Source organism: Alosa pseudoharengus, unplaced genomic scaffold (assembly GCF_046254945.1).
Source record: "Alosa pseudoharengus isolate Yale_2024_CS ecotype anadromous, Long Island Sound unplaced genomic scaffold, YU_APseudo_1.1 YU_APseudo_1.1_scf_7, whole genome shotgun sequence".
Classification (NCBI taxonomy): Eukaryota; Metazoa; Chordata; class Actinopteri; order Clupeiformes; family Clupeidae; genus Alosa; species Alosa pseudoharengus.
Genome location: NW_027468859.1, coordinates 18367975 through 18440063, shown reverse-complemented (window position 1 = coordinate 18440063; position 72089 = coordinate 18367975). Strand labels below are relative to the sequence as shown.

The window sequence follows — 72089 nt, the reverse complement described above, 5'->3', positions numbered from 1 at the left end:
ATGTATGTCATTGATTGGTTACATTTGAAAGGTTGCATTTGAAGGGCGTGAAAGGCGAAATAATTTAATGTTGCATTATCGAATGTTATGTTTTGTATCATGGACATATTTGTTGCAAATCTCCCGACCACTATGTCGACCCGAGACCGCAAGACCAAGACAATGAGACCACAAGACCGAGGGATCCGAGACCAAGACAAGACCAAGACCAAAGACGGTCGAGACTGTGACAAGACCGAGACCACGTAAAAGTGGTCTCGAGACCGGTCTCGAGACCAAGACCGGTCTCGAGACATCCAACTCTACATCAAAATCATGTCATTCGGATGTGTTTTGAGAAAGTTCGATTGTACCATTTTCAGTCACAACTCGTAGCCTGGAAGTGATCGGGGCATTTCAATTGCGCCGCTACAAAACGCTATTTGTATACCTCTTCTACAGTTCCAAACAACATAACACTTAAGTGGTAGTGAGTAGAGGGTCCCTAAAGCCAAACCGAAGTATCCCGAGGTCTTTATGTGGTCGAATAGAGAGTCCAGAATGTACCACGCTCTGGAAATTCACAATTTCGTCACCGTTTAAAAAAAAAAAAAAACATAGTCCAGTCCATACAACTTAATTTCAATTTCGAAAGAAATACTGGACTATGTTTTTTTTTTTTTTTTTTAAACGGCGACGAAATTGTGAATTTCCAGAGCATGGTACAACACACTCAGCAATAAGACTCCTACGGACTTTCCCCTGAAGATGGCGGCAAAGATGGCAACATTTCCAGAAAGGTACTGGCTTGATGAAATTCATTCTGGACTCTCTATTCGACCACATAAAGACCTCGGGATACTTCGGTTTGGCTTAAGGGACCATCTACTCACTACCACGTAAGTGTTATGTTGTTTGGAACTGTAGAAGAGGTATAAAAATAGCGTTTTGTAGCGGCGCAATTGAAATGCCCCGCTCACTTCCAGGCTATGAGTTGTGACTGAAAACGGTACAATCGAACTTTCTCAAAACACATCCGAATGACATGATTTTGATGTCAACTCAACGTATGTACCCCCAATCATCCGTAAATCGATCTAAAGTGCATTTTATTCCGGATAATTCCTTTAATGTTTGGATTTTGTCATATGGGTAGATTATCTGAGTTAATACTAATGTCTGGTGAAAATTTAATGCAAATAGCCTCATTGGAAGTATAGGCTACTTACTGAAAAAAAATGTTGACGTGTTTAATACTTATTTTCCCCACTGTACTTGATGTTCAGATCCCTGTATGTTTACAGAACTATGACAATGACCTCAAGCTGACATAGCCTACCTTGTGCACAGAGAAAGCAAAAGCCACATGTGTTTTTCACATTGTGTTTTTCACATATTTTAGCCACAAGCACTTCGCGATGGAGCATACAGTGTGTATAAATTGCATTTGGGGCTTTCTGCTATATGAGAGTTATCACTCTACTATTATTCCCAGTTATTATCATGGGAAATATAATGTTCAGATATGTGACAAATTATTATAATGCCATTGTATAACAACCATTTTTCTTTCCAACTTGCTGAGGCCCCCCTGGCACTCCCTCGCAGCCCCCCAGGGCGCCCCGGCCCCCACTTTGAAAACCACTGGGCTATGCTACTCATCTGTCTTTCCTTTGAGATGTAGGCCTAGACTCTGAAAGTTTGGTTATGAACTTTTGCTAAAGCTTTTTCTTCCCCTTTTACAGTGTAATCGTATGCAGACTAGGCCAACCATAATTGCTCATTACTAATTACTAATGATCTCAATTAAAATGTAAACAGACAGCTTAAAGATCCCATGTCTTCCGTTTGTGTGTCTACATGCATTTAAAAAAAAAAAAAAAATATATATATATATATATATATATATATATATATCTTATAGGTCTATGTCCTATGATCATCTTTAGTCCTAGTATCATACAGTCTATGGAATTACCGACCTAATGGTAGCCTACAAATAAGGTGATGCAAGTGACGCAAATGCCGCGGTACCTTTGCAAACTTTTTAAATGAGCTTCTATTTCAAGCCAGACGGTAATAGACATCAACCAGCAAGTACTAGGAAAAGTAACCTGCTGTGCTGCTATTTGCGAGACCTCGCGAAACTCTCCGTATATTTACACGTATTTTCAAAAATGCGTGGTTCTCAGTTGAGCAGTTCATCTGGATGTGGATGGCTAATTATTATTTCTATTCTCAGAGTGAGGACATGATAAGCCGGGTGTCATTGCAGTTTGGGACAGCTACACTACGGATTTACAGAGACCCGGAAGTAGTAGGCTACAAGCGAGTTGCTCCATTTGTTTGTGTGAGTTTGGTGGAGAAACGACCAACACGCGAATGACAAGTTGAGCGTCGGTGATGGAAAATGAGGGCATTGTTTTGAATGCCTACGTGAAAACGATGCCGACATTTATCGGCACTTACGACGAAGATAACGAAAGCAATATAACAGATGAGTCCATCGAAGTTGGGGCACCAAGCACATATTTTGTGCAGGATGATAGGGAAACCAAAGTGTGTGTTCCTGACAGTGTTTTGGAACTGCATAAGCACAGACCTGAAAACAAAGACAGTGTTGAAAGAGACCGAAAGACTACTGCAGTGGATATTTTAAGAAGAAATTTCGGACGTTCACGTCGAAACTTCACTTTCACGGAGGATTACAGAGATCCAGAGGATGTAGTTTTTACAATTAGCAACATGCAAATGGGACACTCCGAAACCAATGAAGAACACTCGGACCATAATGGACAAGTGGAAGTAAAGTTAGAATGTCAAATGGAATCAGAATTTTCCGATGTAGAAGATGTTGAAATTAGGCCTGATGATTCAGAGGAAACTTTAAAGTCTAGAGTTAACCCTAAAGAAGACGGTAGTATGCGTGAGTTGAAACAACATGTCTACTGTTCCGTTTACTGTATTGCCAACGACAGTTACAGAAATTCCGTGGATATCACGGTAGGCGAAGAGGATCATCGGACAGTTACCCCCTCGACATCCAACACATCACTGGAACAAAATACACAATCCCTGCAACAGAGTGAATCGGAGGCCACAGGATATCCCGAGCCTTTTACCTTAGCAGATCTGGTGGATGCTACCGCTTTGAACAACTTTTATAAAGGGGATTCGAGTTTGTCAGCTGTATTGACTTGCCGCATTTGTCTGGAAGATAAACACATAAAGCCGCTACATTGTTGCAAAAAGGCTGTCTGTGAGGAATGTCTGGAAACATACACAAGTTCACAGGTAGGCTAACTAACTATTCGACTGGCAAAAGTTTGCTTTCATCTCTCAGGTATAGGCCTACTGATCACATAGTTGTCAACTGACCTGCAAAGGGGTTACCCAATTGAGGGCAATAACATTAAGAACATCACGAGGGATCGGCGCTGACGAGATAATTGATGTTTTGACAGGAAAGATGCATGTCTCCCCTGACCAGCCTTTGAGTTTGATATGGGACTTCCCTGTCCATTGTGTGTTGAGACGACACTGCGTTTGTTGATAATGTTTAGGGAAACAACACGCTTCCTGGGCCGGGGATCATTGTGTTTACTGGTCATTATAGATACAGTGAGGCCAGGGATCTTTTCAAGACAACTTTAACAACAGATGCCGAGGGGCTCTCTCTTCCTGGCTTTGTGTGCGCGTGCCTCATGGCTCAGTGAAGTGAGCAGCCGCTGAGAGGCGGTTAGAGCCGAAACTGTACTGTACCGTACTTTTGTCCTGTTCTCTGTCTTGCGGATGTTGCGTAGTGTCTCGCGGCACTGTCTTGCGGAAGTCGCGTACTATCTTGTGGCACTGTATTGCGGAAGTTGGCTAGTGGTATCAAAGATTCTAGACAGATCACGAACAAAGCTATTTTTTGTCTTTATTTGTTTCGTTGGAAAATACAATTTCAATAACGGGATGTTAGGAAGACACGTGGCTTGTAGAAAGTGGGTTATTAACTTACAACGCTGAATGTAGGGCGACGTCTGGCCAATATTATTCTGCTGTAAAACATGTTTTTGTTTATCCAGCATTGTCTTGCTTAAGTTACGTTGTGCCTTGCAGAACTGTCTTGTGTAAAGGTATGTGTGCTAGGTGTGTAGCGCTGTCATGATGGTTGTCTCGTGGAAAGTTAGGTAAAACGCCAAATAAAAACACAAGTATCCGTTGTCGACCTCAGTTGCTTTGGAAATGTTTTGTTTTGTTGAAATGTTTGTTATGCCACCTAGGCCTATTAGGCTACCTTCCACCTCTTTCTGTTCTATTTGTTATTAACTTGTAGGCTAGCCTAGGCTACTTGTAACCAAGAAATATATAAATCACTTTTTACTTACAACAAATAGCCTACGTATATTAAACACTTAATGTATATTGTTGATATTCCACAAGCAGCATTAGTTCAAGTTCAAGTAGTTTATCGTCATGCACGCATAAAGGGAAATATAATTAATGAAACTCCTTGTGCCAGCAAATATTTTAAGAATAAATAATAATTGTTTAGATAATTATTATAGGCAAATGTGTAAATATTTAGGCATCTTACCAGGGGGGTATTCCAAGTACGAGGTTTAGTGACAAACCTGGGTTAGTTAACACAGAGTAGGTGGTAAACCTCCTAATAGAAGAGCTGTATGGCTTCATTCACCTAACAAAACAATACCATAGGGCTCTTGTTGTAGGAGGTTTACCACTTACTCTGAGTTAAGTTACCCAGGTTTATCACTAAACCATGTACTTGGAATACCCCCCAGGTCTGTTAAGTCATAGGCTTGCTTAACCAAATGTTGTAGCCATCCATGGGTAGATGATCACAAAAATAGACAACTGGACAGTTTTGGAGAACACATTTTAATTCTAAACATAAGAACAAAAAACCTTTTAAACAAAAAAGCTTTGTAAATCTAAATACGGAAAACCTTGCATGGTTCAGTTTTCTCTCAGAACAAAATACACCATAAACTTAACACCAAAAAAAATCAGATTTCCCCAGTACACACATATAGTAACAAGTTTTAAATACCTTGGTGTCCACATTACTGAAGACTTAACATGGACTGTTAACACTCAATATGTTCTGAAGAAGTCCAGACAACGACTCTACTTCCTTCGTCAGCTAAGGAAATTCAAAGTTTCTACATCCATCATGAAGGCCTTCTACACTTCAGCGGTTGAGAGTGTTCTAACTGGTAGCATCATCACCTGGTATGGGAACTCCACAGTTAGAGATTGTAGTACTCTGCAGAGAGTAGTGCGCTCAGCTGAACGTACAATAAGAACTCAACTCCCTGCTCTACAAGATATCTATTCCAGAAGAGTACTCCTAAGAGCCCAAAAGATTCTGAAGGACTCTTCTCATCCTAACAATGGATTATTCCTACCACTGAAATCAAGAAGACGCCTATGTAGTCACAAAGCCAGAACTGAGAGACTTAGGAGAAGTTTTTATCCCCAGGCCATCCGAACTCTGAACTCACACTATACTGACTTTGCACACATTCACTCCTCAGCACTCTCAAACATTTCCCAACTCTGAACTCACACTATACTGACTTTGCACTCATTCACTACTCAGCACTCATGACCCCCCCACCCCCCACACACACCTACAAGACTTTTAGCACTTTTACATCCCTCTCCCTAAGCTATAGACCTTTTATTTATTTTATTTATTTTACAAACACACACACACACACACACACACACACACATATCTGACTTTCTCCAACTTTTGCATATCTCCATAGAACTTTTTATTATTATTTTTGATTTCTCCTCCATCTACCCATGTCCTTGATTGCCTAGCCTTTCTGCCCCCCCACCCCCCACCCCACCCCCATCCCCAACACACACACTTACATCATCACTGTCATCACTTCACATACATACAGCACACTGCTTGCTACAGTAAGCCTCCTCTACATACTTGCTGCACACTGCCCCCCCCCCCCCCACACACACACACCTACAAGACTTTTAGCACTTTTACATCCCTCTCCCTATGCTACAGACCTTTTATTTATTTTCTTATTTCATCACACGTCAAAACACACACACACACACACATATCTGACTTTCTCCAACTTTTGCACATCTCCATTGAACTTTTTATTTATTATTTTTGATTTCTCCTCCATCTACCCATGTCCTTGATTGCCTAGCCTTCTGCCCCTGAACTCCCATCTCCCCTGTCATCCCCCCAGAAGGTTTAGCCTTCTGCCCCCCCCACCCCCACCCCACCCCCATCCCCAACACACACACTTACATCATCACTGTCATCACTTCACATACATACAGCACACTGCTTGCTACAGTAAGCCTCCTCTACATACTTGCTGCACACTGCCCCCCCCCCCTACATACACAGCACACTGTCTTCAGGATCTTCTCCAACACACATCCTCTACATACTTACAGCACACTTCCCCCACCTACCCACACACACACTACACACACACACACACACACAGTCACTGCTCCACTCCCCTCCCGCCCACACACATATCTTCACTGTCATCACTCACATACATCATACATACAGTACTCTGCTTGCAATAGTAAGTCCCTGCCCCCCCCCTACATACACAGCACATTATTTCATCAGGAAGCTTCTCCAATACACATCCCCAACATACTTACAGCACACTGCCCACACACACACTACACACACACACACACACACAGTCACTGCTCCACTCCCCTCCCGCCCACACACACATCTTCACTGTCATCACTCACATACATCATACATACAGTACTCTGCTTGCAATAGTAAGTCCCTGCCCCCCCCCCCCCCCCCCCCCTACATACACAGCACATTATTTCATCAGGAAGCTTCTCCAACACACATCCCCAACATACTTACAGCACACTGCCCCCCCCCCCCCCCCCCAATACACAGCACATTGTCTCATGAGGAAGCTTCTCCAACACACATATTGCACACTGCCCTCTCCCCACATACACAGCACACTATCCCATCTCCCCTGTCATCCCCCCAACACACACACCAAGACCCCTGGCAGTTGGGTTAGCCCCTTGAGCCGTGGATCTGCCCAAGGTTTCTTCCTTGGTAAGGGAGTTTTTCCTTGCCCCTGTTGCTCTTGGGTGCTCCTTGTTGGTGCCCCCCACCCAATCCCAATCCTCCCCCACCTTTTTTATGCAGCCCTTGCCACTTAATCTACTAAACCCCTCTTCTACTGCACTTTTTACCCCCCCCCCCCCATAAATGCACAAATAGGCTGACACCAGACATAATTTCACTGCATTTCTTACTTCCAGTAACTATATGCATGTGACAATTAACTTCCTTGTATCCTTGTATCCTTGTAAATAATGAAATGAAGATAATAAATTGAAATCCAATAAGACATAAATAAATAAATAAACAACTAATACATTAAAAAAGAATGTATAAATACAGAAAAAAACAGCAATGCTTGTTACTCCAATGCCGGATGCATGGACATGAACCTCTCCAGAAACCTGCAGAAACCCTCGTGGTTCGTGACAATGTTAATGGAAACCTTCAAATGCAAACAGATTTCAAATTGGAAATAGCATGAGAATGTAGTGACAATATGCATGTTTGGTATGGTTTGGTTTATTTATTCTGGAGAAACCACACTGATCATAATATGACATGGCTTTTATATTCACATTTCCTTACCTCAGGCATCATTACGTCGAGCACAAGGTCAACATCTATGATATCTTCATCACAGATTATGGCAGTCTGTATCATTTTTGCCAGTTTCCTGGACTAATTGGGGCCACAAAAGAGAAATAAATCTTAGAACAAAAACTTTTTGCATTACTAATTGTATGTTTACTTAAAATAGTTGTTATTCATAACCAGTGCATTATTACTACATAAACTGTACAGTGTATTCATATCAATCAGTTTTCTATGCAATCTAATGCTTTTCGGATGTCATCTTCAAATTCCTTATTTGACAGTTACTGTTTATAAGTTTGGAGATGTACTGTTTTGCAGCGACATGCAATGCCGACTCCACAACTGTTGCACTTTCCAACCAGTTGGTGTAATAGATTGCCCACTATGAATCAGTGACAATAACTGAAAGACAAACAATCCAAATAGATGACTGATTTAGAAATTTAAACTAGGTAGCATTTTAACCTTTTAAGTTATATAACCACATCATTACCACACTTATGGTGAGTTTCATCACAGTTGAATAATTTTGTATACACCTGATGGTGTGTGCACAACTTCTATCAATGTAAATACAAAAAAAAGTAAAAATAAAAATCAGGTTGTCACATTAATACCATCCAATCAGTTGAGCCAATTAGAAGCCAATTATTATGACATTATCAATCATTTGTTATTTAAAATGTGCAAAATTGGAAATGTCCTTGTTTGAGGTATCTTGTCAAGTTACCATAGCACTGAAATATTTCACAGGTCAGAGAACATAGACAAATTTAAAGTCTAGAAAAAAAACCTGTAAAACAGAAAAAAGAAAGGAAAATATCAAACTCAAGTGTTGCAATATAAACTTGTGAATTCAAGTCCTTCTGCTGTCCTTGTGTGAGCAAAGGAGTGTGTGTAACCTTAGCTAGTCGTGTTTCCTCAGTTGATGCCTTTGAGCACAACTAACTTCTCAGACAGTGTTGCATTCAGACTATTTTTTATATATATAAAATATTTTTTATATAGTTGTTATGGGGCCTGTTAATCATTCCAGCTTGACCATGCAAGGGTGCCACAAACAGACAGAGACAGACATTTCGTGCTTTACAGTATAGATAGTTAGATAGATGTCATCACAGTGTTTCACAGAAAGTATTTTAAAGTATTTTGAAAATACAAAAATACGCAACACTGAAGTATTTTGATACAAAATACGAAGGCATTTTCATTATCTCAATAAAATACAAATGACAAAATAGTATTTTGTATTTGAAATACATATTTTAAACACATGTATTAGAAATACTGCCCATCCCTGCCCATGCCCATGGCCCAATCAGTGGAAACTGACATAAAGATTTGCTCTGCCCCAAGTGTGGCCAAAACGCCGTAAAATGACTTATTGTTTTGTTATGCAAGGAAAACAAACTCACCAAGACCAAGGAGATGGTTGTTGTGGACTTCCATAAACAAGCACTTATGTTATGTTATATTGTATTTATTTATTATTCACTATAGTACTTGGTCTGCACTGAGACCTGAGTTGATATTTTGTTATCTTCATACAAATAAAGCATCTATCTGTCTGTCTGTCTGTCTGTCTGTCGGCCCAGGTGTGGGTGTTATTGTTTATCAAAGTGTTGGCTGAGGGTTGCCTGGGTCCCTGGGCATGCACTGGCCCACACACTAACTGATCTGACTGAGTGTTGGCTGAATGCCAGCTGTGCTTGAACATTACTTGATAACAAAACACAAATCCAGAGCTACTACTTTAAAGCACAAGTCATCTTTATTAAAAATTCTAACAAACAACTTTAAAACTTAAAAAGTCATAAAGCAAAAAAGGATTTTTACATGTACAATTTTATGTAAAACAATTAATAAGCTTTATATTTTATCTAAAACAAAACAAATAAAAAGATACATACATACATACATACATACACACACACACACACACACACACACACACACACACACAATGATTCAAAGACATAAATGATTCTACATAATAATAATTATAATAATTATTATAATAATTATAAATATAATTAATTATAGCACCTTTCATTCACAGAATGCAGCTCAAAGTGGTTCACATTTGGAACATTTGTCATTGGTGTCACAGGACAGTGGCTTGGTGTCACAGGACAGTAGCTAACTGTCTCAGGACAGTGTCTGGATGTTACAGGACAGTCATAGGTGTCACGGGACAGTGTCTGGGTGTTACAGGACAGTCATAGGTGTCACGGGACAGTGTCTAGGTGTCACAGGACAGTCATAGGTGTCACGAGACAGTGTCTGGGTGTTACAGGACAGTCATGGGTGTCACGGGACAGTGTCTAACTGTCTCGGGACAGTGTCTGGGTGTTACAGGACAGTGGCTAACTGTCCCAGGACAGTGTCTGGGTGTCACAGGACAGTCATAGGTGTCACGGGACAGTGTCTGGGTGTTACAGGACAGTCATGAGTGTCACCGGACAGTGTCTAGGTGTCACAGGACAGTGTCTGGGTGTTACAGGACAGTCATGGGTGTCACGGGACAGTGTCTGGATGTTACAGGACAGTCATGAGTGTCACCGGACAGTGTCTAGGTGTCACAGGACAGTGTCTGGGTGTTACAGGACAGTCATGGGTGTCACGGGACAGTGTCTAACTGTCTCGAGACAGTGTCTGGGTGTTACAGGACAGTGGCTAACTGTCTCGGGACAGTGTCTGGGTGTCACAAGACAGTCATAGGTGTCACGGGACAGTGTCTGGGTGTTACAGGACAGTGTCTGGGTGTTACAGGACAGTCATGGGTGTCACGGGACAGTGTCTGGATGTTACAGGACAGTCATAGGTGTCACAGGACAGTCATAGGTGTCACGGGACAGTGTCTGGGTGTTACAGGACAGTGTCTGGGTGTTACAGGACAGTCATGGGTGTCACGGGACAGTGTCTGGGTGTTACAGGACAGTGTCTGGATGTTACAGGACAGTCATAGGTGTCACGGGACAGTGTCTAGGTGTCACAGGACAGTCATAGGTGTCACAGGACAGTGCCTGGGTGTTACAGGACAGTCATGGGTGTCACGGGACAGTGTCTAACTGTCTCGGGACAGTGTCTGGATGTTACAGGACAGTCATAGGTGTCACGGGACAGTATCTAGGTGTCACAGGACAGTCATAGGTGTCACAGGACAGTGCCTGGGTGTTACAGGACAGTCATGGGTGTCACGGGACAGTGTCTAACTGTCTCGGGACAGTGTCTGGGTGTTACAGGACAGTCATGGGTGTCACAGGACAGTGTCTAACTGTCTCGGGACAGTGTCTAGGTGTCACAGGACAGTCATGAGTGTCTCGGGACAGTGTCTGGGTGTCTCGGGACAGTATCTGGGTGTCACAGGACAGTGTCTGGGTGTCCCGGGACAGTGTCTGGGTGTTACAGGACAGTCATGGGTGTCACAGGACAGTCATGGGTGTCACAGGACAGTGGCTAACTGTCCCGGGACAGTGTCTGGGTGTCTCGGGACAGTGTCTAACTGTCTCGGGACACTACTCAGGACAGTACTAACAGGACAGGACATTTTTTGCTGTTACTGCTACTGCAGCCGCTGGCGCATTTAGCGAGAGTGGATCGGCTTCCTCTGTTAGTCGAGTCGAGCGAGGGCCTCGATTTTCCCTCACGGCGGAGACGTGGGAAGTGGGAGGAAGCTTGTAGTTGTGTTGTTTCTGTAATTGATTGCTTAATCACCGAGTTCTGCCTCCCCGACCTATAATTATATTACTCGTGCTGTTCAGCAAAGGCCCAGCTAAGCCGTCTCCACAGTCTCCACATAAAGCAGTTAGTTGTCTGGCTGGAGGGATCTTGTCACTGTAATCATGTAACCGTCCCGCCTGTCGCCCCGATTTGATTTTATTTAGTTTTCTTTTTTGGGGTTGTGGTGGCAATGGGGGGTGAGGTGGCAAAGTGGGTTTTTGGAAAGGCACTGGAACAATGTGAGAGCTTCCTGGAAGTGAAGGAGGGTGTTATTTGCCTGTGGCTTCTGGTCTCAGTCTAGGGTAGCTTTGAAATCTTTGTAGTGCTTCCTCATACAAGCATAAAAACCCCTTGTGAATGAGAGTGTAGAACACAATTGTTTTCAGAGCTAGTTCTTCCTCCTATCTTCATACACTCTCAGAAGGCAAAACACAACTTTGCAAACAAACATACAGCCTCCATTTGATCTATACTGAAGGCTCTGTAATGCCCATGCCCTGGCTATTAACCCCAGTTGATGTCCCATTTACCCCCTGAAGAGCTGAAGTTACTTCACATTTGAATGCTGTGGCAAACCCCCATGTAACCCGTCCAACCAGTTCACATTGAAAGGCTGCCCTTAGGCCATGCTATGAGCGTTTATCAGGCTGGACCTGGCCTCTGCTCTGCAATCAGGGAAGGGACCTTCTGGCTGCCAAGTGGCAGTGCCTGCTGTGGTAGTGTCTGATGCAGTAAGCCCTTTGCATCGCTGTGCATTAAAAGTAGATTTAGTAGGATTTGCTCCCATGCAGCTTTAAGTCCTGTCAGCTCGCTCTCTCTCTCTCTCTCTCTCTCTCTCTCTCTCTCTCTCTCTCTCTCTCTCTCTCTCTCTCTCTCTCTCTCTCTCTCTCTCTCTCTCTCTCTGTGTGTCTTTATCTCTCTCGGACTGTCTTTCTCTTTTCTCTCTCTCCTTGATTGCTGACATTCGCAACAAAAAAGAATGCTGCGCACTCCCCTCACATGTTTTTTTTTTTACAAGAAAACATGGGAGTACATCCGTAAATCTTCTCGAGAAAAAAACAGTTGCCCATGTGGGAGAAAGAGCAACTTGTGCAATCAATACTAAAAGTATACTTAAGGCCTTTTGCCAAGTCTAAAGTGATTGGAGAGAGAGGTATGGAAAGAGAGAGAGAGAGAGAGGTGGGTGGATGCAATTCACATATTATTTGAAGTTTCTCATGAAGGCGGATGGGGATAGGCAATATATGGCACAGCAGAAAGAAGGCATCAATTTAATGTCTTTATTCTTATTCCTTTGAGGAAGAAATGGGGGAGTCATGATCACAGGATGCCGTGCCCCCGTGAGGCATATGCTGAAATGGTCATATCATTGGCAAATAGAGCTACGGCTACAGACAGATGAAAGGGATGTAAATGGCCTCGCTTGATCTGTGTAATCTGCTGGGGTAGGAAGACAACACGGGCGGGGAGCCCGCAGGACAAAAGGGGCCTGATTTAAATGGCTAATTTCTAACTGTGAAAGAGAGGGAGCCGCTCCATGACTTTATTATCCTTGTTCGGGTAACAGAAGGGAAGAGGGTAGAGTGAGGGGTGAGAGGGACGAGGGGGGGGGGCTTGAGTCCTTTTGGTGAAATGAGTGGTAGAGAAATGCCAACTAGGCCACCGCAGTGTTCACAGACGCATCACCTTAAAAGGAGGCCTGACCGAGAGGAGGGTGCTCATTTGGTCATCCGAGACCCCTTTCAGTGGGGCCTAAGTTAAAGTCTACGCAAAGATTTGCCTGTCAGGAGCACTGATATTTTTAATGTCTTAGGCTAATAGCACTTACCCAACTCTCGTCATGTGCTTTGTTGAATGAAATGATAGCCTAATGTATGGATTAAGTGGAGGCTATGATGTCACCGGTTTAGTCTGTATTGAGCTCATGATTATGTAGCGAAACTTCAGTTAGTCTTAAGTAGATGGGCCATGAGTTACTGCTTCCCCCTCGTCTGTGGTTGTGTTGATTAGCAACCTTAGTGATCAAATGACTGGTAGTTTGGCTGTCCATTGTGTTTGCATAGTTGAAATGACTGACTTGAAGGCACCTGGAAACACTAGTTTAAACATTGTATTGAAATATGCTTTTGAATTGTGAAATGCACTGCCGTGAGATCATTTAAATCCTCACTGCCAAGAAAAGTAAAGTTGTTGTCTTGGTTAAATGCAGTGATGCCCCCGAAGAAATACATCCAAAATCATGTTAACGTTGATTGATATTCTATACACTTGACTCTCTAGTTAATGCCCTGTGAGAAAATACCTGTTTCATTGGTTTTCGTGCATGCTGAGACAAAGCGAGGTGAGGCGACCCCTGTCACTGTTTTGTCACCAAAAATCCCTCTATCGGATCAAGTGTCGCCTGCTCAGTTAGCTGGTTCCACTGGTTTGTCATGCATAGTTTTTTTCCTTAAAGATGAGATCATGCGTGTGTAAGTACGTGTACGTGTGTGTGTGTGTGTGTGTGTGTGTGTGTGTGTGTGTGTGTGTGTGTGTGTGTGTGTGTGTGTGTGTGTGTGTGTGTGTGTGTGTGTGTGTGTGTGTGTGTGTGTGTGTGTGTGTGTGTGTGTGTGTGTGTGTGTGTGTGTGTTTAAGTGTTTGAGAGAGAGTATCAGGGGATGCCTGTTAACGGATGATTGAGCTCTGACGCAGCTGAGGTCACCTTAGGTCATTTGAACTTGTTATGCCTGCCTACTGTAGTTGATTTGTGAGGCTTGTCATTAGTCGAACTCTGCTAATTATATACTAAGAGAAGAGAAAGTATAATGGCCAAATCTTCCCTCCTCTCATTAGCATAGAACATCTTAAGAGGTAGAGCCATATCGTATAATCATTTCCCTTTACTTCAAAAGCAAACATACACACAAAGACAGTTAAATTACTTGTAACTTGAGCTTGTCACAACATCAGATGATCTATTGTCCATCCTACTCTGGCCTGCCTGATTGATTAGTCAGTAAGATCATGCTGTGTCAAGAAGTCTAACTGAAACCTGGTTCTATGAAGTCAAAGCAAGCCAGGGGGAAGTGAGTGAGTACCCGATATAATTAAAAAGAATTTGTGAAAGTGCACTACGAATAGAAAATGGGTCAAACATATGGACATATCTGTGCATGATAATCTCACCCACAACTATTCAAATCCTGACCATAAACAAAACTGATACAGGAAAATAAACATGCAAATTAGCAAGCCCAATATCTGTCTCTTGATCTCTTTTACCCCTCTTACACTGACACCATCTCACACATGGAAAGTGGACACAACCTATCTTACAGAGATACCTAAAAATAAACAAGCCCAGTGTCTGTCTCTCACACTCACACACAGAGACTACACCCTGGAGGTTCAGTGGTCACTGAAGCATCGAGGAGTGGAGGTGTCCGCTGGTTTCATCCCTCTGCTCTGCTAGGGGTGTCCGCGGACGTCCCCAGGGCTTTATTACTGCCCTGGTCACCCGTCTGCGATTTGTCACTTCCCATCAGGCACTGGGGCTCGTGAGCCCTTTGCGTTGCATCGTCCACCCCAGTGTCACGGATTTTAGCTCGCCGTGGGCCGTGAGGGATAGTGGAGAGTGTGCGTTGAGGACTCATACACTCACAGTAAAGCTGCTACTAATACTGCTCTCTTCCTGTTCCAATCTGTCTGGCTCCCCTTGGACTTGACTGACATCAGTTTGTTTACGGAGGTTGTCACCCATTGGCACAGCTGGAAGCCTGAGCTGAGCTGTCTTCCCTTAAGCTGGAGGAGTTGTAGTCCTTCATGGCACGCAGCACATCGAGGCCACAGGGGCGCGCTCCAAAGGCTTCGCCAATCTCCTGGGAATCACAGGCCTTCTTTAAGCCCTCGGCTAAATCAAGCCAACCACCTCCGCTCATTAGCTCACACTTCCACTCAAGTTTTTTTTTTATTTAGACAAAGATGTGGCCCTGAACACAACTTTTTCTAACACTGTAAAACCACATGTCTGTAGCAATAGCTAATGCAATTAGGCTGCGGACTACCTTATGACCACCGGTGTGGCCATACAGCAGATCCCTTTACCCAGGGTGGCACAGTTTGTGCACTGCAGACAAACATTTGCGTTGGAACTGGGCCCTTTGACTAAGGGTGTCTCCAGCGCCTTGCTCTGCCTGCTGGGCTACGTTTAGTGTGTGACCCACACGGAAGACTGAGAGAGCACCGGACGTTTTGGGCTGAGTCTTGAGGCTTCACTTGCCATCTATCTCTCCCATACACGTACATGGTTTATGCTCCCTTTCCTGTTGCTTTTCAGACTGTTGCGTAATCTGTTTCAGGCGGGATTGAGGCCGCACTGCGCTCTCTCTCTCTCTCTCTCTCTCTCTCTCTTGCTCTCTCTCTCTCTCCATCTCTCTGTCTCTCTCTCTCTTTCTCTCTCCCGATGTCACTGCTGTGTAATCCCGATTGTAATCGGCTGCTCTTTCCTCTGCACGCTCTCTCTCGGAGGCCTAGCGTGCATTTCAGCGGAAGTGGACAAAAAAATCTTGACCCAGATAACCTTGCCTCCAGACTTGTGTGCCCCCACAGTTTCCAAAGTACCCTCTAGAGCATCCTGCACGGCACTCTGGTCACTTAAGTCAGGCACTAAATGCAGCGCTTAGGTCAACAAGTTCTCTGCAATGGCCCTCCGGCCTTATTTTTACCCTGAAATGGAACCCTCCCGCAGCTGCTGTTGCCACGGCTCCCTCCCTGTAGACCAGGGAAAGGTCACGGAGCAGACGGGCATTTGTCACCAAGATGGCCGCCAGTTAGAAAGGTCCTTTAAAGTCCACAACTCTATTCCAATATTTTTTTTGTCGAATTCAGTGAGTTAGTCCTCAAGGTGACCATCCCGGGTGTCCGACGTGTCTTGCCTCTGTGAAAAGGAGACAAACATAGAGAATAAGCCATAAACTATCCCAGCCAATGAAAGGAGGTTTGCAATTTGATTGTACTCAAATATCAACAATATTTTCTCAGTCACAGAGAGCATGTTAATGTCATTACTTTTATTGGCAGTACCTCACTGGCACATAGCTCATAACCTTCCCATACTCGTACAGTTTTTCTTGATCACTTTAATGCTTGTGTCAACTCTGACATCATGTTTTTAAAACAATTAACATGCAGGTTTAAACAAAAGCACTCTGGCCAAAATGACCTGGCCAAATAGCAACACAGAACATACATGGTATCTCTTATAGATAATGAAGGATTGCTGATTGAAGAATTGTTCAAAGGAGATTCACACAGGTGTATCAGATATTCAGACTTATGCAAGGAATCTCTACCTCCTGTGAATAGATGTTTTCCTTTTGTTTAGCACAGGGAAAGCAATAGGAGTCTTTTGAATGACATCTGTGTTAACTGTTTTGCAAAAGGGTGTGAGAAATGTGTGAACCCAATGAAAACGTGTGAGCACATTTACAAGAGATGACTTCTGCTGTGCAAAGAAGGTGTTAATGAAGACCAAGTAAATCCCAGTTTCTTTAAGCAGGTCAAAGCAATCGAGAAACTGTGTCTGTTTAGAGTGAGAAGGAAGAAGTATGAGCACACATCATCAAGCTCACTGCCATGTGTGTTGGGAGAGGAAGGGAAGGAAAGTGGACTTTGTTCAGTGCTGCTCAACTGGTCTCAGCTATGGTGAGGTGTTTGTACAAGCCAATGTACATGATATACTGAGGCAAGATACATGATCTACTGAGGCAATAGAATGTAGGCTTGTGTTGTGTTCCACTCCAACACACTGCCCGGAGGCTGTTTGCACAACCTATTGATCACAAGGGGAATTTCTGTCTGAGAACATTAATGTTGGATGCTTTATCCTGAATGTTCTATATTGCTCCCTGTTGACTGCAGGGAGTGATGAATAGCATAATAGTTTGTTGTGGTCCATATCATCCTATTGAAGGTAATTTGTAAGCATTTTGGAATCAGTTCTCTGTAATCAGGAATCAAGGTGTGTGTGTGTGTGTGTGTGTGTGTGTGTGTGTGTGTGTGTGTGTGTGTGTGTGTGTGTGTGTGTGTGTGTGTGTGTGTGTGTGTGTGTGTGTGTGTGTGTGTGTGTGTGTGTGTGTGTGTGTGTGTGTGTGTGTGTGTGTGTGTGTGTGTGTGTGTGTGTGTGTGTGTGTGTGTGTGTGTGTGTGTGTGTGTGTGTGTGTGTGTGTGTGTGTGTGTGTGTCCTCACTGATCAATTCAAGGGGCGGCTGTTGAACCGAACACTTTTGCAACACCGTGACGATGAGAACATTAAACAACAGCCACTGCTGAATGATTTCTTGTAGGCCTACAAGATGAATGTTGCAAATTGTTAATAATCACATTTATTGATGTCAAGGTTCTTGAAACTCTTTACAAGGCTCAGACCAAAACAAAAAGCCGATATGATTAAACTTCCTAACTTCTCTAATACACTTTCATCCTCCCCATGAACATTACTCAGGCTTTCTGTGCCACTGTGTGCTGTAATATAGCTTTAGGGCTTCAATATCTTTTCTTCAATATCTTTGAAAGCGATATTGAGAGATTTTGGTTGCTGGAATAGAGACTAAATGTAATGTAGACTAAACCTATATAGCTGAAATGAAATTGTTGGGGTATTTATGTATCTTTCTCTGCCCCTCCACCCCCACCCCACCTCCACCCCAGGTGCGTGTGGGCCGTGCGGTTGTGGCCTGTCCAATCACGGAGTGCAGCGGTTTCCTGGAGGAGAGCGTGGTGCTGGCCCACCTGGCCGCCGAGGACGTGGACAAGTACAAGTACTTCCTGGAGCTGAGCCGCCTGGACGTCGGCACCAAGCCATGCCCGCAGTGCAACCAGTTCACCTCGCTCAAGAGCCGCAGCGGGGCACCCGCGTCTACCCGCAGCGCAGAGCACAAGTACAAGGTGTGCGGAGTACAGGGGGGCACACGTACAGGGTACAGGGGGGCACTGGGGGGGGGGGGGTATATTTGGAAAGCAGAAGTCTGAGATATTCACAAATGGAGGTTAGAGCACTAAGAACAAGGAGAGATAATCTTCATTTAGCTCAAGGTAGAGCAAACCAGGTTACAAATCCGTTCATTCATTATTCGTTTTTTAAACCAAAACAGAAAAAACAAAAAAATGGTGTGTTTTTTTATTATTAATGGTTTGTTTAGTTATTATTAATGTTACATTATGTCTACGAGTGAATGAAACTAATTAGAAATGTAGAAATGTAGCTGGGTTGGCTAAGAGATTTTAAGATGAATTCGACAGCTGAGTGAGATGTGGTGACCAACTAGACCAGCGGTTGTCAAACTGGGGTACGCGTACCCCCAGGGGTACGTGGACTGATTTCAGGGGGTACGCGAAAAAAGATCTAAGTCATAGCCTATGCCTTTTCAAAAATGTTCTCTATCCCACGTTGGTAACTTAACTTCCGCATTTGCACTGCACATTAAAAACTTATTTTCTACGCATTAACAAATTATTCGAGAGTGGAGACAGAGAGGGTAAAACAGCGTTTCTCAAACTGTGGGTCGCAACCCACTACTGGGTCGCGGAGACATGCCAGGTGGGGCGCGAACTGACATGAAAAACAGGAGTTTTATTTATTTATTTTTTTATCTGTAGCCTAGGCCCAGGTAGCACCCGATGCGCAATGGACGCACTGTGTTATTCATAGGGAAGCGCTCATGTCAAGGCAGCTTAGTTAGTCCCGACCTGAGGTTGTGAGAATGGTGAATTTCATCAAGACCCGGCCCTTAAAAGCGTGTCTATTCACCGCACTTTGAGAGGAGATGGGAGCTGACCAAAAGGCTGTACTGTTTCACAGTGAGGCAAGGTGGCTTTCCCGAGGTAAAGTGCTGTCGCGTGTTTGAGCTCCGAGTTGCCTCTTCTTGGAGGAAGAGCGCATGTTTGAATCTGCAAGCACGTTCACTAATGAACATTTCTTGACGAAGCTGGCCTATCTTAGCGATATATTTGGAAAGCTCAATGAGTTAAATCTCCAGTTACAAGGCAAAGACAAGCACCAGATAAGATCACTGCATTCAACAAGACGATTGTGTGTGAGATTAGGTGCAGATCTATTTCAAATCATTATATTCAGCACATTTGTAGGCCTATCATATGTTGACTATTGATGAGATTTGTATCATATGTTTATGATCCTATTCACTATTCTCGACAAAATTGATAAAAATAAATATTAATAAAACAATTTAAAAAAAACTTGTTAACAATTGGTGGTGTTGGGGGTACTCCGGAAGATCATAATGTCTCAGGGGGTACATGCCTGTTAAAAGTTTGGGAACCACTGAACTAGACCAACTAGAACCAAGAAAAGGAGACTGTCGGCTCAACAGCAATGACGTATAGGAACATATATAGAAGGTATTGTTTATTGTTTTTATTGCAGGGTGTGTTTGAGGTGATGATTATAATCTACATCATTAGGTTGTTTACAAAAAGTTGAATTATTATGCAGATTACTTTTGGCCTAACCCGCCTGTAATGCTTAAACGATTAACACCACCTCCATTCAGAACAACTCTTGGGCCATTTCAGCGGCTCAAGGCGACTCACACATTGAATAATCAGGGGTTGGTTGAGTTCAAAGACCACAGATTTCTTAGTCGAGCTGGAACTGAGAAGGTATTGGCTCAGGTTTGCAGCCCTGTGGTTTTCATGTCCAGCCTTTATTGAACAGCTTGTCGAACACCATGGGTAAATAAAGGTGAACAAACTGGCCACTCCTTTAGGGGTGAACAGGCACCTATCGTAATTTCATTTGCGCTAATCACGACGTCACGACGAATGCCTGACCTGCCTAGTAGTTATGAAAGAAGTGTTTGCTTTGGATATAGTTATATTACAGACACTCCTCTACCCAAAACAAGGTGTGTTTATCTATCATGCTGTACGTTGACTTTAGATAATACATCTATGATTTTCAGATGTTTTGTGAAAACAGTGTCACTTTTAAACAAGTTAATTTACTGAGAACTTCCTCATCTAGTGTGCGCTGAGTGACCTACCGGTGCGTTCAGGTAGCATGGGGTTGCGTGGTATTAAATTAGCTAAATGTTTTACATTTTGTTACATTTGTGTGGGTTGGTATAAAGGGAATGCATTGCACATCCATGTCATGTAAAATGGCCCAATGTGTGAAGCAGTTCTCTAGTTATAGCTTTTATAATAAATCAAACCCAGATGGTAATCCTGTGTCTGTGTTCCAGTTCTAACCTTCTTCTCTTTGTTCCAGTTCTAACCCTGTTCTCTGTGTCTCCGTCCTAACCCTGTTTTCTGTGTCTGTCTGTGTTCCAGTCATAACCCTGTTTTTTGTGTCTGTGTCCCAGTTCTAACCCTGTTCTCTGTGTCTGTCTGTCCAGGTTCTAACCCAGTTCTGTGTTTCAGTCCTCACCCTGTTCTCTGTATCTGTGTGTCCTGGTTCTAACCCAGTTCTCTGTGTTCCAGTCCCAACCCTGTTCTCTGCTCTCCGTGTCTCTGTGCAGGTCCAGTGTAGCAAGTGCCAGTTTGTGTGGTGCTTCAGGTGCCACGCCCCCTGGCACGACGGCCTCAAGTGCCGCGACTACCGGAAGGGGGACAAGCTGCTGCGCGACTGGGCCAGTGTCATCGAGCATGGACAGAGGAACGCCCAGAAGTGCCCACGGTGCAAGGTGGGCAGAAGGGAACCGGCTTACCTTAACCTGAATGGCCATCACAACCCCCACACGAAAAAACAGGCATTTGCCCACAGACACATACAGAGCTTGAGCTTCATTTGGCATAGTCCATTTATAACACTTACAAAAGATTCTTCCCACTGCATACATATATACTCATATCTGCCAATACCATGAATGTCATCTTTTCCACTCATATATCAAATGTATTGGTATCAAGGGAGAGATGTCAAATATATTGTGTCAAGGGACAGGATTCTGTTCTACAAAGATGTGTTGCCAAACTATCAGAGAGGCAGGAGGGCAGTTTAAAGTGTCATCAAGATCATACCACACAGCCATTATCACCAAAACCGTAGTGTCTGAAAGGATGGGGACATAAAATGTTTGTTTTCTTTTTAGACCATGTTCTCTCTCTCTCTCTCTGTCTCTCTCTTTCTCTCTCTCTCTCTCTCTCTCTCTCTCTCTCTCTCTCTCTCTCTCTCATAACGCTCAGTTGAAACGTGGCACTCCAGGAAGTCATGAGACTGTGCTCTGGGCAGAAAGTCAATAAGTGAATTGCATTTTCACTGCAGCCTTGGCAGCCTTTTGTTCCCCATACAAATGCCTGTTTAGTGTCTCTCTCTCTCTCACTCACACACACACACACACACACCCTTTCTCTCACTCATACAGAGAGCCATTTAAATACAACTCCATCACTTGCTGCAGCTTTGATAGTCTTGTCAGTGTGACTCTTCTCACTGCCACCTTGTTCAGTTTCATTCCTTTGTGTGGCTCAGCCACAGTGTTGCTTAAGGAGAACCAGCCACAGACACCCCGTCGTTATAATAGTACAATGTAGCGAGAGCCGTAGAGTAAATAAAGACGTCAGCACAGTGAAATGACGTCAAAGTAAGTGCTGGTAGTGTATGGCTCTTAACAGGGAGGCATCACCGGGCACGTAACAGATTCCATTCACGCAGCGTCAGCTGCAACAATTAACTTCCACAATGGAACTGGCTACACCAGACTTAATAGCGGCGCATACACTACTCACAAAAAGTTAGGGATATCTGGCTTTCTGGTGAAATGTAATGTTTCAATACACTGTTGAACTGTTGGACATTCACACTCAAAAGTTTAGAGAAGGTCACATTAAGTTCACCTGTAAAGGGTACAGTGGATTTTAGGTTCATCCATATACATTTCACTCGAAACCCGAATATCCCTGACTTTTTGTGAGTAGTGTATGTTGGAAAAAATTAGACCAGTCTTCTAAAACAATTTTTACGCTCTACAAGCGGACCGCTTCAGTTATGTGCCTGGTGTAGCCTCCCGGTTGGCCTGGCGGGAAACGTGACAGACTGCACAGGCCAGGGAGCTGAGGGAGAGTGTGTAACTGGTAGTTCTTGTTCCAAGTGAGCGGAAAAAGGCGACTATGCACAGTCGGTCGGTGCAGGTTCGCCGGTCATCCAGTTATACATTCCAGTCATGGGCATGTATGTTTTCAGACTTTCATCTGGGAAGCATGAACCAGCCTTTTTGGCTTCTTTAGTATCTGCTGCGGTCATTAAATTACATTTTGCGCTCATGAAAGGCCCCCTAAATTTTTTTTTTACCTTAAAACAACGTTTCCAAAATCATTTTGATTTTGTCTTGTTATTTTCAGTATGCTGTAGAATTGCTCTCTGTATTACGGTCCATATTTAGATTTCACATATTTTCTACTTGTTGGGTAAGCATTCCATGGCCTCCCACATCTTACACACGCTTCACGCATGTGCAATTGACTGTCAATATGGGCAGTTTGAAGCATGAGAATAGAGCTTGAAAACAAAGCAGTAACTTACACCATCATCTTACAACCATCTGTGTACACACACACACACACACACACACACATACACACATACACACTCTCACACTCTCTCTTGCTTACAGATCCACATCCAGAGGACTGAGGGCTGCGATCACATGACCTGCACGCAGTGCAACACCAACTTCTGCTACCGCTGTGGGGAGAGGTACCGGCACATGCGCTTCTTCGGGGACCACACCTCCGACCTGAGCGTGTTCGGCTGCAAGTACCGCTACCTGCCCAACAAACCCCACCTGCGTCGCTTCGTCAGGGGCTCAGTCTGTGGTGAGTCTCACACACACACACACACACACACACACACACACTTATATACACATACACACACAGACATAGGGCACTGCAGTGTGCAGTGTATGCAGGGTCGGAGTGTGTGTGTGTGTGGGTATGTACACTAAATGGACAAATGTATTGGAGCAAATCCATCGTCAGGGGCTCAGTCTGGGTGAGTCTCTCTCTCTCTCACACACACACACACACACACACACACACACACACACTTATATACACATACACACACAGACATAGGGCACTGCAGTGTGCAGTGTATGCAGGGTCGGAGTGTGCGTGTGTGTGGGTATGTACACTAAATGGACAAATGTATTGGAGCAAATCTCTTAATCACTGAATTCATGGGCCCCCCTAAGCTCCAGTGAAGGAAGGGACATCTTAATGTTTTAGCAAACAAGGACATTTTGGGTAATTCTGCGTTTCACACTTTGTGAGAACAGTCGTGGGAATGCCCTTTTCTGTCGCAGAAAGACTGGCCTGCACAGAGACCCTGACCTCAGCCTCATCGAGCGCCTTTTGGATCGCTTAAAATGAGATTGTGAGTCAGAGTTTCACGTCCGACGTCAGTGTCTGACCTCGCAAATGCTCTTCTGGAGTAATTCGCAACAAATCCCAGATACACACTCCAAAATCTTGTGGAAAGCTCTTCTAGAAGAGTGTAAGGTGTTATAGCTGCCCTATGCCTATGGATTCACATTGGCATGTCATTAAAGTTCCTTCCTGTAGGTGTAATGCCTAGGTGCCCCAATACCCTTGTCCAAACAGTACACACTACACATACTCCTCTTGTAGCACTACCTACAACTAGACTTGCTAATTTCAGCACTTACCTGACTAGAACTGGCACTTGATTGTATGGAAGTAGCACTCACTGCTGCACTAACTTGTCCTTATCATACTCTACCTTGATTGATTCCCTAGTTGGGAGTCTCTTTGGGTTAAAAAGCGTCAGCCAGATGTAATGTAATGTAATTTATTCCACTGCTTGGTTGAATTTCCCATTGTCCTGCGTAATTTAGAACGTGTATTAACAGTATGTTATTTGCACACCTATGAGGTAGATCCAATTTGTTGGCCATATCACACTTGTATATTAATTCGCCGAACTCGTAAAATACAGATGTTCAGAACATAGTAACATTGTAGCATATGACGGACGGACGTTTAGCTAGTAATATGACATGTAGACTTCAGCTATGTTTCAAAGATAAGGTTCATCAGAATCCTGAGATATGCCTGCTTGACAACGGGAGAGATGGAACTCATCCATAGCAACCATCCATTTAGAAAAGTTTGGCCAGAGACGGTTGGCCAACGGTACAGTAAAGTTCAACTAGTAATGGCAGTTTGTGCTGCAAGTTGATAAATTTGTTGATATGTGACGGAAAGAGGTAGTTCTACTTACAATACTGTTTTAGAGATTAAAACGTTTCCATTATAACAGGAAATGAACACAACGCAAGTGGCAACAATGGAATAAGCGGGATAATGGACTTCACACCGTTCGACTAGACAAAGTTAATACACTTTTCTAGATGGTGTCTAGAACGTGTATTAACTTTGTCTAGTCGAAGGGCGTGTCGTCCATTATCCCTTACGTAATGTATACACTACACTATTCTCAACACTATCTTTTTGAATGTGTACCTGTTAACGTTAGAAGAGTATAAAATTACACTGTGTTTATGTTTGTGTGTGTGTGTCTGTGCCTTCACAGTGACAAAACTGCTGTTGTGTCCATTGGTGATTGTGCTCACGGTGGTGGTTGGTGCAGTGGTCATCGTTGTTGGTAAGGCTCTCTTTAAAACAAACATAGGAAAGAACACATACTCAACACACTCTCAATACACTCTCATACTTCGCCAAGTACTGAACCCCACACAGAGCCTGCTCTTTTCAAACACATCTTTGATTTGGTCAGGTTTATATAGGTTCTGTGTTTGAATGGCAACATTGAATTTTAAAGGCAACCTGTTAAATCGTCAGTAGGCAATCGTTGAAATTAAATGAAATACATTTGAATGACCACTGGAAGAAACGCTGAATGAAACATTTCCCGGATGTTGCACTCATAAAGCAGCCCTTTATTTGTTTCATGAATGGCAGCTTTGTTTGCCCCTGAGATTGATATCAGTCCCCAGCTCCACTATGTTCACCTGAACAGGAGCTTTTAAAACGCCTCATATCTTTAATCGTGGACCGTGTAGGGTTTGGGAGCTTTGCATAGCTATCATTTTAACATCAGGAGCTGGCACTTTGTCAAGGCTGTAAATGAAGTTGCTTTGAAGCCTCACTGGTTTTGTTCATGTTATTTTAATTACCGACTTTGGCAAAAGTAGCCGTTCTATGGTTATTATGTTCTAGTTATCCCACATTAATTGTGCATCTAAATGCTGTTCCAACAAAGCCCCATGATAACTAATTAAGCAATACGCCCCAAGAGGCTGTAGGTTACACTGATTTTTAGAACAGCTAAGGCACAATGTTTTGCTTTCGTTTCCATTCAGCCAATCATAATCAAGGACCGGAACTATCCGTTTTAGAAGTGAGCACTTCACCTGCACATTCAGTTCACAGGTAGCCACTCTAGTGGACGTCCCCACAGTCAGCATGTCCATTGCCTGCTCCCACAAAACTTGTGACATCCACATTGCATTGTGTTGTGCTATAAAACTGCAGATTTTAGAGTGGCCTTTCATTGTGACCAGTCTAAGACACAGCTGCGTTATAATCATGCTTTTTAATCTGCATCTTTTGATGTGTCCCAGTTGTCTGGTTAATGGGTTATCTCGTATAGAGTTATGACAGATAGAGCCGTGTTGCTGTAATATCTGGTGTAGACCTCTGTTGCTGTGTCTCAGAGCGTTCCTCTGCTGTTTCCCCTGCAGCTCTGCTGATCTTCCCCATCTACTGCTGCAAGAAGCGCAGGAAGAGGCCACAAGGGACCGAGTACTGGTTCTCCTGAAGGGCCTCCACCAACTACAACTCCTCCTCCTCCTGTTCCTCCACCACCTCCTACTACTGCTAGTCCTCCTCCTCCACCCCATGCTACTCCACTGCTGCTTCTGCGTCTGCTTCTGCTGCTGGTCCAGCCCAGCACTGGGGTCAGCGGAGGACACCGATGGGTGGGCCCATTGGCTACGGATGAGCAGACAAACCAAAACACACAGACACACAGACACACAGACACACAGACACACAGACACACAGACACACAGACACACAGTCACACACACCCCTGCCTTCTCCTGTGTCCTCGGTATCTGCATGAGAGAGAGGAAGAAGGCTGAGCCAACCTCTCGCCCACTAATGAGGCAGTTACAGACAGGGACAGACAAACTCAAACCCAAGCACAGCAGTCATGTCCTGCTTAGTCCCATTTAGTCCTGTTGGATACTACTCACTCCCACACACATCCAGCACACTCACTCCTCCACTGTTTCGAATGATGCATCTCTATGGGAGTGGCATCACCGTGGCTACCGAACAGACTTTTAAACTGAGATGAGAATGAAGGCTTTTAGATCAGACTCAACCAAGAACCCTTTCAACAACATCATGGGAAACCCTTAATTCTGCACACTACAAGGACTTGACGTATGAATCAACCTATAACTGTTGACAGACTTAACTGTTGTATACCATTGCACACTTTTTCTTTAGTCTTATAAGGGTCAGTGGCATGTTCAGACCCCCCCTAGAAAATACTTATACCGTTTTTCATTTTCAGGGACTTTTTTTTTGTGTGGAGAGAGCGGAGAGTGTGTCAGGTCTGTGCCGAATAATTTCTCTGGACATCGTGATAACCAAGTCACAGATAAGCAAAAGCTTGCCCGCTGAGGAGACGTGGTCAGCACAGCCGTTTTGATCCCAGGCTACTGATAACCAGTGGCTGCCAATGTTGCTAAGCAACTGGAAATGCTAATGCGGAGTCAGCGAGCATAAACAGATTTAAAATTATTATCATCGGAAACGGTGCACACACAAACTCATTTGAGTTGGCAATTAACTGTACACGTTAATATACAAACAAATATGACTCGTGGTTTATAGCAGGACTTGTTTGCTGATATTAACCAAAGTATGTAAGGTTTTTTTTTTTACTAGTAGCAGGTGTTTCCAAAACTGATCTGGCCCCTTTCTGGCACAGAATGAAGCCCCTCTGTAGGAACCTAGAATGTTCTGATCAAGACCGTTTGAAGATTCTGAACAGTGTTAAGGATGATGTTCGTTCGCAGACCTGTCTCCCCTTATTTGCGATTCTGGAGGGGAGGGTGGGTTGCAGATAGTTGCTAGCCTGGTCATTTTAGTGGCCTCTGTTTTTGCTAAGCACCTCTCTTCCTAATCTCCACTCCCTTCAAATCCTACATGAGGGCTGTGCCAAGCTCGCTGGTATGTGCATCACTGACAAAAACGCATTCAAATCTGCTCTCTCTCTTTTTTTAGAGGAACCAAACAGTAGGTCACAACAGTTGCAGACTGCTGTGCTGCAACTTCAGTGCCAATATAAGAGTCTGTCACTTTTCTCGTGTGGGGTTTTGCTATGCCAAATGTTTGTTTTGCCCCGTGACGCACACCCAACGTCTTTTGAGAAGAAAAATGCAACAGAATGAAGTTGAAATTCTCTCTCTTTTGCTCTCAGGATTTTGCACAAAATTAAGGACTGAATGAATGCCCGCTGAAGAGAAAAGGTTGAATTGTAATTGTAAGAATGTGCTCAGAGATTTTTTTTTGAGATGTCAAAGATGCATTCTCCCACCTCTCTCCTAAGCATGACTGGTTCACACGCTTCTGAATCGTGTTTTTAGCTTTTGCACATGGGAGGCCAGCCCGAGAGATGAGAAGGACGGAAAACGCATTTTAAACGCCAGGCTCAGCAGTCACTCTCCCACTGGACGGGTGGGTGTGTGCGGGGGATGGGAGTGGGTTTGGTGGTGGTCAAAAGTTATTTATTGCTGTAGCATGTCTCATGAGCCAAGGATTGTCCAACCCTGTGTCAAACCAACACTGCATGAAATGGTCACTGTGTTTTTTGTTTTGTTTTGTTTTTGTTTGTCTTTTTACCCACCACTGTAAATAAGTCACTGGAGTGTGCAAGACGCATGGGGTCACCCATATCTCTTGAATTCTTTTTAGTTGTCAGGGATCATATGTTTTAATTATACTGGCCTGAGGTTAAAGGATTTGTAGCTGAGTCGGCCAACAGTGTTTTAAGACCCACTTATTATATTTCAGAGACATGTTTTAAGAGGATAAATCGTAGTTCCACATCACTCTGTGGTCCAGCGTCACTCTTCGAGATGGAGGCGTATGGCTTTACTCCACTGTCCAAATTCAATCAGAGCCATATTAGCCAGAAGGGCTTTTAGCAGACCTCGGCTATTCACTCACACTGTTGCTGGGCAAGCCTGGCCACTGCCTCTGTTGCTGGTGCTACTGATGCCGGCTGGCACCAGGGTCAGCGAGGACGTAGCAGGTGGCATGATGGGTGCCCGTCGAGTGGTCAGTAAGGTCACCCCCTCGACAGACGCAGAGTCCACTTTGTCAGACAATCACTACAGCATCTCTGTGCGTTTGCTTGTGGCTGCCTCTTCAAGCTTGAGGGCCCACACACACACACGCACACACACGCACACACACAGCCCTGGGCCCTCGTCTGATGGTAGAGGGGCACTTTGTTAGATGCAGCGGTGTAACTAGGCAACCCCAACAAGGCTGTGCCACTTTTATCGGGAGAGGGAGTGAGAGAGATTCTTGGAGTATATCTCCGATCTCCTCAAGTTCACTCAATGGCTCAAAGAACTGTGAGTAATCACAGAATGTCCAAAGGCACGATATTTGAATTAGAAGGATGTAAGTGATTCTTCTCAGGTATTGCTGTACAAATAACTGCTGATTTCAATCCTCGTTCCTCCCTTGTGCACTATACTCTACATGAAACCTGGCCAAAAGAATCTCCTTGGGGCATTTAGGTCATACCTGTTTTCAGTTCACACATTTTTTATTTATTTTATTGCAAATAACTGTTTACAAACAATTTTGTTTCATTTTGACTGTATATTCCTTCTGTTTCTTCTGTAAAGGTCTTTTATTCCACCCACTGATTCAACTCAAGATTTGGTTTGATAGAAGACCTGGTTGCACCATTGTGATGACGTTGCTATGGAGCCTTCCCCTGTGCCTTCCTCTGTATATTATTTATATGGGGGTTTAGTTATGTATAAAATATGTTTATCTACTTTTGTCAAGAGGGTCACCTGAAATGTTCTCCTTAGAAACCTTCTAGCACACAGGACAAAGTGTATTTCTTTTAAATGTACACCATTGGTGTACACATTTTGGCGTAGTACGTGGTATGAAACTACAAGAGACTTGTTTCCTTTCACACTCACACCTTCAGGAAAACATGATACCAAATGATTAAGAACTAAAGCACATCACGCTTTTTCTGAGATGTTTTGCTGCTGCACTTTATTTATCTCCAAAGTCTGGTGAAAGAAAACAACCAAATGTCAGGCAGCCACTGTGCATATCTTATCGTGGAAACCATTAAAAGAAACTGAATTTGTGTGTGTGTGTGTGTGTGCCTGTTGCCCTTTGGGGAATCGGCTATTGTTGTACAATAATTGTGACGTACAATAACTTCATTTTTCTCAGTAAAGACTGTGTCACCATTTTCTTCTTCTCATACACCGGCAGAATTCAGCCAATAAAAAGGCCTTTTTCATTAACAAACATGCTTAGTGTAAATACCCCAGATAGATGCATGATAACCTCCTGTTCTATCAGGTTTTCCTTGAACTATTATAGGCCTCTATATTCTTCTTCAGCTATCAAGTTGCATATGTATAAATAGGCTTCCTGTTTTCATCGTGTCAGGGTGATGAAGCACTTTGGAGTTGCAGAGCGTGTAGAAAAAGTGCTGCATAAAAAGATGTGATTTTGATCTTACCCAGGTTTATCACTAATCAGCAGAGCAGCCATCACATCAGTCACAGCACTTTTATCAGAGCCACATATTGATGTGTCCTTCTCTTCTTCCTCCTCTGTGTCTTTTTGTTTTAGTCTTTAATGTCCCCTAGGGGCAATTTGGTTCACAGCAAGTAGCCGGTAACAACTCTTGGCCTCCTTAAACCAAACAACTATGACAAGATTCGGGAAAGATTCTTGAGTCTTTTGAGTAAAGCTTGAATGGGGGCATTAGTTAAAAGACTACAATCTTTCAAGATTCTTTCCCAAATCTTGTCAAAGTTGTTTGGTGTAAGTTGGCCATTAATCTTCATAAAATATAAGATAAGAATGCACATATGCAAAATGTAAAATCACATATACTTGGTGGTGGTGTTCAACCTGGATCAGTGGTTTCCCCTGCATGACTCGTGCTGACTCAGCTGTCAGCTGATCTCAGGCCAGCTGACACATCCTCCAAGCTGAAAGCCCAATAGTGTAGCTGCTGCTCCGCTTCCTGTAGAGTGGGATCAGAGGAAACATCATCTCCCTACTTCCTGGAAGATTTTTCGGCACTAAATAATACAATGTTGATATCATGCAGCTCCTGTGTGTGAACTGTGTACTCACACATCTTTCTGATTCAGTCATTATCAGGCAATTGCTTAGAGGATTGGTTTAGTTTTTCTTACTTTTGTTCTTAATGTTTATTTTGGTCTCATTTATCACCTAGCCTACTGGCATCAGATAATGGACACACCAACATAATGAATTTTCTGCCTGCTTAAGTGATGTCTGTTCAATACATCATTAAGTGTTGCTCTCTCTCTCTCTCTACTTGCTCCACTCCCACATGCACTCAGATTGTGGATATTCAGTTGAAAGCAAATTTTTCTGGGCCATCTTTGAATATAATAATACTAGAGTGCTTATAACTGGCAACATTGATACACTGATGTTTACACATTATCCCTGCTTAGGACTTCTCATGAAATCAGAGTATTATTTCATGAAATATAGTAGGCCTACAGAAGAAGGTTGTTTTCGGTCAGTTGTGGTACTTGTTATGAAATTCATGAGGATTTAATTTATTTAGTTGAACTGCGAAAATACATATTTGATTTGGCGAGGAAGAAATGCCAGAATCCCTCATACACCCTATGCACTGGCTCTTTTATTCATTCAGTCAGTTATTCATTCATTCGTTATCTCCCCCAGAACTTCCGTAATTCCTTGTAAACATAGATAGAGATAGATAGATAGATAGATACTTTATTGATCCCCAGGGGAAATACAATGTCTTAGTAGCATACAGACATCACACACACATTCACTAACAGCAGAAAAAGTAATTAAAAGTATATAATATAAAAACACAACTAAGCAATAAGGACAGTAGAAGATAAAGAATATACTAAATATACTAAAATACAAATTATACTAACTAACACTTCATCTAAATCAATTCTAAAAACATGTACATGTACATGTACTTACCAAAAATCTACAGACGATGGCAGTGTTACACAAAATAATGGTCCTGTCGTATACTCTGTCATGAAGACTTGAGAGGTTAAATCATACCATTTCGGTTGCATAATCACAAATATGTGTGAAGGTTGGGGAAGGTTTGTTGGTAAGAAATAAAACACTGGCTAATGCGTAAAACAGCAACGCAACAATGAGAGGTGGATAGCATACGATAAATGGGATAAATGCAATTTATGAGATCAAATGTAAACAAACTGTGTCCAATGTCCTTAACTGAGCAAATGGAATTATAACCTAGCCTTACTTGTATGCATGCAATCGCAAGCCTATCGCTAGACTAGACGTTTCAATATGGAATCCTTAATGAAATGAATTTGAATTAAAAAAAAAAAAAAACGCGGATAAAACGTCTCTTAAGATATCTTTGTTGGAGTAATATTACGGTTACACAATTTATGGTTAAATAAATATATTGTAATTTCCCTCTCCTGCATGGTGTATCTTTGAATAATAATCCGGCATATTGAGTAATTCTGAGCGCCCCGCCTATGGAGGCGGTGACGACAGCGTCGAAATGCGTAATCTCGTAAACAAGGATTTTGAAGAGCAGACGCGGAGACAGAACACTAAACAGCTGATCGAGGAGCCGTCTGTGTGCCTGAAGTTCTGGACTTGTGTGTGTACTGGACCTGTCGGTAGGGACGGTAACCTACCGCTGTCATGGAGCCGCGGCAACAGGGTAAGGGTGCATTTAAACTACCCCACAAATTAATTTCAAAAGTTCAATTTAAGTCATGAGTAAAATCCCGCTGTCGAGACGCTTCTCGTCGAGTTTTTTTGTCAGGGAGATGCATGTTCACAGAGAAATGGTTTTATTCACACGTGCTAGTCATAACGGGCTTTCATTGATTCATTGGACAGGGAAATATGACATCATTCCAGGTACTTCTTTATGTGCCGTTTATTTTTGCATGGAATTCCTTTTCCGATATTGGGGTAGCCGATTCCTCTTTAGGTGGTCAAAGCTAACAGTTGTGACCTGTTTTGCCTAGTGGACCGCATCATCTTTGCCTGTTTATTTAAGGGGCATGTGACAAACTTTTCCATGGCCAGAACGCGAAAGCATGTAAACAAATTATCCACTTCAGTGGAAAGCAACTGTCCATTGCAACGGATGTTCGCTTAGCAGTTGCCGTTTCGCAAAACATATGACTTGCTGGCGGTCACCCATTTTTGCTTCCCACGTGATCACTGGTTTCCAAATAATTGAAAACTTGTGACCTCAGGTATTTACAGGTCCTGGCTTGTAGTTCCATCCCGCCATAGGAGATTTTATTTCATCTCATTAACTTAGATTCAATAATTAACTTTTACAAGCATGCCATTTCAGATTGTGTGTGTGTGTGTGAGTGAGAGAGAGAGTACGTTTGAGTGTGTTTGTAACCTTTTTGTCTCATCTCATTTCCACACAAAATGTCACAGAGCTGTACTCTAGTGTACTGAGTCCTGAGGCTGGGGAATGGGGTAAGACCTCAATCTCCGATGAATGGGTTATGCCAAGCAATTTTTCACTCCATCTCTACACTGAAGGTGACAGGCTTTGCCTTGCCTAGAAATCCCCTCCACCCACCCTTACCTCATCCCACCTACCTCCCATTTAGTTGTGAATGCCATTCAGTATTTGTGTTTTCAGTAGGCTTAGGCCTTTATGTGAGAATTCAGTAGACTTAGGCTTTTATGACTGGTGAATTTATATGCAGTATACATTTTGGCCTAAGCCATTGATTTGATCCCAGTGGATGGGGGGTATGTTTTCTGCAGCTCAGCAGTTTTTGTATGTGTTGGTGTATGCATGCACGTAGGCCTAGTGTATGCTTGTAGTTCCCTGTGAGTGATTGTGTAGTGAAGAACCATGTAGCCTAGTTGATTGCTTAGGCACCGATCAGGCATGCCCCAAGATTCTAGAGTGCCACACTCCTATAATCTTTGGTCATGTCAATCATCTTTTTAGAGTGTTTTTTGTGAAGATCCATATGCATGGTGTTTTAGAACTCTCTTTCAGTGTCTCGTATGTGCTCTGATGTTGCTGCCTGATTCTTGTTTTTGCAACGATAAGGAGCTTCTCCAAGGCACCTGCAGAACAAAGCTAATCAAAGCCCATCAAAGACCATCTAGTCAGGCCAAAATGGCACACCTCATGTAAATTGTGTGATGTAAATTCAAAGTCTTTTCTATTTAATTTGTAATAAAGTTTTACCTCAACCGTTGAGAGGTCTCTCTGAAAACCAGTGTTGTGTTTAGCCCATTTAAAAAGCCCTGACAGATCTTTCTCTTTAACCTTTGTGCTTGCCCATGGAAGACGGTGGCCATCTAAGAACAGGTAAGTTCATCTTAGGTTTTCTGTTTTGTTCCCCCTCTGTGTGGTGATGAACTGTATCAATTTGCATGTTGTGCTAGTGGTGTTTTTGTTCTCCAACAGTTACATAACAACCTGACGCTACGCACGGCCTTCTCCCGAAGGCCATCTTTGACATGTCGCCTCTGTGTGTAATGCTCTGTGTGGCAGAGCATGCAGCTCTGGGATAAATCCGGGCTGATAATCCGTGAAGAAAATCCCTGATTATGCCTCCATTGCACAGTGCAATCGGACTCTCAGACATTGGGTCGGGGGTGAAGTGAAGGGGGTGAAGTTTTGGGGGTTAAGTCCCTGGAACCCGCCATTGTCGACATAGCCTCCCACCTTCACTTATCCCTCAATGGATTGATTTGATTCATTTAACCCCGAAAACCGAGTTATCCTGTTTGCAATATCGTCCCCCCTTTGCCCTGTGAAAGGAATTTGCTGGTCATGGGAGCCTCGGTTAGTGTCAGCGATGATCTGTTACATGACGTTAACATTGGACATGGTGGACCGGTCATGCTACAGCGGGGAATGAGCTGTATGAGCTGTTTAATGTAAAGGTTACCTCTGAGGAGACAGTCAGGGATAACTCTGGACTTCACTTGCTGTGTTTGGCCTTCACCAATGGTTGTTTCCAAAACCACCACAGATATTATCCAACCCCTTTTTTTGCCCCTTAGTTTGTTTTCTGAGATTGTTTCAGGCTTCGGATAAGGAAGCCAGACATTTATCTAAGATTTGGATTAAACATCAATGATTGCTTTCGTTTGTGTGGCTCCACGTAAGTGAGACACACCCACACATGGCTTCGATTGGTCGAGGGATAAACATTGGCCTCAATTGAACAGCAGATGACAGAATGTCTCATTCACCAGAGAGCTGGGCAGCGTGCAGAGGGAATGAGTGTGATAGCTGTCCATTATCCCCGTCTGACCGAGGCTTAACTCCCTCCTTTTTCACACCGCCAGCCTCTACCACACACACACACACACGGAACACACTAGAGCGTTTGTGGACGGTGTCTGTGGTGTCTTGAAAGCAGTTGAGGAACACAAAGCTGACTTTGAGAGGCTTGCGTGGGTGGGAGTACAGGTGAGAAAATGAGGGAGAGAGGGAAGAAGAGGGAAAGAAAGAGGTGAGGAGAAAGAAATGGTGGATGTTAGAAATAAAAAGAAGAGAAATATAGTGTGTGTTGAGAGAAATCAAATAAATGAATGGAAAAATGGATGGATGATGAGTAAGGGATGTAATGATGGGGAGGGCTAGTGAGCTCTAGGGCTACAACTAATGATTCTTTTCATAGTTGATTAATCTGTCAATTCTTTTTTCGTTTAATTGATTACCTGTTTTAGCGGTTAATCGATTAGTTGATTACTGGTCTACTTCAACTTTTCCAGTTGAAAAGTTGAAGTTGACCAGTAATCAACTAATCAATTAATTGTTGCTGGGCAGGTCTTGTAAGCACTGCTTGATCTGATTCATGTGACTGCAGCTACTGTAGTCATCCCCATGACTCAGCTCTCCTGAAGAGTAGTAGGAATCTCTGCTAGCCTTCAGAGAGCATTCACCTGGTTGCACTGCAGGGTGATGGTGATACATTTAGATGGGGATGCTGAAATGAAGGTCCAAGGTCTTGGTGCTGAAGACAGCAGTGGTGTGTTTTACAGATTTGTTGGCTTGCTTGTTTTGTGTGTGTACGTATGCCTGCATATGTTGGAGAGTTGGCTATCTTTGGGAATAACAATTATTATAACCCTTTTTTTCTCAGCTCTGTGTGTGTGTGTGTGTGTGTGTGTGTGTGTGTGTGTGTGTGTGTGTTTTAAGTACCAAGTCATGTGTTGAAAGGGCAATGTGATGTTCACATGACTGCCAGTTTCTCCCTCCTCTCTGTCTGTCCTGCCCATACACCTCCGAATGACCCTTACATGTTCCCTCTTTTCACATAAGGCCAGGTTAGGTCCAGTCTAGGAATTTGATTTGACAAAAGCCAGCCTGATATTGCTGTTAAAGCATTTAGTGTAACAGCACTGCAACTTTTCACAGCATTTATCATGTTGTTTAACAGTGCTTAGCCTAGTTGTAGACACTTTAAGCATTGCTTGGTAGCAGTGAACGTTTTTGTTGGAATTATACCTAACCTTTTTAGAAGTTTTATTTTGTGTCTGTGTGTGTTTGCTTGTTGTGGGTATAAGGCCTTGTTTTATGAACCTTTAGAAGCCACTTTTCAACACAACAGCATAGCATGTGGAGTGATATTGTTTAATGAGATTAAAAGCTAATCAGTTAAACAGGAGCCATCCCTCTACCCTTATCAGTGTAAAAGCAAATGAAAGGTGCTGTCTCATCTGTAGTGAGACGAGTCAAAGTCAAAACAGTATTACAGAGCTGTGCCAATAACCAAACAACATGTCTGCTGTTTCCTCATTGAATTTTTCGCTTAAAGGCACTAAGAGCGTAGAAAGGAATTCAGTTGTGAGGACAATGAGGAGGATTGTTCTGTATCTCAAGGGTTGCCCAGCGATGTTCTAAATAAGGAAAGGCCAGGATGACATATACCACCTCCCCATACTATTAGATTTCACCTTTAAACAAACACTCACCACTATACCAGAGCCCTTATACAGCCCTTTGTTCAACCAACAAGAGCCCTTGGTTTGTTTAATGTTATTGATTTAGGCAACCAATCATTGGTTCAATCAGACAGCATCCACAAGACTATGGCTTGTAAAGATTTTAGCTGAGTCCTTTGTGGCTAGTCAACAACTGATCTAGCTGACACTAGATGTCTTCTGCTTTGGGATGTAACTACATTTTGTGTACATCTGTGTTGCTGAGTATTGATCAGTAAACAAACTCAAAATCTTTCCTCAAAGGTTATAAAGTTTTGACTAAGTCAGGCAACAAAGATGTTCTGGATGTCTAGGTCACTCTTCCCTGCCCCCTCTTCCTCAACTCAAGGATTACATTGCAGACATTCATTCAACCTAGCTCTAGATTACTGGCGGGAATGATAACTGGTGCAGAAAGGAGGAATTATAATCTCACGTGCAGAGCTTTCAGGTCCAAGACGAATGTGTGTGTGTGAGATGTAAGACTGACAGGACGATTGGTGTTTCTGGACTATATCATAAGCGAGAATAAAGTTGTATAGTAATCAAGGCCGTTCAAATGCACTCAATCTCTCCATGAGTTCCTGCCGGTCTATATCATGGAGGTACACTGTCTTCTCCAGATTGTGTAGCTTAATATTAGACATGACTCACTAATGTGAATCTCTGTCAGGCTCTGGTTTGGTTAAGCAGCTCTAAATGTAGTGGTGTGGATGTTTTTTTTTTTTTCGCAAGACAATCTGATAAGTATTGCATAAGTGCACTGACAGAGGACTTATTTTTTTACTTCCGTGCCCACCATCAGGTTTTTTTTTTTTTTTTTTAAAGGAGATTTGACTTAGAGATTTAAAATGTGCAGGGGTTTAGGATAACAAGGGAACTTTTAGAGCAAAGCAAGGGAAGAGAGTGGTAGTATTGAATTTTCAAAATCTAACTTCCCTTCCATGGAAAATCACTCTCTCATCACTGTTGAAAGGGAGGCTGCTTACTTCTCAAGGGGGTGTCTCCTTTGTGAAGCTCAAGTGAAGTTGGACCAAAAAACCCAAATATTCGCACAGTGATGGGTATTAGTGGTACATCGTTTGACACTTAGTCACATACTGTAGGCTTTACGTCAGTTAAATATTTAAGATATTTGGCCAGTCAGCAAGACAAGGTTCACAATTACAGACATCATAGCACATCATATCCTGGAGGACTGCAGATCAACTCTAAGAACTGCAGATCCATCTGTGGCAAACAGATTGAAGACAGATTTTGCCAATTTGAATGCAAATTCTAACATTATTTCAGAATTCTTAATTGCAGTGAAAATGTTTTTGTTTATCCAATGACAAACAGACAAAAGTAGCTGCATTAAACCTGGACTGACAAAAAGCTTTGATTCTAGGTCAGCCGATGAGTAGGGGGTCAGGTTTGATGTCAGACTTGATCACTTGTGACCACATGTTCACAAACAAGCCAATAGGCTGCCATTTTACTGATGGACACAAAAGTATGTTGTCTGTGGATTTGCAGTTCCAAGCTGGGAGGATTTTTGGCCATCCGTAAGTTGGCATCTATTCGGCTTGTTTGTGAAAATGTGGCCGGAAGTGAGTATGTCAGATGCAACTTTTGGGCCAAACCCAAGAACCTGGTTGCGTCCGGGTGATGTGAGTTACCAGGCAAGCAAACAAACAAAAACAACACGCCCCCCCCCCCCCCAAACGATCACAAGTTCCTCTGCCATGCTACTCCAATCATCTGCTGAGGTAATGACCGTTGGCTCTGTGAACTGTACATTCCTGTGTTTCACTTGAGCCAGAAGAGCAAACAAGAAAGGCAGAAAGCAAACAAACTAGCAGAGGGTTTCCCAGAGTATATAGAGTATGGATGCTGTGTAGTGTTTACATTTCACTTACATTTATTCACTTAGCAGACGCTGTGGATGGTGTTGAGTATGGTGTATGGATGCTGTGTAGTGTTTACATTTCACTTACATTTATTCACTTAGCAGACGCTGTGGATGGTGTTGAGTATGGTGTATAGATGCTGTGGATGGTGTTGAGTATATAGAGTATGGATGCTGTGTAGTGTTTACATTTCACTTACATTTATTCACTTAGCAGACGCTTTTTATCCAAAGCGATATATGCCAATTATATGACGAGGGCCATTGTCCCCAGAGGAACTTGGCGTTAAGTGTCTTGCTCAAGGGCACAGTGGTGGCAGTCGGGCATTTAACCCACTTTTCAGGCTACTGCAAGCTGGCCCGCGCCTTAGCCACTACGCTACCACTGCCCTTGGTGTGGAGAGGGTTTGGCAAAGTGGGGTATAGATGCTGTGGATGGTGTTGAGTATGGGGTATAGATGCTGTGGGTGGTGTTGTTGAGTATGGGGTATAGATGCTGTGGGTGGTGTTGAGTATGGGGAATAGATGCTGTGGATGGTGTTGAGTATGGGGTATAGATGCTGTGGATGGTGTTGAGTATGGGGTATAGATGCTGTGGATGGTGTTGTTGAGTATGGGGTATAGATGCTGTGGATGGTGTTGAGTATGGGGTATAGATGCTGTGGATGGTGTTGAGTATGGGGTATAGATGCTGTGTATGGTGGTGTTGAGAGGTTTGTTGATGGATGCTGTGTATGGTGGTGTTGAGAGGTTTGTTGATGGATGCTGTGTATGGTGGTGTTGAGAGGTTTGATGATGGATGCTGTCTATGGTGGTGTTGAGAGGTTTGATGATGGATGCTGTCTATGGTGGTGTTGAGAGGTTTGATGATGGATGCTGTGTATGGTGGTGTTGAGAGGTTTGATGATGGATGCTGTCTATGGTGGTGTTGAGAGGTTTGATGATGGATGCTGTCTATGGTGGTGTTGAGAGGTTTGATGATGGATGCTGTGTATGGTGGTGTTGAGAGGTTTGATGATGGATGCTGTGTATGGTGGTGTTGAGAGGTTTGATGATGGATGCTGTGTATGGTGGTGTTGAGAGGTTTGATGATGGATGCTGTGTATGGTGGTGTTGAGAGTTTTGATGGACGTGCACTGCTGTGCCAAGTCGGCCATTTACCTCCCGGAGCTCAGTGGTCTCCCACGTCATGATGCATGATCCATTCCAGCACAACCTCTGTGTGCTTTAGCTCGCTGGGTGAATCATCAACTACAGCAAGAAGGGAAGGAAAGATGGTCTCCTCATTATTCCTGTGCGTGTGTGTGTGTGTCTGTGCGTATGTGTGTGAGCGCAGAAGTAGGACTGTCCTTCAGAATCAGAATCAAGGTCCAAGGATTCTTTTAATGAAGGGACACAGAGAGCACAGTGTGGCAGACAGACAGACCCGTACTGTGCACGGCTCCTCCTAGGCTCGCCTCCTAATTTCACTTCACCTCCCCCTCATCACAAACTATGTATTTGAAAGTGTGTGTGTGTGTCTTTGAGAGTGTGTGTGTTGTGTGTGTTGTGTGTTGTGTGTTGTGTGTTGTGTGTGTGTGTGTGTGTGTGTGTGTGTGTGTGTGTGTGTGTGTGTGTGTGTCTGTCCATTCATCCCATGTGCTCCCTAATTTCTACCCTTGACCATGACTGCTCCTTTACCACCCATTCATTCCTTTACTGCCCTGTGTGTGTGTGTGTGTGTGTGTGTGTGTGTGTGTGTGTGTGTGTGTGTGTGTGTGTGTGTGTGTGTGTGTGTGTGTGTGTGTGTGTGTGTGTGTGTGTGTGTGTGTGTGTGTGTGTGTGTGTGTGTGTGTGTGTGTGTGTGTGTGTGTGTTCTGAGGTGCCAAAAAGGTGTGTAGTGACCCTCAGCCCACTAACTGTTACATGGTGAGCCGAGCGGCCAGCTGTAGCGCCTGCTCTGCCTGCTGGGAAGGATGGCCTGGAGGGCTCTCCGGTAATCAGGTTTCTGCTGGATGATAAGAGCAAATGTGATTAGTTGTTGATCGCTGTTCAACTGATGCGAGATTAGACCTGCCATCATGTGAGAGAAGAGGAGAGAAGAGAAGAGAAGAGGAGAGGAGAGGAGAGAAGAGGAGAGAAGAGCAGAGGCTGAACTGTTTGTAATGGGAAAAATCGAACACTGCTGCTCCACAAATGGCCCTTTTTTCTGTAAAAGCGACTGAAGCTTATAAGCGATGATTTATTGAGTTTGGTTGGGCAGCTAAATCACACAATGGAGCTGGCTGAAAGACCACTGACTGAAAGATTTGTCTGAAAGATATTTTTAACAGATTTGAGGTTGAGCATTTCTTTACTCGACAAACTCCAAGATATCAGAGAGAAGGTTTTTTTAGTCTTATATCACAGGATTAAGAGACTAATGCAGTGTGTCCCGGTATTAAAATAAGGCCTAAGGAGACAAGACATTACATGTGCGTTAAGTTTGTCAGACAATACCAACATTTAATATATAAAGAATTTTGACTTTGTACTCCTTTCCTTATGACAAGATTTAGTGTTATTCAATTGAATTGTCTTTTATCTGGAGGTGTTTTGAATCATTCCTTCATCTAGAACCTTCCATTAAATGTGTAAAAATAAAGCTCCGCTGAGCGCCTGAGAGTCCCAAGAGGAGATGATTGCAGACAAAAGGTGGTCGTTAAAAGTGTCTGTGGTTGGGCAGAGTTGTCACGGTGATGGAGGGATGAAGACTGCACACCACGCAGTAGTGTCGTTCCCATGACAACAGAATGGCGTGTCACCTTCCCACATGAACTTTACCCTCGTTTTTTAGGCTACCTTTTTACCAGAAGACCAGTCGTTCCCACCACGGAGTGACTTTGAAAGCCTCCAGAAGACAGTGCTATGCTGTAATTGTCTTAGTGAGCATTTTCAGTGGCATCATTTCCTCCTCGCTGCTGACCTCAGCAACAATGGAAATTAGACTGGAGGCTCAGCCTGATTGCTTCATTGTGAGATGAGCGGCAAATAAGTGTGGTGCTTTTTGTCAATTTGAAGTTCTTTTCTCGGCAAAGGAAGCCAAGAGACGTTTAGTCTTGTGTCTAATACTTTAAGAAGTTCTAGAGTGTATGGTGAAAAATGAAGAGGTATTGTTTGGCTTGGCCTGTGTATGGAGACTATTCCCCCATATGACATATGTGTTGTGGATCCAAACAGAAAAACTACAACATGACTTCTACATGTTGACATGAGTCCATCTTTGTGTTGCTGTGTCCAGGCCTTTTGGAGACAGAGCCTTTGCGGGAGGTGGACGAGGACATGGTGTCCGAGGTGGACCTCAACAATAGTGTTACCGATGAGGAGAGAGAGGAGATGAACAATGAACTAGTCAAGGTGAGCCGCCATATCTGCACTACCACAGTTATCATACCATACCGCAACTGTGGTCAGTGTTTCAGAAGCCTTGTAACTGACACTTGACACACACACACACACACACACACACACACACACACACACACACACACACAGTCTCCCACCCACACTTGCTATACATTTCCTTTGCTTACTGTGGTGGTGTAAAGGGTTGTTCACACCAAGAACGATAACTATAACCATAATGATAAAAGCGTCCACACTGACCAACAATAAGCAAAGTCTCTGTTTGTGTTAATGAATGTGATGGCTAAAATGTGATTGTTTCTGAATGGCTGGTAGCTTTTTATCGTTCTCAAAAGCGCTCTGAAAGTGATTATTATTCATATTAACGAGAACAATATATTTTTTTATCGTTATAGTTATCATTCATGCATGGAGGGGAGAAGTGTAATTTGATTGGCTGTTGAAATCAAATATCAACAACTTTTCTTCAGATGCAGGGATTATGCCTTTGGCTGTGTATTCCAGTTTGTACTTAGTTTGCCCTCTCCTTCAGAGGGATGTGCGGAGATCATATTAAAAAGCAAATATGAGAGAGAAAAAACCCCACACTGGCTCCCTACCAGGGCTGCTGTGTTGTTACAGCACCAGAACAGAGTGAGGTTGGCACAGAGGAGGGAGGGACTGGAATGCTTATGCAAATCCTGGAACTAGCTGGAACGTCCAGTGGCAGCAGCATCCGCCGGTGGGCCTGAGTGACTAAGCAGCTCAGCCTATGTGGCTTTCTGGGTGTTTCTGCTTCTCTTGTCCAGAGGTTGCACAGTGTGTGTGCTGTGCTGTGGGGTCTCTTCTTTCTTCCTTTCTTCCTTTCTTCCTTTCTTCCTTTCTTTCTTTCTCACTCACTCACTCACTCACTCACTCACTCACTCACTCACTCACTCACTCACTCACTCACTCACTCACTCACTCACTCACTCACTCACTCACTCACTCACTCACTCACTCACTCACTCACTCACTCACTCACTCACTCACTCACTCACTCAATTGGGAAAAGCTGAGGTGTGCTCGCAACTCCACTTCCTCTTCTTGCTCAGGATGAGTGGCAGTCATGTGATCACTGTGGCACTGGCATTCCGTAGCTCCTGGCCATAAGTGATGTCCCACTCAGCCATGCATGTGAAAGCTGAACACTTTTACCACCTGAGGCAAAATGTCTCTGTAGATTTTGTAGGCCATTCTTGTGCTGCTGGTGCATCAAGCGATGGTTGAGCGCTATGTCTGTGCTGTTTAAGGCTGATATGAAAAGGGTTAGCATACTAATCCCCAGAGAGCTAAAAATAGAGCGCTCACCAGCAGAGGCTAAAGTACTCACTGTGTGTTATCAGGGTGGTAGAGACAGTGTAAACAGAAGTTGTTTTGACAGAAACAAGCAGGAAGGCCTAATGAACAAGGGGAGAATCCTGCTCACATTAAATCACAGTGAATTATTAAGATGATTATTAGGGACCTCTGGCCACATCAGTAACTAACTCCCATTAATGTTTAATTGCAGTGAGGAAACAGAAGACACTGGCAGAAGACACGTTTCGGTCCAAATAGATTTTATACCTGGATGATCTCCCAATGCACATTGCAGTTCAGTTTAAGACCTATCTGTAATCCCCAAATCAGAAATTCTGGATAAACATACACACACACACACACACACACACCATCATAAATGAACTTGTCCTATCCCCTTCATTTTACTAGTCTGGTATTTGGTAGGTAATTGAATCCTAAACGAGCTCCAGAAACAAGCCTGCATCTTTCATCTGACCAAGCCCTCTCTGTGGGTCCCTCTTTCAGCTGGAGGAGGAGATCTCCACCCTGAAGCAGGTCCTGGCCTCCAAGGAGAAGCGTCACTTCGAGCTAAAGCAGAAGCTGGGCATCACGCCCCTGAGCGAGCTCCGGCAGAACTTCAACCGCAGCTGGACCGACATGCAGACCTCCACCGTGTGAGTACTCTCCACCCTGCAGGGGTACGGTGGCCTTACGGGGTCATTTTTAAAAGCCAGGGGTTTCGGACATTAGCGTGATAATCATACTTCTGCAAATATGTAAAAGGTAAAAAGACGCTTTTATCCAAAGCAATGACTTGTTATTGAACCCAGTTGCGGTCAATTGCATAGAATGTGACAAAACTGGTCACACCCCCTTAAATATATCTCATCAATGCATTCATAAATGGTGCCCACTTGTAATATCATATGATGACTGGTTCTTGATCTTAAAAAAGTAATAAACTGAGAGATCTCTTCACTCTAGATGGTGTGAATTCTGCACCAATGAGAACACAGAGGTACACTATCCAGTACAGCACAAAACCATTTGAACTCAGTCAAAGGTTCAAGGCTCCAAAAGTCCTCAGACTGAATTAAAGTTGCAGACATCAAACGTGACACCGTACATTGTAGCTGAGTGCACGCTGTAGCCGAGTCCTTATCTAAGGCTTTTTGGAGGGAGAGCAGTGATGTCTATTGTGTCCTCATGTTCTGAGTAGCTGTATAGGTCACTGAGCTTGCTTAATCTGTGCTCTCAAGTCCTGTGCATGATTGAAGTCACTTGTCCGTGGCATCTCAATGGCCTAGTTTCTGAAAGGACAAGGAAGATGGGTCTGGCATTTGTTTTTCAACTATTTGGAACATGACTGTGTTGTGCTGTCAGCGTTGGAGTGCTGTAAGTGTAGTCTGAGCATCATCTCTGAGTTTATTGAAGCTGATGTTCTACACTGAAAGCAGGTGTAGCAGTGTATGTTTTCAGCACCATGATCTTAGGATGAGGACACTTTCAGTACACTTCTATACAAATAAAGCTTATTACTTATCCTCCGATTGACAAAGATGCAGATTGAAGAAGGATGCGGAGCTGACATTGCATTGTATAGTCCGTCAATTCATGCAGTGCTATTTGTGTCTGTGTGTGACGGAGGATCTTGTCAGAGACTAAACAGATCCATTTGTTATGCCTTACTGGAGACTGTGACCTTTTTGTTATGCTTCTTGGTTCCAGTTTTTATCTCCCACGCACCAAAGGCGGAGCATGCATGGTATTTAACAGCATTACCTTATGGCCACTAATGGTCTGTCTTAAAGGACAAAAGCTTGAAACCATCATTGTTGTTTTAGAACTAAGAGCAGTCCCACCCCCCCCCCCCCCCACACACACACACACACGCACAAACATACACATTATTAGATAAAAAAAATAACCTCTTATGAAACAGCCATTAGGCCTTGGAGGTGTTTCTGTTTTGTCTCCTCCTGTGGGCTGAGATTTGCCCTGTGATCGTCACAGAGCTGCACCTGCCGGCTCTGCCTTGTGTCCACACATCTCACACTCACTCGGTAATGGTCTGAGAGAAAGCAGACCATGTCTGTTGGAAGGACAGAGTGTCTCGCTTGCTCGTGGCTTGCTCGTGGCTCATCTCCGCTCTCAGACTCTGCTTATACAACACACACACACCACATGGCCAGTGCATCCATCTCTATTCAGAGGGCTGGACTACGAGGTGAGGTAACCCAGGTAACTTTGGGAGTAACCCCTGATCTCTAAAAGAACACTGCACTGAGCAGTGATTGTTTTGAAAGAGACGCATTGTTTGGAGATCAGCGGTTACTCCTGAAGTTACCTGGGTAACCCAGTAACCTTGCCTCTTAGAGCCCTCTGACCTCGCATGAAGAGATCACATGTGTCATTCCTACACTCTGTTGGACTGGAAATGTTCAGCCATGTTAGTTGTTCCGTGCCTAACATAGGAAGTGAATACTTCCTATGTTATTGTGTAGTTGGCCATTGTGTAATCAGCATTTCAGTTGTTTATGCTAAGGGAAATGTTTGTTTTATTTTAGCTGCTGGAGCTGTTTGTTGTTTTTGTAGTGTGCATAACAAGCAGCCACCACGAGATTGGCAGCGCGTGTAGTTAAGGAAGAGGTGTGGACCCTAGGGCAGAGAGGAGCCTGAGGTGAAACCATGTGAGAGAGCACAGAGGTGAGAGAGATGGAATAAGAGCGAGAGAGGGAGAGAGAGAGAGAGAAAAAGAGAAAGAGAGAAAGAGGGAGAGCATGGAGGTGAGGGAGAGAGAGGGGGGGCGTGGAGGTGAGGGGGAGAGAGAGAGAGAGAGAGAGAGAGAGAGAGAGAGATCGTGGAGGTGAGAGAGAATGAGAGGGAGAAATAGAGAGAGGGCCACAGCTGGGCTTTCTCTGGCCTCACTTTCGTTTGAGTTGACTTCAGCGCGTTATGTAATGGCGGAGGGGGGGAGCTGCAGCAGGGCTGTGTCAGCAGTGTTCAGCCATAGAGGGGCCCCACAACCCCACTGCCTGTTTACCAGCCCATCTTCCTGCAGTTGGACTTCATCTGATCTGGCACCTGAGGAAACTCAGGAAACTCCTAAATATAACAAATAAGAGGCCCACATTTTCCACCACAAATCAGAACTGAAAATCCTAGAGCAGAAATGTCATTCCGAGTTCAGTTCCCCGGCCATCATTTTCCAGTCTCAGAGGCTCGTGTTCCTGCTCTGTGGCTCCAGTGCTATTTAGTTACCTCTGAGTCACAGGACGAGCAGAGCCACATTCCGAAAAACCGTCTCCTATCACGGTTGCCATGGCGAGGAGGCCACAGAGTCATGGGGGCAATAACGATCGGGTGGCGGCTACTCGAGTCGATAGTTCTAAAGCGCACCAGCTAGACCTGAAAGTGCAGCACACCATATAGCCGTCTAGACGTGAAGAGCTTGATGGGAGAAGCTGAAAAGTCATATGATGGTGTCATGTGGGCTGTGCATAGACTTTCGGTTTCTAATGGTTGCATCACCATATCATTATCCTCCTGTTTATGGTGGAATGACTTTATCTTTGGCATGGGATTTTTTAATGTTTAGTTTGATTGAAATAGCATTAGTATGACTAGTCACATTTCAGCACATGGCCCATTCAGGAAAAACACGTTTCGGCCAGCGCTGTGTGTCCATATCCATCTTAACATGCAAATGCCTAAATGCAAATCAGACTAATCAGACACACCATGGCTCGGTTCAAGCATGTTTGGCCTCTATCCTGTCCATTGACTCCACAGTGAGGCAGTGCACATTCCTGAGTTAATTAAAGCGGAGTCCGACCAAGGATAAGTGCTCCTGATGGATGGCCACTGGTCGGTGTTTAAAGGCACTTGTCTCTTTTAGAGGCTTAATTTACCCTCGGACCAGAGCGATTGGCCAGCATGAGGGGAAGGGCTGGAGACTTTGTGTGTCTGTGTGTGTGTGTGTGTGTGAGAGGAAGGGCTGAAGACTGTGTGTGTGTGTGAGAGGAAGGGCTGAAGACTGTGTGTGTGTGGTGTTTACTGCATTGCTTTGTCTTTGTCTCAATGGACATTTCAAGTGCAAAGCTAAGAGATGCTCAAAGCACACGCAAGAGAGAAAGGCCCTTGATGAGAAAACAAAAAAGTGTGAAATCAATGGGAATCCATCTTTCACTGTCTTACTCTATCCCAAGACACAAGCCCCCTTATGAGCACGCTTGACTCTGTGTACTACTGATCAAAGCAAACCTCTTCTCTTTCACACTGGCTCAGGGACGTGGATGAAATGTAAGTGTTTGGGGTTGTTTTGTAGTCTCCTTTTCTGCTTGTGTGCTTTTAGTCATCCTCTTCAAAAATGTGAGTCCCCAGACCTGTAGATTTAGGAGAGAGCTTGTGTTTGTTGATAGCCCGTGTTTGTCATCACTAAGTTGAACAAGGTGTTTTGCTGTACAAATAAAAGGCACTGCATTGAAAGGTTGAAGGAATGTGAAGAATGATACTTTGTGCTGTTTACTCTGGTCCTGTGAGAATTTGCACATTTGACCTAAATTTTAATTCTCATAAAGATCTTTAATTGCTCCTCAATACTATCATTAAGTCAGGTGTGTGTGTGTGTGTGTCTTTGTGTCTTTGTGTGTGTGTGTGTGTGTGTGTGTGTGTGTGTGTGTGTGTGTGTGTCTATATTTTTATGTGTGTGTGTGTCAGTTACAAGAAGACCTCTGAAACACTGACCACAGCTGGACAGAAGACCACAGCAGCATTTACCAACCTTGGCTCTGCAATCACCAGGAAGTTTGGAGACATGAGGTACAAATTCATCACTTTCAGCTGCTCACACAATCTATCCGCCACTCCATCCAGCTATCCAACATACCATCTTTCACTTTCATCCATCTGTCCAGTCCTGCAAAGCCTCCACTCCATTCAACAGCATGCATGCCAGTTAATAGGATAATACTAATATTGCACTATTGTCACACTAAATACTCTAACCCTAACATATAGCAGAGGATAAATACCCTTCCCACCCTGCCGGCTGTATGCTGTAACTCTCATTACGGCACCCTTGACTAGCGCTGACCCACGCAATCTGTCAGAGAGACGGGGGTGTTGGGTGTTATGTAAGGCCAGGATTTAAGCAGCTTTCAAGGGGCAGTGGCTGGACGCAGTGCCTGGGTGGGTGGTACATGCAGCAGGGCCTCCTGAGACGCTAGTTAGTTAGCAGACGCTGAAGAAATTGCGAGCCAGAGATGGCCAGCGGCGCTTAAAACTACCGTTCCCATCAGCCCTTACGTCAGCTCCGGTAATGAAGAACAGCTTGGATAGAACCCGAGGCAAGCTGGTGCACTTTAGAGAAGAGCTGTTTGCGTACTAGTTTGTTTGAGCCTTCTTGTACAACAGATGTGGCAAGGGCAGCAGATTAATCAGCAAGCTTTCCTTTCCCAAATATGAACAAATCTTTACATGAATGTCATCATTTGTTGGTACACGCTCAGACAGGCACCATCCTTGATGAAATGCTAAATTTCATCATTTGGCAGTTAAAATACAGAACTGTATTACTCTGGGTAGCAGTTAGCATAGACTAGCATAGACTTACACTGTTGCACATCCTTGAGCGGAGAGTGAGTAGGAAACAGCTGTTACCTGTAAGGTGGGCAGTGTCCTCACTGACAGTGACTGGTGACTGGTCCATGAAAGTGGTTGTGGAACACTACATCAATGTGCATCATGTGTCTGTCCCCTCACTAGGCCATATGTCATTGTGTGTGTGTGTGTGTGTGTGTGTGTGTGTGTGTGTGTGTGTGTGTGTGTGTGTGTGTGTGTGTGTGTGTGTGTGTGTGTGTGTGTGTGTGTGTGTGTGTGTGTGTGTGTGTGTGTGTGTGTGTGTGTGTGTGTGTGTACGCAGAGGAGACTACAGTTTGCTTATGTTCACTGCCACTTCTTAAGTGTGTGTGTGAGAGTTGTCAGTGTTCAAGATGTCCTTCTGTGTTGTCGCAGCTTGTTGGAGTTGCTGTATCCAAGAAGGTAGTGTGTGTGTTTCTGAGTGAATCTATACTGTCATAAAGCATGTTGGAGCTCTTTTGCATGACTATTTGCAATGTAAATACTACTAGCTTCAGACCGACTGAATAATAAATTGAAGTAGCTCATATACCTGACCTCAGATACCAGTGGCACCAATGTTTATCCCCTCACATGAAGATGATAACAGATTAAATCAGCCAATCGCATATGATGTAATCTAGACAATTCTAAAATAGAGCTCACCAGATGGTTCACCTTTCCCAGGGACGTTCTTTGAGTCTGACTAACACTGTCCCATTCCATTAAAATATTCAGAGACTTGTCTGATCCAGATGTGCCACAATGGCTCTCCCTTTGAAACATGATTCAGTCGGGTATTTTCGGAATGGGTTCTTAGAGCTTGGTTTAATGGCCACTCTTTGTCTTCTGTGGGTGGTAGGCTTTTCCCAAATGAGCTCAGATACCAGTGGCACCAATGTTTATCCCCTCACATGAAGATGATTACAGATTAAATCAGCCAATCACATATGATGTAATCTAGGTATTTTCGGGATGGGTCCTTAGAGCTCGGTTTAATGGCCTTCTGGTCTTGTGTGGGTGGGAGGCTTTTCCCAAATGAGCTTGAGTGTTAGCGCTACTGCTGCTCATCTTTGTCCTGTTTCTATTGGGTGTTGGCTTGGAATAGAACATTATGTCCAATATTCCAATATGTGGTTTAATGTTCTGCATTATGCCCAATATTCCAATATGTGGTCTAATGTTCTGCATTTCTCACTAGTGGGTCACTTTGACACTAAAAGTATGATTCTAATGACTATGATATCTGTACTGTCCCTGTAAATAGATAACAGTGGTAACAGAAATAGTGTTTGCAGTCTGTAGTGTATAGGGGTCTTGTGTCTTTAGGACCTTATGTTTAACACATCTAGTCAGAAGGGCATTGTATCAAAATGTCCATTTGATTTTGGAGAAAAGCAAAAAACAAAAAAAACATGTGAGGCATTCACTTTTAAATGGAACATCTGTATGGGTTAGGGAGGGTTGTTCTTTCTGTTCTGTTAATGACTCCTCATTTGGGTGGCCATCTATTTTAGTTCCACCAGCTATGTGTGTGTGTGTGTGTGTGTCTTCGTCTTCTTTACTTCTCTGAATTTAGCTCTTTTTGGTGTGTTCTTTTGACTGGTTTTGGGTGTGCCAGTGTGAAGTGTAAACCTACTTGACATGTCTCCATCCCTTAAGAGTAACACACTTTTTTTTATCCCTTATCTCCCTCTGCACGTCTTAAGATCAAACTCCTTAGGGTAAGGCTCTGTCTGTCTATGTGGACCCAATAGTGTGTTCCCGTCTTGGTAGAGATAGTGTGCTTGACGGAACTAAGTAGTGCATAATCAATGTACCATCAAGTGCCAGAGATTCTCTTGGTAGCTTCACACATCTGGAATGCACAGTATTAATGAGATATGGTATATTGAACAGACCCAATAATACACATCAAGGTTCTCCGTAATAGATGTAAATGACCAGACTTGTAAATGACCAGACTTCAGTTTGCACACACTGACACGATTCCACACAACAAGCATAACAGTAGTGTATACATAGCTCCTATGGTTTTAGTTCCCAAAAATGTACATTACTAACAAAGTAATGTAAATACACTGCAAAAAAAAATGGTTATTAATTTTATATTAAGATAAAAAAATCGATTTGGTTTTTAGTATGAAGAGACGTACCTAGTGCTCTCTTGAAAGATCCTTTTGACTTAATTTCAGAAGAGTTTGACTTTTTTAAGGAGTCTTAAAGCAGTTTTTGCAGTCTAGTTATGTGGTATAGAATTGTGTGTCACCCCACCCCCAATATTATGCTTTGGACAGTTTGTTCTGTGTTCAGTGTCTACTGTATTGGTGTTTATTTGTTTACTTTAATTCAATGATTTATTTAACAAAATTAATGTTTGTTCAATTCCTGCTGTGCTGTTTCTTATTCTTGTAATTAACCAGATACCTTACTAACATGAATGTATACATGCAATTGTAAAATTGGGAAACATAATCCCTAATGTTAATCTAAAAAAAAACATATTTAATAGCACAAAATCTGCTAATGTAATCTATGTCCAAAGCACTTGTTTTCAGTGAGCTTGCCAAGCCTCTCTCTCTCTCTCTGTGTTGTGTGCTCTGCCTGTGAATCCATGTTTAATCACTTAACTCCTCTCTTGTCTGGGACTTGCTCTCTGGGGACAGCTACTCTATCCGCCACTCAATGAGTATGCCTGCAATGAGGTAAATGTGCTTTTGTGTCTATGCCCCCCCCCCCCCCCTTCGCTCTCTCGCTCTCACACACACTCTTGCTAGATCTCTGTGTCCCTTGCCTTGTCCTGTTCTTCAAATCATTATCATCATCTGGGTTTTAAATCAGGTGAACATAGCATATTGGGTTACATTTCAGATCACCTAGATGAATCTTTCCCACACCTACCTTTTGGTTGGACATCTCTCCCAAGACTCACACAGCTGTTTTTCTTCTGATGTTAAAAACAAATTTAGATTGAGATGTTTTTGTTTGTGTTTTTTTTCTTCTTTTTTTCCTTTTTTAAAGATTTGTTTTTTAAGATGGTGAATGGCTGTACTCTATATAGTTGTATTTGACACCAGATTGAAATCAATTTGACATTTTTGTAAAACTAAATCATTCCCTCTTCCGACAGGAATTCGCCTAGTTTCAGATCTTTCGAAGAGAAGGTGGAGAATACTGTTACCACCATCAAGGTAACGTGAGATGTCCATGTAGCTGTATTGATCGAGGCTCAGCCGGGAACTGGAGACCATTGAAGTCATCCTTTAAATGTGGAAAGAGGAATTTGTGTGTGGTTAATTATTTATCGGCTTCCTTTTTGGTACTCCACTTTGGTAGCATCCATTCGGTACAAGCAACAACTGTAGCTCATCACACCTCTCATCTTCAGTGCTTTTTATTGAACCAACTACTCTAGATTCTTCTCATATTCTCATTTATGAATCTTTGCTACACTCTTTCTCTCTCTGTGTGTGTGTGTGTGTGTGTGTGTGTGTGTGTGTGTGTGTGTGTGTGTGTGTGTGTGTGTGTGTGTGTGTGTGTGTGTGTGTGTGTGTGTGTGTGTGTGTGTGTGTGCGCGCAGTCCAAGGTGGGTCCCGGAGCTGGAGGTGGAGGGGGCAACTTCGAGGAGGTCCTCTCCTCTGCCGCAAACGCCAGCTCCCAGGACACGCCCACCAACACCATGAGCGAGAGCACCGAACACCCCTGCTAGAGTGACGCCACCACCACCACCACCGTCCTTCTGTTCAGACCCTGACGGCACTCTGCCGCCCCCTCTGGCTAGGAGGTCACACTGCAGGCCAGGGACAGAAAACCACTACAGGAGGTCTTTAAGACTCAGACTGCAAACCCACAGTATAACATTACCTGCCAGCCACACCTGTTTCTATGGTACATGCCAGAGAAGAGATTGTGTTGCTGTAAGCAGCTTGTAACTGTCACTGTTCATGGACAACTCTGAATGCTTTTTTTCTATCCGAAGTAAGTTGACCCAGTAAAGCAAATTTGTACTAATTAGATTTGATTCAAACAATGTTTTTAAGTGTATTTTCTTAAGATTAAGGCTTATTTGCAGACTTCCTTTGTCAGAACACCATCAGATACTTTTCAACAAAACAACAAATGTGGCATACGATGTTTTATATTTCTAATACTTGAAATGGCATGCACAATAGCGTTACACTGCACTATAAGATAAGGACCAAGACCAAATGTACTTGAATAAGAATCACATTGTTTCATCTCTGTGCACCAAACTGCACCCAAGCCCTCACCTCCAGGCTCATCTGGTGGTGCACACACATCAAAAGCTCATGGTCCAAATTCAGTTAGCATTCCTTAGCTAAGCAGCTGTTACAAAGTGCCCTAGGTTTTTCATTATTGTAAAATGTGACTCAAATAAGTGAACAGAAACTGTTACATCCCTTTACTTAACTCAAATTGTTTGAGAGAATGTGTGTGTGTTTGTGTATACTGGTGAGCGAATGGTCGTGTTTATGTATTGACTTGAGTTTTCTGCTGTTTTTTCAAGCAATTCTGAAATGTAATGTTATAATAATAAGCGATACACTTAAACTGTTAGTGAAGCTCCGTGTTTTTTTTTTTTTCTCTTCCTTTTTTTGTAAACTAAAATATGTCCCTGCTAATGTTTATCAAGTTTTGGACTTCATATATTCTAGTCCAAAAGACTTGTGTTATGATTAAATAAATAATAATGCAACTAACTAATGATGTACGTTTTGCTCAGTTGAAAAAGACAAAGCACCAGGCTGAACATGACTTTTTCAGAATCTTGCATTTGTATTCAGAAGGGGAAAACTTAAAAAGATCAAGGTTTAAAAAGAAACATACAAATATATTTGAAAACCGTTTGGTAATATCCAAAGAAAAACAAAAACAAACCACTATACTGAAGGCAACACGGAACTTTGTGATGCCTACTCTAACCACAATAACAAATACAAATAAAGAAAAGGTGAAGAAATACTTTTTCATATACTGCTGACATGCATTTGAAAACTAGAACTGTCATTTTTAGATGATTAAATTACAATAAAATGCAACATTTCAAGTAATGACTTTAATGTGGTGCTAAGTCTATTGCATCTATTTCTGAATAGACACTTATTTTCAGAGTTTGGCAGCTTGGATTATCAGTCATCATCATCTCCAAGTTGCCTGAGGTAAATCGTGACATTTGCTCAGAAATTGTAAGGGTTCAACCTTACTACAAATAGTTACTCTTTTACCCTTTACATATATTTTGTTGATTGAGTTGCAGCACCACCTTGTGTATGACAACTCAATTACAATTCACTGTACGCGTCACGGCACAGTGTGTTCCAAATAGTGACATTATGAGGGGGTTGAGCGCAGGCACACACAAACATATCAGTCCAGTGGAGGATTTGAGGCATATGTCAGTCATGAGGAGCTAGATGGTGTGTTCGTTGAAGTGTCCGTTTTCTCCTGTGTTGCTGCTGCTGCTGCTGCTGCTGGTTGTTCAGCCTCCCCCTTACCCATGTGCCTTGCTCTCTCGTCATTCAAGCTCTCCACCAATCGCAGCACCTCTGGGTGGTGAAAGCGGCCTATAGAAACAGGGAAAAGAGAGGAAAACAGATCTCCCATAATCAATTACACTGATGAGGAAATCAAATCAAGCCATTTAGCTACTCGGCATCGCCAGATTAGTACGAGTTAAGTGGTTGAAATGCTTCATACGTAGACAACGCAGCAGGATTTGAAAAGATTGAGATTGCTGCAAATAAACATAATTATGTTCAATTAAATCTGTTAACTCTTATGTAACAGTACAGAGCACCCCACCTCTTCGATACATGAAGTCATTCAACACAGAGATAGAGTGGTTGCATGGAAATCACATATAGTATACTCTAGCTACATGTACTGTACATAAATAGACTACTTTACTGCTCCTTAAAGGAACGCTGTAGTGTATGTCTGGTTGCAGTGTTGCCAGTGTAAAAGTTAGTTCCTCAGACCGATAAGGAACCAGAACTAGGACTGGCGACCCACCACGGGTGGAGGTAAAGAACTCCTCCAGGCGTCCTGGCGTGCCCTCCAGCTGCTCGTACTCGTGGGCCTGCAGGATCATCTCTAGCTGGTCCAGCTCCTTTACCAGCTTGGCCTCGGGGCTGGACTGCGTCTCATACTCCTACAGCATGAAACCAGGACCACTCAGTCAGTCAAGACAAACAGCTAATCTGAGCTGTCTTTTACAAGTCACGCTGGAGTAAAGTTAACTTCTCTGAAAAACATCTGGTTTGGTCTAACAGGCAAACAGATTTGTGTTTCAAGTTGGCCTGGAAATATTTCTGAATGCTGAAGAGCAGACTTGATTTACAGTAGGGAAGTGGAACACTCATTAAACTCCTATACAACACAAAGAGGCCTACTGGGAATGGGAAGGGTTTTACACAAACACAAACAACCCTCAGGACATGGTGTACTGGGTCAGAAACGCTGTCAATTACCTTAGAAATTGGTATCAATTGGCTAAACGGGAGGTCTTCAAACCATCCTTCAGAGAGAGAGAGAGAGTAAACACTTACATTCCATAAATCGTAGATTTCCTTCCGAAGACCATCACTTAGTAGTCCTGTCAAGTGTTCCATGGCCTCCTGCAAAGTTTTGTAAATGTACACAAAGAATGTATAAAGCAAGTGAAGTACAAATATGCTAAGATTACAAGCATGTATGAATACACAAATGTGTTATTATGACCGCCGCGCAGCGAAGCGGCGGTCATATAGGTTTAGTCAGATTTTTTTTTTTTTTTTTTTTTTTTTTTTCTTTTTCGCATGTCCAAATTTCCGTCAATGAGTCCCGGGACACTGAAAGACCGGGGTAGACGAAACTTGGTGGGCATGTAACCCCATATGGATAGCATGGAACCATCGTTTTTCGTTTTGATCTGTAGCCCCCCCGCTGGACTGCACCCCCCGAAAGGAGGGTAGGGCAGACACAGTTTTCTGTGAATATCTCGAGAACCGTAAGGTTTAGGAGGACCATTTTTTTTTTGTAAGTTGATCTCAAGGGGCCATGTCAACCCATTCCATAACCACTCATTTCATGTATAGCGCCACCTAGTTAAACACAAAAAAGTTAAAATGAGGTGTTGTAATCGCAGGTATCTGTGACCTAACATAGTCAAAACTGCACGAAATTGGAAGTGTAGGATCATTATGACACCCTCTGAATGCACGCCAAGTTTCGTGGAATTACGTTCATGGGGGGCCACACAATAAATTAATTTATGTTACTATACACCAACTGGCCTGTAGGTGGCCGGAGACAGTTTTCTGTGAATATCTCGAGAACCGTAGGGCCTAGGAGGTCCACCTTTTTTTTGTATGTTGATCTCAAGGGGCCATGTCAACCCATCCCATTACCACTTATTTCATGTATAGCGCCACCTAGTTAAAAATTAAAAAGCAAAAATTTAGGTGTTTTCATCACAATATCTCTGGCTGACATGATCAAAACTGCACGAAATTGAAAGTGTAGGATCATTATGACACCCTCCGAATGCATGCCAAGTTTTGTGTACTTTCGTTCATGGGGGGCCTTACAATAAAATAATTTATGTGTACATTTAGTGACGTACACCAACAAGGATTCCCGGGACACTGAAAGACCGGGGTACACAAAACTTGGTGGGCATGTACCCCCACATGGATAGCATGGAACCGTCATTTTTCGTTTTGATCTGTAGCCCCCCCGCTGGACTGGACCCCCCGAAAGGAGGTTAGGCCAGACACAGTTCTCTGTGAATATCTTGAGAAATGTAGGGCCTAGGATGACCATTTTTTTTCCGTATATATTTGCCTCCAGGGGTCATGTTAACCCATTTCATGTGCACACATGTGCACAAACAGATACACACGCACACACACACACTCACAGTAATCATACGTATGACATATACTCACACAGTAGACATATGTACGCTTCCATGCACAGGCACATACGCAGGCACACACACAAGCACGCACACACACACACACACACACACACACACACACACATAACATAAACATATCACAAACAATCAAGAATTTCTCAGAATTATGAACAGGCAAGATGGAGGTGGGGTTGTATAAAATGAATTTTACATGTGAAATCTATGAACTAATCATGTTTTGGGACTTGTTGTCTAGCAGATACCAGTGAGAATTGAGTGTGCATAATGCAATTTAGTGAGACAGTTAGAATCATATAGGCCTTTCAGCGTGATTTCTTTTTGTGGAAAAAATGTGCTGGACTGGGCGGCGGTCATATTTTGTACCGCTCTGCGGTACATCTAGTTTTACCACAATCTATGTAGCGTCACTCAAACATGGATAGACTAATGATGTGGACAGCTTGTTCTCAAATAGGGAATGTCATGTTTGCGTTTTATAGTAGGCACAGTAGTGTCCTTCACGGAAAAACTGACCTTCTCTCTCCTGTGTTTCTCTGGTTTGCTTATGTTGTCTGCAGGGGCAATGTCCCCCACAATGCACTCTGCCATATCATGAACCAGGGCCAGTTTCATGCACCTTGAAATGAGCGATATTAAATACAGTGATGATTATAATGTACCATCAGGTCAATTACATTGCTAATTGTGTTGTAGCCTATTATAACGACCAAAGCCAGCATAGAAATGCAGACATGGTTAGAAACACATGTATTCCATATAACTATAACAGCACGATATTTTCTGAGAAATACATACCTGTCCTTATTGAGGTTGCGATCTTCAATCGTAAGAGCCATCATGGACATTCTGTACATGTGATCTGAAACGCTCTCCGGTTGTTTCACATTTCTGTACACCCAGCCCGTGCGTGGCACACGCTACGTATAGAAAAAGAGTAGACTAGGTTATGTAATGTAGCCTACTGTATGATCCTCTAATGGTATGTTTTCTACTAGCATTTTCAAAATCTAAGAGTAGCCTAAGTTTAAAACACATAAGCTCTAAAAGACAATTATGTGAACGTTTGTTGATACCCTCAAGCATTAATTAAACGTAGGTGGCTTACCTTTAGCTGACCAATAAGTTTCATAAACTGCAACATATTGTCCATACCTCTCTGTAAACAAGTGCTGGTTGTGAACCGGAAACACTTGTCTATTCTTGCTGAAGATTGCAATGACATAACATGACCGTAAGATGGCGCTTAATGCTTGGGCTAGAAGCAGGAGTAGCATGCACTGCTCGCTTTTTCTGGGACTCATTCTCGTCTGGGATTTTCACGCACCGTCTGGTATTTTCAGGACCCTGCCATTCAAGGGTGAGGATACACTCTCTGTGGTAAAATAATTCATATTCATGTGTTCATTATTTAATTCACAGACTGATGACATGGTTCTGTGGTTGTGGTTTAGCTGATAAAAAAAATGGCTCGCTGAGAGAGGCCTTGAAGTTTGATAGAAGACAAAGTAGAGAGAAGTTTTTCCAAAATTCAAGGGTGAGCTGTTGACTAACTTTGTAATCTGATAAATATGCTTTTTGCTATAGTGTACAGCAAAATGGATTATATCTTGCGTCTACGTGCATGAGAGATGAATGGAATAAAAAAACAGAAACATTTTGCCAGAATTCTGTTTTCATCGAAAGTTTGTAGTTCATTTATCACAAGCAATACAAGTTAACTCTTGTCCTCTGAAATACGATAAAATACCATTAAACTCTTTGTAGATTTGTCCTTGGCATATGTTATTTGAATACAATGTAACAGCCATGGACATACGTTTGTAAATTCCAAACAGACTACATAATTTTTCCCACATGCTTGTGTGAGATCCATTTGACAACATGGTAACAACAAGTCCTCATCATAAAAGACAGCTTGTTGTCTTGGAAATGAAAATCTCATTATGTCTCACACAAAGTGGGTATCCCACTTTGCTTTATGACTTAAAGTCTCAGTTTTTTCCTCTTTTTCCTCTTTATTTAATTTTCAAGAATTACAAATTGCCTTGAGGTTCCTTATGGATTGCATGTGTGCCAGTGACCTTGGAGGAAAGCTGCTAAACAGAGTCAGTGAAGATGACATCAGTCTCTTCCTGCTTATCTTGTCTTTCTCAGCCCTGTCTGCACTCCTCCTGCACCAGTGGCAGGTGTGAGAGGTCCTGTCGTCAGGCAGGCAGATGAGGACAGATGACAGTCGGATGCTGGCCCTTTCCTTCCGAATGGGTTAAGGAGATAGGCTCAGGGTCATCTCCCCACTTTGGGGGCTCTGGGTGTGGGGAGGTTTGGGACTCCAGTGGTCGGCTAGTCACCGGCATCCTCTACCTGTGCCACCACCACCGCCACGGCACTTCCCTTCCCGCAGACATCATTTCCTGGAGGCCGCTCAGCAGCTTCCCAGAGAGATGCAGCCAGATGCGGGAGGGCAGGGGAGGGGAGAGACAATACAGGCCCACCCTGGGAGTGCCCCCTATAACAGACAGCAGGAAGGAAGCTGGAGTGGAGTGGATGCACCACTCATGATGTCTCATCCCAGCGTCAAGCCCCTGCACAGGAGTCAGTGGACGGGACGAGTGGGGCTGGGGGGAGGGTCAGGGTTGCGGATGTCATGTCTTCAAAACAAACATGCACTTTATCCATGTTCAGTCCCTGCCATTAGGTGTGTTACTCGCACAATAAACAAACATAGATGCCTTATTTATTTATGTCATTTTTCTTTTTTGTAGCTATGATAAACTCCAGATAAAAGTCCAGTTGATTTTGGATGCAGCACTCAACTAAAGTAAAGAAATAGAAAGTCAATTGGATAGGGTTTATTACACAAGCATGAAATGTTCGTGACTTCTTTATTTTCTGTCAGGCTACCTTGAGTCAAACCGCAGCCAACTCACACAGCTTTACTGTGAAAAAACAAAACATCATTTCACGCTCCTCGTGCTTCTCCAAACAAGCCTTTGGTTGCCAGGGGTAACCGCAAGCCAGGAGAAAGTTTATTATCTTGCCCGGGTTCTCTATCCGCACCTTGAGCTCTGACCGCGGGTGAATAGGCAGGTCGTGCCTTTGAGCGCTGTTCCGACATCAAGACGAAACACGTTCTCGGCGTCGCACGGCCAATCACGAGGGTGAAGTGTCAACTTGACGGCATTCTTTCAGGGCAAGGTGTCATTCGTTTGGCTCGCTTGTGTATGCATGAATGGGCATAAATTCTCACCTGACCCCCCTGAGCATCCCGTTTCAACTCTGCCTGCACCGGCTGCAGTCGACCACCCCTCCACCCCCACCCCCCCCGGGGCTACAGAGGCCACCTGCCTCCCCTGAGGGGGCAAATACGTGACGGGTGTCGAGAGAAGAAAGAAGGAAGAAAAAGGAACGTCAAAACAAAACACCAACATCCACGCGGCTTCCGTTGTCAAAACAACGATGACTCGTCACCGCACACTCCAGACCCCCCCCCCCCCCCCCCCTTGACAGGAAGTGAGGCGTACCTTCCTGTCCCAGTCCTCCAGGGCAAAAAATAGCCGCCACGCTCCGGAAGTGAGGGAAGCTGCTGACTGCTCATCCCAAGGAAGTATTGTCCCATCTGCTATTTTTAACTTCAGCATTCGTAGTAGTTTTTAAAATGGCCACCTGACCTTTGACCCCTCACGCTGACCTCAGGGGCTGGCTTGGGTTGTGGGGGGTAACAGGGGGGTTGTGTGTTACTAAATCTGGCGAGTGAACACTAAAAATGGCCTGGGAATTCAACTGGGGGATTTTTTCGGGGGGCGGCAGCCTCGCTCCCTCCTCAAGTTGGTTGCTCACAGAGTGATGCCGTCAGCGAGCTGGGAGATGACGGGAAGACGGCGGAGTTTCTCGTGAGAATCCCGCGTCCTGTCCTGCCCGCGGACTAGCCTGGAGAGTGCTGTGAATGTGTGTCCTGCAGGGTGTGTGGGTGAGGGGAGGGGGGGGGGGGGGGGGGCGGTGTTGGGGTTACTCTGTGAGAAACAGATAATTGGCGAGAGCAGCAGACCTTCTCCTTCATCACAACCTGGGCTTTCGTTGCTGTTGTTGTTATTGTTGTTGCTGCTGTTCCACTTCTCTGTGCTGTGTTCTCACCCCATGTGGTATTGTGACCCAGCGCTCACCCACCCTAGGCACACTGACCTTTCCTCCAGACACTCCATCTCCGTGACAGAGATTAGACTGCCTACTGAGAGTTCTGACTCAGTGATCACTGCCCTGTCCACTCCATCTAAAATAGTCAACCCACACACAAACACAATGTCATTACATTATTAATTACACCATTGTGTTTACTATGATTATTACAAATATATAAACCAATAATTACAATATCAAGTCATTTTACATACAAAGAGAAGAGAATGATTAATTTTTGGTCACGACTAGGAGAAAGTGGGATTTCCAGTTGAAGGGAAAATGTATAACTAGTAAACTACAACCACAGAAGACAAAGTAGTCAGAGTGTGTGTGTGTGTGTGTGTGTGTGTGTGTGTGTGTGTGTGTGTGTGTGTGTGTCTGAGACTACACTTTTATCAAAAGGATGGGTCATAGGAGCAGGTCAGGACATCAGACATCACCTGAACTCCATCAGCGTCAGCGCCAAACACATACACACACACACACACACACACAAACACAGACACAGACACACACACACACACACACACACACACACACACACACACACAGGCATCACACCCAGCAGCTCCGTCTGGCTGCGGGAGGAGGACCGCACTCTCCCAGCAGGCCGCGTGAGTATCCCCGGGAGAGAGGTTAGCGCGGGGGCAGGTGAAACACGATCCCCCCTCCCGGCGATGCGACTGCACCTCAAAAGGGTCCCACCACCTTGAAGTGAATGACCTCAGCTGCTGCGACCGTAACCAGAGTTCAGAGCAAAGACGAGAAAGACAGACAAAGAGAGAGAGAAAGAGAAAGAAAGAGTGTGTGAGAGAGAGAGAGAGAAAGAGAAAGAAAGGATAGAGAGGGATCTGTCTGTCCCCGTGTGGGAGTCAACGTGGAAGGAGGGGTGTAGCTGGGGCTGTGAAAGCGTACGCTGCTTTATTCTTCTCCTCCTCCTGTCCTCTACTCTTTCCTCCTCCTCTTCCTTCTCCTCCTCTTCTTCACCCTCTCCTTTCTTCGTCTGCTCCCTCTCGTCTCTGGGGCAGCAGTGGGAAGAAAAGGACATTGTAATTCACGGGCGCCTGGCTTTGATAGTGGGCACTGCATGATCCCACGTGTGTGTCTGTGTGTGTGTCTTTTTCTGTATGTATGTGTGTGCGTGTGTGTGTGTGTGCGTGTCTGTGTGTGTGTGTGTGTGTCCTGGCTTTGATACCGGTCCCCCTGGAGGTGCCAGGAGTGAGGGGGGGGAGGCTGGGAGCTCCCCTGTGAAGCGTTCAGCGCACTGCCAGGGGGAGGGTGGATCTTGGCATGCTCCGTAAAACGGATTCTCTGCGCGCTGTGAAATGCAGCGGGCAAAGAAAGAGTTTTATGTTCTCTCAAAACACTTTAGAATGGAAATGATAGATAGAGCATCGATCTGTTCCAAAAAAGTAATGAGATCAGGAATTGCCCATTTAGCTAATGAAGCCTTTAAAATGGGTTCAAAAAGTTATGAAGACATTATTCAGTATATGAATAATGACTACCATACTTGAGTGAAAACTAATGCCATCATGAACTGTGCCATTATATTTCTCTTAAATAAAACAATTCGATATTTGATCGTTAAAATAATTGGAATCTGACCGATCAGACGCAAAACATTTTTTAAGCACCGTGTGCACAAAGTATAGGCCTTGTTGATCGGCATTACGTAAACAGGAAGCGGGATTGTTTTTGTGTTTATCTGAGGCGTGACGGGACGTTTAACCCCGCGTTTGGCAGGACGAACTGGTCCATTGAGGAGCCCTGCAGGGGGCCGTGCCGCTCAGCGGGTAGCGGCTAACCCTGGGAATGCTTTGGGGTTAACGCTGTCACCATGGCACGCTGGCCCGTAAGCTTCGTTCCTGCTCGGCGTCAGCCCTCATCTTCATCGTCATACTTAACGCTGCGGCATTTGAGCCCTGTGTCTAATTGTCCCCACATCACTGCATCAAGTTTTACAATGCCTATAATGATTTGGCAGGCACTGAACGCTTATGAGTAACGATTCAATGATTCCTGTAAGTGCGATGTCTATGAGGGTGTCGATTACATGTTTTTTTTTATATGTGATCATTCTCAAACTGTAACATACATTAAGCATTCATGTGCTTGTTGTTTCCATAGCAATAAGTGTCACTAAGGTCCCAGGCACAGGAGGGAGTTCTGTTCACGTCCGTTTTGTGGACTTCCATACCATAAATGTATAATACTGTCAGACATACATTCTGTCTTTAAAATTTTACCAAATACAAAGTATTTGTTTTATAGTAAACTGTGGAACCATAATTAAGTATCTATACATGTTGAGTCAATGACAGAAAAGGCTTAGAGCAACACACAATAAAAACAAATGAAAAGTCCATAGCCAACGCTTCACAATATAGTTTGCATCAGAATCACCCCGAGACACCCAGGCTACAAATCCTCACCTTCCACTGACCTGGGATGCATGTCCACACATGTCCGCCTGCATGGTAATGAGCACTGTTGGAAGAGCTTGCTGTCTCCAGAACAGTTCTGTCCACTGCCGCTCTGCAGCGGAGTGCCATAATGTGTACTTAAGGTTTTTAACTCTATGCCTAGTGTGGCATTAGGCCGTGTGCCAGGGCATTATTTGGCCCGCTGGTGGTGTGAATTATGGGATGCTAATGACAAAGTCCCTGGTGTAATAGCAAGCGTGGTGTTTCAAGTGGTTGGTCGTCCTTTGTGGGTTCTAGAGAAATTTGCTCGTCAAATGGTTTGTGGTGTTCCTTGGCTCCCAATGTCTGGGCATTGCAAGGCTGCAGAAATTAGTTATTTCCATTGTAAAGGGAAAAGGAGTCAATAAAAACATCAACAACACAAAACACTGGTGCACTGCTATCCGCAACAAAGCACCAATCTGTTTCTGCACACACAACATTTATTCAAGTTTGAGTGCAGTCACAATGCATTAGGATGTTGAAATATCCGAGCGCATTGTTTTGTTTTGTTTTTCTTTGCTTTACTCCCCTTTCAATAGTTTGACCCGACGCTTCCTATGAGACCGAGTGGCGAATGGACAGACGGCTGGACGGGTGTGGTGTGCCGTGGCGTGGCATGGTGTGGCGTGGCGTGGTGTGGTGTGGCGTGGTGTGGCGTGGCGCTGGCACCCGACTCTCCCTTTTTACTGTCGCATGTAACTCTACCGCAACCAGCCAGCCCCTGACCCACTTCCCTTCAGCTCTGGCTTTCGCACACACACACACACACACACACACACACACACACACACACACACCCACACACGCACACACACATACATACACACACACACACACACACACACACACACACACACGGCAGAGACAGACAGAGAGAGAGGGAGACGGGTAGGGAGGGAGAAAGAGAGCCAGACAGAGGGAGAAAGCGAAAGAGAGAAGGAGAGAGAGAGAGAGAGCGAGTCTGACAGAGAGGGGTAGGTTGGGAAATAAAAGCGATAGAATGAGAGTGAAAAAGGAGGAGAAGGGATAGACAGAGAGAGAGGTAAAGAGAGACTAAGTGAGTAAGGTGAGGGAACAGTAGCTGACAGAAGAGAGAGCAAGAGAAAGTGTAGGAGAAGAAGAGAGAGAGAACACACACAAGCACACATACGCTCGCTCTCTCTCACACACAGACGCACACACTCATGCACACACACACTCAGACAAATACACACACACACACTCACGCAGGCACACACACACACACACGCACACACACACTCCCTGGCTCCTGTCGTCTGCTCCCACGCCCCGCGCCCCCTCCCTGGCTGATGGATCACCCTGTTCCCAGCGTTGTGCCAGCTCCCCTGGGGGTTTGCCCGGCACACACACACACGCACGCACACACACACACACACACACACACACACACACACCCCGCCTGCACGGACTCCATGGTGCCGCTTTGCCACCTCCTCTCTCCTCTACCTCCTTCATCTTTCTCCTCCTCCCACTCAAAAGCAGTTATGCCCACTCTCTTTCTCTTTCACTCGCTCTCTCACTCTCTTTTTCTCTCTCTTTCTCTCTCTCTCTCTGTCTGCCTTGTGGCCATTACCACCTGTGGCGTTAACACACAGTGCTATCTGTCTCAGGGGCTGTGCTGCTGCGCTAGGGAGGGTTTTGATCTGTTTGCTGTCTAATGGTCAGTGGGCCACAGTCGTGTTTTCTTTTCTTTTTCACCTCTCCCTCTATCTCTCTCTCTATCTCTCTCTATCTCTCTCTACATGGATTTCCCTTAGTTCACTATCTTTCTCTTTTTTTCCTCATTTTCTCTGAACCCCCCATTGAAAGAAAGAAAGAAAGAAAGAAAGAAAGAAAGAAAGAAAGAAAGAAAGAAAAGATAAAGGAAGAAATACTATCAAAAGAAAGGGATGAGAAATAAAAGAAAGAGAAAGTAAAAAGTAATAAGAGACAGAGTGAAAGAAAAAAAGAAAGGAAGAGAGAGAGAGAGAGTGAGAGAGTGGGGAGTGTGTGGGGATGTGGCTAGGCTGGGCTCTGCCCTGAGAGTAGCCTGGGAACAGGACATTCAGAAGCACTCCAGGGCACGGGAAGGGGGGTGTTGCATCTCAGGTCAGGATGATTTAGTTGTAGAGCATGTGATGAAAGCTGTGTGTGTGTATGTGTATGTGTGTGTGTCTGTGTGTGTGTGTGTGTATGTGAATGCAAGTGTGTGTATTTATGTGTGTGTGTGTGTGTGAGAGAGAGAGAAAGAAAGTGAGACAGAGAATGTGTGTGTGAGAGAGAGAGAACAAGAGAGAGTGTGTGTATGTGTGTGTGTGTGTATGTGCGTGCACGTGCGTATGTATGTGTATGTGTGTCCTTGTGTTTGTATGTGTGTTGAGTATGTCTATGTTTGTGAGTGTGTGCACACTGTGTGTGCGTGTGTCTGTGTGTGTGTGTGTGTGTGTGTGTGTGTGTGTGCGTGTGTGTGTCCAAATGTAGCCTTGACTTTGAATCAGACCCTGCCGTCACATTTGAGTGGTGGCAGTCGCCTGGGAAGCGTGGATCATTGGGCAAAACCCCCTCAAGCACTTTCTCTCTCCCTCCCTTTCTCTATCACCCTCTTTCTCTCCCTTTGTTTGTTTCTTTCTTTCACTTCCTCCATCTTTCTTTACTCTTTCTCCCTTCTCTCTCTTGTGGAATCTCTGTGGGAGTGTTACAGGGTTCTGAGGACAACTTTCATCTTTAAACTGTTGGTGCGTTCCATCTGTCAACATCACACTTCTTTAGAGAGCAAGGGTACGATAGCGGATGAAGGAGTGTAAGAGAGAGAGAGAGAGAGAGAGAGAGAGAGGAAGAGACAGAGTGTTGGATAGAGAGAGAGAGAAGAAGAGGCAGCGTGTGTTGGAGAGAGAGAGTTAGAACGAGAACCAGAGTAAGAAAGACATACAGGAAAAAACAGAATAAAGAAAACGGCAATTTTACGAGCCAAAAAACACAACAAGTAATATTCCAATTTCAGGATCACTGATCAGCAGCTATGTTGTGGCAGACGGAGTCACAACATGTCCGAGATAAGCAGGATTAAGACTAGCAAGTCATGAGGCTGAGGTGGTGGTGGCGGGGGTGGTTTTCTTTTTTTTTGAAACAGTCCTACACAGATGACCTCCGCCCATATCTCTGCCTAAGTGACAACTCCAATGCAGAGAGCCGCCACTAAGACGGCTAATTGGAATGTATTTGATGTGTTTTGGTGCGAGGTGCTTTTGAACTCGCACGTGACAACGGTTCAGATGGTGTCGGTACAGCCGGATCAAAATGCACTGAAGGAAAAAAATATATATACCAAGAGGACAAAAGCCAACTGAGCACAGAAGCCAATGCACACACACGCACACACACACACACACACACACATGCACGCGCACATGTATAGAAAAGGTCTTTACGTTAAGAGCTGTGACATAGAAGTACACTTTTGTCAACCAAAAATCAGTTATTCTCATTGTTTACACATCAATTTGTCACAGTTATTTGAATACAACTATTAACATTAGGAATACTACTTTCTTTACTTTCTGATTTGAACGTTTATTGTAATTCATTTGCCAATGATGATGACACAAGCTCAATTTGTATGACAACGATGTCCCAACCCAGATGACTAATAAACTTAAGGGATATGAGTCGTACAGTGGGGGACTGTGGCAACAAAAAATGCCTGTCCTCTTTGTTGTCGCTGAGTACGTGCAGTGGCTTTTCCTTTGGTATGGCCCAAATTAGGCCATTAAAATAATCACAGCCGACTTATCTTATTGATAAAACAAACCTCTTTATCACTTCACAGACTCAGGGTGGAACCACCTTTGACCTAACATAATTTGAGTTTCTCAATGGCAATGCCAAAACACAGATAACTGTGTACAAACCTCTTTGGCTTAAAACAAAAAATGTTGCAGCATGCTTCTCATGCAGAACATGAAGGGGACGGTAGTGTTCATTTCAGAGACATTTTAGAGAAATGAACAGAAATATGAATATGAATGAATGCAAGAAAAAATATAGTGAGACAATACTGTATGCTTAGTGAATGCTGTTACACTCTTAACACGAATGTGTTAGAAACAGCACAAACTGTGTCCTCCATATCTGGACTTAAAGATGTGTTGAAAACAACACAAGTTGTGTTATTTTCAACACATTCGTTTTAAGACTGTAAGTGCATGGGAAGTCGCCAGTCTTTACAAAAAATGGTAGAGGGGGTTTTCCCAGCATGTGAAAATGTGTTTAAATATTGGATAGATGTGTTGATGTTCCCACACAGCCAGGGAGATGGGAAAGACAGGTTATGCTTTACGTTTCGTGTGACTGCATTGTCTCATTTTCAACCTATTTGAAAAAGGAAACATAGTTAAAGAATACCACTGCATCCTCCCAAACAAACCCGTCACCCCCCCCCCCCCCCCCCACACACACACACACACACACACAAACAGAGAGAGAGTGCTAGCCCTGATCTCCTCAGTGCTCTCTCACTCTCTCTCTCCCCCACACGCACACACACACACACACACACATGCAGACACAGACAATATGAGGGAAATATGTTTGCACTATATCCTGTTCGCATAGTGCTCACTGGAGCAAAGCCAGGGGAGGTTAAAGCAATGGGAAACAACCCCCTCACCCTCACACCCACAGTCAAACACCACCACTCCATCGCACCCCACTCCCACCCCACCTTGCTCCCACCCTCCCCTCCCCTGGGTCTGAGCAGTCCAAGGCCCTTGTCACAGTGTTGGAGCTGGCATGGAGAGGTTATATTTAGACCCCAGACAACCAGAAAAAATGAGAGAGAAAGAGTGGGAGAGAAACTGTGTGTGTCTTTGTGTGTGTGTGTGTGTTTGTGTGTGTGTGTCTGTGTGTGTGTTAAAGAGAAACTGAGAGAGAAAAGGAAGAGAACAACTGTGTGTGTGTGTGTGTGTGTGTGTGTGTGTGTGTGTGTGTGTGTGTGTGTGTGTGTGTGTGTGTGTGTGTGTGTGTGTGTGTGTGTGTGCGTGCGTGTGTGTGCGCGCGCGTGTTTGTGCGTGCGTGTGTGTGTGTGTCAGTGAGAGACTGCAAGAGAGAGAGAGAGAGAGAAAGAAAGGGAGAGAGGAGGAAAGGGGGCCAGTCACTTAATAAATAAAGAGGCCAGAGCCTGAGAACGGCGGCGAGGCCGACCAAGGAAAACAATCGGCGAGTCAACACACGGACCGGCCTGAGAAAACAAACAGAGCTGATGAGAACGCCGCTGCTCCTGAAAGGCTCATTAGCAGCCAGATGCACAGTCACACACACACACACACGCTCATGCACACACACACACACACACACACACACACCCATACAAACACACACACGCGCTCTCTCTCATGCACTCACACATGCACACTCACAGTGGTCCCCAAGCTCCTAGTACAAGCTAGCTTCTAGCTCTCTCTCTCTCTCTCTCTCCCTCTCTAACACACACACACACACACACACACACAGAGGCCCTTCGGCTCTCTCTCAGCACCACTTCCTCACACACTGCATGGTTGCCCAGCGGCACCTCCCCTCGCCACACTTGCCCTGCACCGCTTCCGACAGCAATCTATGTTTTATAAACGCCCTATAGGTGCTGCACTGGGTGATTTTTTACTGGACGTTTTACTTTGTTTCTCTCTCTCTTACACTCTCTCTCTCACTTTATCTCTCTCTCTTTCTCTCTCTCTTTCTCTCTCTTGCACTCATGCAATCATCCTCACCGGCTTCATTCCTTCACTGTTCTCTCTCTCTCTCTCACTCTCTCTCTCTCTCACTCTCTCTCTCTCTCACTCTCTCTCTCTCTCACTCTCTCTCTCTCTACCCATGTCTTTCCTTGCTCATTTCAATCAAATGTAGTCTAATGGTTATAGAGCCTACATGCATTAGTTAGCATTCTGTCTCTGCTGACACACTACATTTTAAAATTACTCACAGTTTGATACCTAATGCATGTCAAGATTCAAACCAAATTTTAAAAAAGACATAAGGCCCAACAGTTACTGTGAATTTTGAAAACAATTTCACAAAATAGTGTTATTCAGAACTGACGATATACATAAACAATGACAACACCACAATATCGGTTGGTAAACCTAAGAAGTATTGGCTGAACATGTTGTTGTCTCTGTCGTTGTTGCTCTCTCCCTGTTGTTGTATGTTTACCGGAAGTTAAGTTAGGGCCATGGAACGTTCCTTGATTGTTTATGTTGTTATGGAATATGGAATATTGTCATTGTTTTTAATGTATATCATCAGTTCTGAATATATATATATATATACTGGTGATGAACGAGACACTTTGTTTTGTTTTCCATGGGTTGCTGCTGTTAATGACTGTGTGGTTCCTATGTCCCTGCTATGCCTCTGCCTGGTGATTTGGTTAGCACCCCCACCCCCAACTGCCCCATGTTGTTTATTGTGCTAACGTGACAAGGCCTTTGTTTTGGAAGACATTTTTCATTTCTGAGCGTTAACGGAATGTGTCAGGGAACACTTGACATGCATTCTGGTGAGACAGGAACTCGCATGCGTGACTTTTTTGTTGTCGTTGTTTTGATGCATGTCTTTACGTGCTTCAGTGGGTTTATATGAGATGGGCTTGTTCCTGCTCTGTGCATAAATGAGGTCTGGAGTGGAACCACTGGCCCCATGCAACAGATACATCCATTTCTCACAACCATGACATTCTTCCATCCTTACGGAACGCATCTTGTTTTCTGTGAAGTTCTAAATTCAAATCCATAAAGATACTCTCTGAACTGAACATTTATAGTGAGCAAGAAGTTGACCTCCCTACAAGATAAGAATGCAGATACTGAGTATATACATCATAATAAATTAATTCCTTTGTTCTTCTAATATTTGTTGCCTTAGAAATTTGCCAGTGTTGGTAGCCTAACTCCATTCGCATGTCTGTCTATGGAATAAAAGTGCTTTCCTCTGATTGACATTTCTGAAGCATCCTTTAAATAGTATCCTCAGTTTCTCACAGTCAGTCTGCTATAACAGATTGAGAGAGCTGGGGGACATTTTTACTTCCTGTCTAGATATTTTGCAGATAAGGAGCACCAGGAGAATATTTGTGGTGTGTGTGTGTGTGTGTGTGTGTGTGTGTGTGTGTGTGTGTGCATGTGTGCGTGTGGTATCTGTGTGTGTGTGAGAGAGTATGTGTTTTGGAATAGGACTCTAAATAAATTGTGGATTTATGTTCACTTTGTGCATGTGTCATGTGTGTGTGTGTGTGTGTGTGTGTGTGTGTGTGTGTGTGTGTGTGTGTGTGTGTGTGTGTGTGTGTGTGTGTGTGTGTGTGTGTGTGTGTGTGTGTGTGTGTGTGTTAGTGTGTGTGTTTGTTGTATCAGAATAAATGATAGGCACCTTGTGTTTGTGTAATTATGCCTTGTGTGAGCATGTGTCTGTATGTGTGTATGACTCAACTAGAGTCTATGTGCATGATCCAGTGTATGTGCTTCTATGTACACACATACGTTTGTGTGTACTTTATTTGTGTATCTTAGTTTATTTGTGGTGTGTTTGTGCATGCATGTTTGTGTGTGTGTGTATGTCTGTGTCGCGGCAGATGTGGGAACGGCGCTAACGCAGCAACGCTTCCAGATCTTGATAGGGCAGCCGGGAGGGTGGAGGGGTCAGCCCCTATCTGCAGAGGGGATCGCCGGCACACACACAACAGAGGGAAGTACCCTTAGAGTGCCGTGCTCAGAGACCCATTGTGCTGACACACACACACACACACACACACACACACACACACACATGCACACACAGTTCTCCCCCTCCCCAACACACAAGCACACACACACACACACATAGTTCACCCTCCAGTCCCCCCCCCCCCCCCCCACACACACACACATGCACACACAGTTCTCCCCCAACACAAACACACATACACACACACACACACATAGTTCACCCTCCTCCAGTCTCACCCCCCCCCCCACACACACACACACACAGACGTACAACATCCACACATCCACACACACTCCCTTACACAACCTGGAGGAAAGGTCTAAAAATTGAAACCTCAAGCAGTCCAAATGACTCAGCAAGCCTGGGGCAGTTACGATGTGAAGAAACTGAACAATGTGTGGCTCTACTGTAGAGGTGGAGCCGAGTCACAGAGAGAGACACACAGCTCTAGGGATGCATACTTCAGCTGTGAACCAATGATATCCACCAGCAAATCATATGGCAGCTATACATGTACATGCATGGCACTGATCTGATGGCTCGATGGTGTTTTATGCCCCCAACGTTGTCTTCCAGGCAACACTGCCGCCGTCGACTTATAGGCACCTTATCCTAAACCTAACCTTAACCCTAACCCTAACCTTAACCCATGCTTAACCATAGCGCCTTCCAGGCACGCTGCCTTGAAGACAACGTTGGGGGCATAAAACACCAAGAAACGATCTGATGCATGGGCTGATCCAAAATGAGCAGACACCTATGGTTAAGAGTCAAACAAAAATATTTTTTGATGATATTCAAGTTATTTGCATGTGACTACTGTAAGTCAATTAACAGTTAAGTCAAGGT

The 72089-nt window shown here is 43.9% G+C and overlaps 3 protein-coding genes across 6 annotated transcripts; 2 read left to right on the top strand and 1 right to left on the bottom strand.

The window, feature by feature from the left end:
• Positions 1-2088: 2088 nt before the first annotated feature.
• rnf217 (ring finger protein 217) lies at positions 2089-29822 on the top strand. Its single transcript, XM_076272119.1, has 6 exons — positions 2089-3273; positions 18104-18340; positions 20935-21099; positions 23029-23230; positions 24972-25043; positions 26143-29822. The coding sequence occupies exons 1-6, from the start codon at positions 2383-2385 to the stop codon at positions 26217-26219; spliced, it is 1644 nt and encodes a 547-aa protein (XP_076128234.1). The 5' UTR covers positions 2089-2382; the 3' UTR covers positions 26220-29822.
• Positions 29823-32296: 2474 nt separating this feature from the next.
• tpd52l1 (tpd52 like 1) lies at positions 32297-53620 on the top strand. Of its 4 annotated transcripts, XM_076272106.1 has the most exons (8): positions 32297-32432; positions 41854-41969; positions 43806-43954; positions 48000-48101; positions 50609-50623; positions 51566-51604; positions 52030-52090; positions 52480-53620. In XM_076272106.1, exons 1-8 carry the CDS (start codon positions 32414-32416, stop codon positions 52606-52608), a joined length of 630 nt encoding a protein of 209 aa, XP_076128221.1. In that variant the 5' UTR covers positions 32297-32413; the 3' UTR covers positions 52609-53620. The 4 variants fall into 4 exon arrangements, with proteins under 4 accessions (XP_076128221.1, XP_076128222.1, XP_076128223.1 ...); XM_076272107.1 differs by lacking the exon at positions 50609-50623; XM_076272108.1 differs by lacking the exon at positions 51566-51604.
• Positions 53621-53672: 52 nt separating this feature from the next.
• On the bottom strand, positions 53673-58019 carry hddc2 (HD domain containing 2). Its single transcript, XM_076272105.1, has 6 exons — positions 57947-58019; positions 57637-57758; positions 57355-57457; positions 55469-55537; positions 54933-55071; positions 53673-54484 (listed from the first exon to the last, which is right to left on the bottom strand). Exons 1-6 carry the CDS (start codon positions 57989-57991, stop codon positions 54321-54323), a joined length of 642 nt encoding a protein of 213 aa, XP_076128220.1. The 5' UTR covers positions 57992-58019; the 3' UTR covers positions 53673-54320.
• Between the last annotated feature and the right edge of the window lie 14070 nt (positions 58020-72089).

Coding starts and splice junctions, on each gene's coding strand:
- rnf217 (XM_076272119.1), top strand. CDS start 2,383: ATGGAAAATGAGGGCATTGTTTTGAATGCCTACGTGAAAACGATGCCG. Junction 3,274..18,103: donor AAACATACACAAGTTCACAG/GTAGGCTAACTA, acceptor CCTCCACCCCAG/GTGCGTGTGGGCCGTGCGGT. Junction 23,231..24,971: donor CGTCAGGGGCTCAGTCTGTG/GTGAGTCTCACA, acceptor GTGCCTTCACAG/TGACAAAACTGCTGTTGTGT.
- tpd52l1 (XM_076272106.1), top strand. Junction 43,955..47,999: donor GACATGCAGACCTCCACCGT/GTGAGTACTCTC, acceptor TGTGTGTGTCAG/TTACAAGAAGACCTCTGAAA. Junction 51,605..52,029: donor ATGAGTATGCCTGCAATGAG/GTAAATGTGCTT, acceptor CTCTTCCGACAG/GAATTCGCCTAGTTTCAGAT.
- hddc2 (XM_076272105.1), bottom strand. CDS start 57,991: ATGGACAATATGTTGCAGTTTATGAAACTTATTGGTCAGCTAAAG. Junction 57,759..57,946: donor AACTTATTGGTCAGCTAAAG/GTAAGCCACCTA, acceptor TTCTATACGTAG/CGTGTGCCACGCACGGGCTG. Junction 54,485..54,932: donor GTTCTTTACCTCCACCCGTG/GTGGGTCGCCAG, acceptor CTGTTTCTATAG/GCCGCTTTCACCACCCAGAG.